This window comes from Vidua chalybeata, chromosome 1, assembly GCF_026979565.1.
Source record: "Vidua chalybeata isolate OUT-0048 chromosome 1, bVidCha1 merged haplotype, whole genome shotgun sequence".
NCBI lineage: Eukaryota > Metazoa > Chordata > Aves > Passeriformes > Viduidae > Vidua > Vidua chalybeata.
Window position 1 is genome coordinate 12,733,557 of NC_071530.1, and position 72,089 is coordinate 12,805,645.

The window sequence follows — 72,089 nt, forward strand, 5'->3', positions numbered from 1 at the left end:
TCAATGACATTAAAAATTATTTCAAAAAGTTTCTCTTCAATGTAGCTGAGGCCTTTGCTTGCAGTGCTGAAGATCCAGGGTTCAATCAGCCTATGGCTCTTGCAGAGACACAATATTCCAACATATGTGCTAATATCAGTACTATCAGGCCAAAGAAAGGAGATCCTGATGAAATCTTTTTTTAGATTTCAGTACCAAATGCTGCAATGTACCACAAGGCAATTCCCAAAGGTGACTAGAAAAGTCTTCCAAATTAAACATGCTGTTAAATTAGATTAAAATGACAAAAACCAGATAAGTCATATTAAAGTCTGATCCTACTCCAACCTTAATTCACACTGCTGTAAAATTATATCATTACAACATGCAGAACAGTGAATTAAAGATCAAGTGCCAGCTTTAAATTTAATTTCCTCACATTTGCCAGTTTCAGATTATCTAGTGCTAACAGCATGACTGACACTTCACAGGCATGCATGAAAATAAATTCCTCTAATCCAGGACCTCTCTTGCCAACATCTCAGTTGTCTCATGGGGTCTGCTAAGTGAGTAGATTGGGAACCTGGTAAAATAGAGGGATGTTGGAATATAACATTAAAACTGAGGACTATTAAGGCAAGAACAGATTCAAGATGGGGAGTTAGACAAATCCAGATTAGATGTGATGTCAGGAAAATGTCCCTTTGCTCCTACTTTAAATACCACCCCAGGAAGGTCTGCTGGAGAGAAAAGCTGCCTGATTGGGCCAAAAATGTGGGGCTGTATTTCTGCAGCAGCCTCAAAACCACAGTAAGGTTTTTCAGCACACGTGGGAAGATGTCCCACTGTGACTTTCTTGTGCTGCACATGCAGTCACATTCACACACAGAAAAAGGGGAGGAAGTTCAGCTACTGCCACATGCATGCACTTGAAGCACTGGCTGTGCTTATTCCTCTCTTACTGTGATGTGTCATGATACATTATTTTTCTTCCTAGACCTCCTATAATCTTTCTGAGTCACTCCTTAGGTCAAACAGAGTTAACTGGTCTGCAGTTCCACATTCAGTCCTGCTACAATGCATAACTTACTCTGGAGGATGTTAGAACTTAATTCAAACCCTGTGTTTAGCTGAACTTTTCATTGAAATCGTCACTCTAAATGTTATAAAACAGTGTTTTAGTTGTATGTGGTGGCTGGTTGTATATGATGCAAAATATTTTTAGCCTGTGGGAGAATTATAGAAATTAAAAAGACTGAATAAATAAAGTAACCACAAACCATGTAAGCTATAAGTCAAATGAATTCTCGCAGTCTGTAGGAGATTGCAGATGAACTTGAGGATAGGTTGTTGGAAGAGCAGCACTCATGGTCATCTTTCTAGAGAAGGCATCATACCCCATACAGATTCTTTACTCAGGATATTGCCCTTTTGTTATTACTTTAGACTGACCTATCTTGGTTATTAAATTGGCAAAGTGAAAACAGAATTTTAACCTAAACTACCCAAGGTTAATATAATCAAAAAGAAAAGGAAAATATTCTTTCCAAAGGAACATATTCTTTCCAAAGAAAGGAATATATTGAATTTGCCTAATCAGTAGCCATCTGAACTTTTGCTATTAAATTTCTGAAACCAGAGGTCAGACTGTTGGAAGGATTTATTCACTTTCTTAACTTTATTTGTATAAGCATTGCTCCCAATTCAAGATTTAGTCAATAGTGGAACACTAAGCACATACAAACATGTTTTAAAGCAGAAGATTTTATGAAATTTATGAATTTTATTTAATTTGCATGCTACTAGGGTAAGCACTTTGTTTTCTTATTCTTAACAATCTTAATAATATTTAGGATAACCTATGTTACCCACAGAGTGAAAGAAGATCATTAATGTCTAAGAGAGGGGGTGTATATAAAACCTGAAATAGCCAACAGGCTGAGGAGGGACAAGAGGCTGTTTCCTCACGCAGATTAATAACAAACTAAATCATAGTGCGTGTACTTTAGGCATAGTGGACCCAAAAGGACAAGCTTTAGACCTCATCACGTTCTCATGCCCTCCCTGTTGCAGCCAAAGTGGGTTCCCCAGAAATGAATGAGATAAGATTGCTTAAGAGGCAAGTAGCATTCAAATAACATAGAAAAAATGAACAAAATACACACATTTTTGCAGCATTTCAGTATAAAATCTGAACTGCTTTCAAGTTTTGTTCTTCTTTATAGCTGCTTGAATGTAAACATACCAACTCTGATACAAAAACCAGAAATACATTCATTAGGAGAAACTTTTGTAGAATCAAAACAGGAACTGTTTGACACTGGAAAGTGCCACCTTCCCACCTTTTTCTGCTGTTAAACCCCTTGCTTCTTTGAAAGGTGGGCTTTTGATAGAAGTAAGGGGAAAGGGGAGAGGATTTGCAAAGTCATTGCAGCCTTGTGCATGATCAGTTGCTACCTCCCTACCACAATATGAACAGTGTCCTTATTTATCTTTTTCCTGAACAGAGAACTAGAAAAGCCAAAAGTATTTAAGTAAAATAATAATTGGACCCTACAGTAGTTCCAGAAACAATGGGAACTAGAAGAGAAACGTAATGATTCATTTTGGCTACTCTGTCATATCATTTGTACTTCCTTAGCTCTAGAAACTGGTACATGATGACTTTTAGAAATATAGGAAAGTGAGAAACAGAAACCAGATGCTCAGAACTCATAACACCTTTCTCTTATTTCCTCTGAGTTCAAAACCTAAAGTCATCAGCATTTGTGAATGTAACCTTTTAATATAGAAATGAAATCATGTGTTCTAGTAGCTGATTGTGACAGTAACACTTCATTTCCCCCTTTCTGCTCTCAAGTGGCAAATTGATATGACACAATGCAGAAACATTTTCAAACACACAGCCTGAAAATCTTAAAGTGTATCTGTAACACATTAGTTTCTGAAAACTTAGATGTCTGTATAGTGTGTCCGCATCTGTAAATTTCTGCAAGAAAGCTAATCCAAGCAGATTTGAGCTAACATCTGTCTACAATATCAGCTACTTAAATCAATGTATTGGTCAGGGCTCTTTCTAGGGGATAAATTGAAATAGATGTGAAATCAAAATAAATAACAGTTACAGTAATTTATATAGAAAATAATTTTCTGTTCTTTAAAAGTCTAGTAGAAAATTTGCTTCTATTACTTCTTTCTGTTCCACATCTTCATTTTGTGATAAGTTATAACAAAAATAAAGGATGAACAATTTTGGTTCATAGAGACATTAAAAATGCTAAATCATGTATTTCTGAATAAATTGCATAAATACTATTTAGAGTAAAAAATTAACAAATTACTACCCAGATTGGTGCTACAAAAATTTGAGAATTTTTTTTTTTTATTGGATTAGGTCTAAAATGCAACACAGATTTTCAGACACAACACCAGGATGTGTCCTACCAGCAACTGAAGAAAGAAGCAACAAGAAAATTATGTTTAATAAAAAAAAAAAAAAAAAAAAAAAAAAAAAAAAAACTTAATATAGATAAGTGAAGCTGATTTGGCTGCTGTACTTACAAATCAACCTGTCACGTTTGTCCAGGTGTAAATAAGTTCCATTTCCACATAACTTATACTACAAGTGGCTCAAAGACAAACAAAATGTGCCAATGGCCCAAGGATGAAAGAAAAAAATCATTTAGAGTTGGTAACATTTGCTGCCATGAACTGTAATGGCCTCTGCTGTGAGAAGCAATACCAATCCCAGATATTCACAGCTTATGGAAAAAGCCTTTTTTTTCAACAGCAGGAAATGTATATGTATTACAAAACAAACACAAAGACAGATACAACCCAGTTCTGACTAGAGCTTCCCTGATTACAGTGGCCCACTCTAATTTATAGATCCTACAGCACTTATAAACCCCAGTGAGCACTGGTCACTGCTTAATTGGTGAAGCTAAGCCCAAAACATTCTCTCTCCCTTCCTACCTCCACCTGAAACTTCTCTTTTTTCTAAGGGACTTCACATGAGAAACAGAGCATCAATATTGTCTCTTTAAAAAATAGACTGGTAGATGAACAATTGATTTTAGCTGACTTACTTCTCAAAATTATTTAATTCCTGAGAAGTATTTTCATCTTTTCTTAAAAATTTAAAGGCATAAAGTAAATGAGTGTTTTGGGCTGGGAAATAATATTTAAGTGGAAGAAATAGATATTTTAATGGATTTATGCTTAGAAATTTTGAAAACTTTCAAGTTCTTTACTGTCTAAACAAAGTATTAAATATTTGCACTCAATTCACATTCTTCCATTATCCTTTCTATGCTGTTTCATGGTTTTTTTCCCAAGTGTTTTCTACTAGCTGAGGTCTACTTCTGATACTTAGAGAGGTGAGGTAAACATTAATCTGACACAAGAAGAGAGATGTCACTCTCATTTAGTGAAATTGAGTTTCTCAAAACAGATTTCAATGCTTATATTTGAAGGAGAACATCTCTTTCCCTCATCCAGAGAGGGAAAAGCATCTTCATGGACAATTAACTACTCCAAAATTTCCAGTGACCTCTGAAATTCACATGGGAGAATGTTCTTCAGACTGCATGCTCCTGAATGATCAGAGGAAGGAGAAGGATAATCAGGCTTGGGAACAAAACAGATTCCTGTATCCAGTGGGAATTTCAACAGCATTTTTCATAGACCTGACTTTATTTCTGGTTCTTTCTAGTAACTTCCACTGCCACTCAAGCTCCTGTGACTTCAGGAGAAACTTTTATGGATGATCATATGCACAATTATCAATATTTATTAATTTAATATTACTTTATTTATTAAATAAATTAAACAGGAAACATTTGGAGATTGATTATAAGTAAGGAGGAATGGAGAGGAAAAATAGAGAGAAAGACTGGATCAAATGAAGATCAATATAGTTTAGTGAGGATTACCTTACTTTGCAATTGTATTAGAATTTTATGAGTAATGAAACAGATCAAGTTTTAGATCTATTAAAGATTAAACAATATCACCAATTTTTTAAGCTGCCTTATTAAATAACTACTCTGGAGTTTGAGTTCACTGTCTTGGCTAATTGGAGTTTTCTGGTGTAGATGTGAAACGCTGATGATACACTGTGGTATGGTTTAAGTGCATTTTGGAATGTTACAGCATTATTATGCAAGATTCAAAATAAATCAGAAATATAACATTGAGTAACAAAGACAAAACTTATATCCAAGAATAAAGTTATATGTATGTCTTGAAGAATTTTGAATTCTACTTGTAATAAAAATCAAATTATTGATATTTTCCCTTTTTTTTCCTTTAGAAAATAAAAGAATTTTCAGTAAATGCAAACAGACATTCTTGTCATGTTCAGTCTTCAGGCCCCTGAAGCAACAATCTCTTTCAGTGTGTAATTCAGTAGCTATAAAACAGGGACTATTGACACAGCAGACCACACTGTCTCTTGCAGAACCATTATGGTCTTCCTTGTCAGCGAGAGTTTGCTTATTTAAAAAATAATACTCTGTGTGTGAGGGATATGATCCAGTGGGTGAGCAAAATAAAGACAGATGGATTAACTGTGGTGTATTTCATTCCAAGGAAGACTTTACAGTTAAAAAGTCGTGTACTCTGCACACTTAAAAGGAATTCACCAAGTTTTATGAAATATAAAATTGTCTAAAAGATATATAATGGATCGTAATATCAATGGAAATAAATTTATTTCTCTATCAAATTTACTACCATACTGATTCATATCAAGAGGATTTTGGAAGGATTACATAAATGTACAAGGGACTCTTTCAATAAAATCAAACCTCTATGCAAATATTGATGCTTCAATTTGAATTTGCTACTACTAAAAATACATAACTGAGAACATAAATAAATCAACATTTCATTTATTTATGAGATTGGCCCTATTTTTTTTTGTTGTAATTAAAACAAGGAAAGACTCCCCATTATTCTGGCCAAAAATAAAGTGATTATTTTCTTGTAGACCTAAAGAGAAGATATGGCAAGCTGTTTTCTTACAATGGGAGATCCTAAAGGTATCCTCCAAAATTCAAAGCACGGAAAAAAATTAATGGGAAGAGTTACTCTCTTCAGACATTGCAGACAAACAGTTTCAGTTAGTTTATTCTTACTGATAAATCTTATAGGTATTAGAGGGGAAAGTTTGTTTTAAACAGTACTTAAGGCAATTTCTAAATATATGTCTCTTAAAAGCCAAAAGCTGTTTAGAAACAGAAGGCTGCTTCAGGAATTCTATTGACAGAGTGCTGCTCTCTGAAATTCTGAATCCTGTATAATTTTATACAGAATTTTTCAGTAATGTCAGAATGTTCAGGAGAGGACAGAATTCAGGGTAAGTACACTTGCCTAGCTGATATTTTGAACCAGAGTTCAGAAGTCTGACACACTATCTATACTGTATATTCTATTAAGATATGAAACTTCACAGCAAGATTTACATCAGTGGTATTTTTATGATTATTCAACACTGAGAGGCTTCTCTGTGAGTTAAGTATTTTTAAGTTTAAAAAATAACATTGAAGAAAATAGCACATGTGGAAATTATTGCAACATTGCTGCACCTACAATGGAGTGTTGGTTCTATTTCAACTCAGGCAACACTTAAAAATAGGAACTAACTACGCTATGATTAAATACAAAACCTGTTATCAATACAGGAAAGAAAATCAGCAGTTTTCAAATCCTCAATCCCATTTTACAGGTGGAGCACTAGTGGTGTCCACATGATACTTCCCAGACTTCCAGAAAAAAAGGCATGAAAACTACATGAAAAGCAAATCATGCATCTGTATTTAACAGACAGAATAATTTGCCGTATAAAAGATACAGGTAAAAACCAGTTTATCTTCTAATTCACCTCAGTGAAAAATGCATCTTTGTTTTTGCATGGAAAGTATGAATCCTACATTTTACTTTCTCGCACCAGTGCTACCATTCATGCTCCATCATCTTCCTATATATGCACATATATTCATGCCCCTGAATTGTGGGAGGATGGATTGTGAGAGAATAGAGATAGTGCTGAAGGCAATTTCGTCCCTGAGGAGTTGCAGCTGTGCTAATTACAAAGAGTAGGAACAGCCTTGCCCTTAATAGGGCACAGCTGTGTCCAATAAGGACAGGTGTTATAAAAGAGTGGGTTAGCTGGTTGAGAGGAGAGTTGGAGTCAGTTGGTTGTGCTGCTGTGAGGAGCAAGGGTTGGGCAGTTGTACGAGGGTGTCGTGTTTTGACATGGAAGTGAATTTTTTTCCAGGAAGTTGGGTCAAACCAATCAGTGGTCAGGTTTGGATACTGGCACCTGGAGTGACCACTGAAAGTATGGACACGCCTCTGAGAACACAGGGGGTTAAAAGCAAGAACTCCCAGGGGAACTGTCTCTTTGGTTCTGGTCGTCAGAGAGTGCAGTGCAGACACTCCCCTGCCCAGCCATGGGCTGGGTGGGGGAGGGGAAGCCACGCGGCCTTGTCCAGGTAGGCCGAGGGGCTGAGGGTCTGGAACCGAGCCAGCTCCTGCAGACAGAAGGGTGGAGAGAAGCGGAGATGCCTTTGTTCCCCCCCCACAGAGGGAAAGACAGAGAGCCTGGCGGCACCTGGAAATTTGCCGGCAGAGGAGAAGGAGAAAGGGGGGGGGGGGGGGGGGGGATGATGCCCAGTGTGGGAGATGGAACGCTGGACTGAGGTATCAGCCGTCCAGGGAGTCTGAACTTTTAACCCTTTCCAGGAAATGAGGGCTTTGTAAAATATTGCTCCTCCTTGATTTGTAGTGGAAGAGAGACAGTCCGGGACCTGAGATGTTAGAAGAAGAAATATTTAGGTGGGAGGAGATGATGAAGTAGCTTTTAGCTGGACTTTTCTTGTTAGCCATGGACTGAACCAAAATCTCCTGCAATAGAGACTGCATTTTAGGGGGATGCAGTGGTGACCCAAGGAGACCTGCTTCAGCTTCTAACAGCACAGGAATGGCAAGAACAGAAGAAAGCTGAAGAGGGAATGGTGATGCCCTCTGTCTTCGGGAAAGAAGATGATCTCTGTTCTTGGACCCTTGGCCCCAGGGGAAAATGGGGGGGACTGTAGTCCCAAGATGAGAAACTGAACTGTTGTATCTTTGGGTCTGTGGCAAAGCATCCTTAAAGGAGCCCTATGAGCAGTCTGTCCATGCACGGTGGTGAGAGCACTGTGACGTGGAAAGGAGAGTGTCACACTGGCAGATTTTCTCTGGGCGGTTGCCATGTGTGACATGGAAACACAGAAGGGTGGCAACTGTGTTTCCTGGGGGGTCTGTGGTGCAAGAGAGACTTCTCTCTCCCTTGATAGCTTGAGTATTGATTATCTGAAGGGTGGTAATTTGATCAGGAGTCCCGGGTGATGTTTCATGGTGGTTGTTTTAGGAATTGGGAGGAGGAGGGGTGTGTTAAAAGGTCTTCATCCTGGATTTAGTTTGTGTTTTCTGTAGTAGTAGTAGTTTAATAAAGTTTTTTTTTTCCCTTTGTTATTAAGCTTGCTCTGCCCTGTTCCTGATAACATCTCACAGCATTTATTTGGGGAAGGTGCATTTTCATGGGGGCACTGGCATTGCGCCAGTGTCAAACCATGACAAAGGGATAGTAAGGGTTAGTATGTTTGCTAAGGACAGGAAGGGTCAGGTGGTCATGACAGGGAAAGAAAGTCAGTTGGCTGTGCGGAAGGAAGAGAAAAGGAGTCAATGCTGCAGGGAGCTGCCTGTGAGAACTCACAGAGAGAAAGTATGAAAGTTTTACAGTAGGATGATAAACTGACAGTGATAGTCAGTTCCCATCCACTGTTGATTGGTGCCAAGCACTGATGCTGAATCGCATAATTTTTACCAGTGGAAAAAAGATACTACATACTAAAAGAGGAAAAAAAATAAAAAATATGCTTTCTCAGGAAAGATGATGCATCATGCCACCACTAGACCATCAAACAGCAAATAGTAGTCAAAAAAAAAAAAAGTGTATTATTATTCCCACTACTCAAGCAAGCTTCAGGGGGAGAAGCCCAATATGTATGGGCGGTTATTAATAGTATACTCAATGAAAAATGAAACATTAGGTTAAGATATACAATTGATAGATCAATGCCATATTTTATTTTTAAAAAGTCTGCTAAGTACCATTCTTAACAGTTTATCCATGAAGATTCACTTGGGATTTTAATTTAGGAGAAATGCTCAAATTTAGTGGCTACAATTCTCGAATGAGAAAAAATGAGACAAAAGCAAGTTTGTAATTGCAGCTGGTGGAAAGCAGCAGCACTTTTCATGAGTTTTTTCAGCAAATGTAACTGGACAGGAGGGAATGGTGGTTGTACAGTTGGTAGGAGTGGCAGTAGGTGCAGCATGAATAAAATGGCTGATACAAATAACCTAATTCTAATACACAAGCATTCCAAGGTGGCATCACTTTAAATGAGGCTTTTACATAGTTGTGAAGTTTTGTTTTTATTCTATCTGATCATTTGAAGCCAAAATTAGATGAGACAACATTTGTCTTTATGGCCAAACTACTATGAAAAGGCCAGACTGTGTTTTACCACCTTAAACACGTGACAGCAGCACCTCTTCCTCAACTGCCAGTTTGATTTGATTGTCTAAATATGTTTGCAGTACATGGAGTTCTCTTGTTATTCAAGTGATAATTGTTTTGCTTTTCCTTTCCTACCTGGTATATGTGCAGCTATGAGAAAAACACTAGCTCTTTTGCAAAATCCAGAGTATCTACCTTCTCTATCCATGTTAATAAGACATCATGAAAATCTTTAGAAGAAATATACAAATAATTCCAGATCCCTTGCATATAATTTTATTGATGTTGCATGTCCTTTCCATGCACTGACATACTAAACCGAGGGAAGATGCAGAAATTAAACATCTTGCTGGGTTTTCAAGTATTAAAGATTGATTCCAGCCCAGCTAAGCAAAACTGTGTAGTTAACTTTGGAGAGAGACCTTAAGAAGGAACATAAAAATACCACTGCAGCCATCCAGTCTCTCAAAATATCATTGCTGTAATTGCCAGAATTATAGCTTGTGGTTACCTGCCACATTCTTTGGTGCTCAACTCATGGTTATTGTGCTACCACAGTTTAAAACATTGGCTCAGGGCTGTTTTGCAATCCACATAATGCTATATCTACTGCACATAGTGCAGTATCAAACACACAGGCCTTGAGACAAAGTGCGTTGAAATATACCCACATAACAAATAACATTTTAGATGAGTAGAAAACAGTGCATACTTGATGTTGCTCCAAAGGACTTGTCTTAGCTTTTTGTTCTCAACCAGAGTGCAGTAATCATAAAAATAAACAGTACTTCACATCTTTAAACTTCTGAGATCATCAAAAAGACAAGAGATTGGCCCATTTCTCCAGACGTTTTCCCCAGATTGTTTTTGCCCCAGATAATGAAGGCAACTTAATAAAAGTCATGATAGGGATCACATTCATATATAGGCCAAATTTGTCATACTTTTAACCCCATTAAATGGGTTGGTAATAGCAGGATTATTAAATGTATTAAATGCTTCCTGATAAAAGGTTCAGTTCTGATCCATGTTGTAAATTTCCTTTTTTCCTTACAAATTATCAAAGTGCAGGCAACACAAATCATGATCCTGTAGGATTCTAAATTAAACTGTTGCTAGTATTAAAAGAATTAAATCAGACCACTCAGAAAACAAAATAGTTTTCCTCTACCTGTTTCCAAGCATATTTTGAAGAAGCCTACCCAAAGGAAGAGCTTATTTTCCTTTACCAAACATCTTCCAGAGAAGAAAACCCTGATGTTTTAAAGATCCAGGTTGACAAACTTGTCTGGAACACAGACTATCTAAATTAAGACCCTTTTAATGCTATTGTCTTTCAACATGGTGGTCTACATTTGTCCAAGTCTCAGTGTTTCCCAAGGTGCTTTATGACTGGAGGTAGAGAGGGACAAGTGCTGTCACATTCTTCTGAGTCCCAAATTATTGTGTATTGACAGAGAAGAGTTAATTAAATTTAAAAATATAATGCAAACTTTATGAATGACTGACCAGCAGACTCAGACTGGAAACATGTCAGATTTAAGCAGGAGACTGTTGCAGGCCTACGTAAAAGGGTTTGCTGAAGGTCTCTTAATTCCTAATTGCTGTTAGCTGGCAAAATGATCTGGTGAATCCCTGTGTCCCCAGACACCACAAGCATTATCTCCTCACCTAACCTCTGATCCTAGTCAGGTTCATAACTGTCATGAAGAATGTTCATCAGAGCATGAATGAACCTGAGATAGTTGTGAAAATAATATATGTATTTCCATTTGCAGTCATGTAAATCTTGTCTGGCATCACTCTGACTAATTGTGTAGAAATACAGTGAATGCTCTACATCTGCCATGATGTACACAATTGTCTTGGGTTTGCTTTTTGTTTAGAGTGCATTGATGACATGGAAACAGAAGCAAAGCCTTACTTCCCCAGTGGTTCACCTAATGTTTGAATCCCACTCTTTTCATAATACCATTCTCCTTTTTATTGACTATTAGATCATAAGTTTAACTGAAGATCCAAAGTGTTTTGAGTCATTAAAACTTTTCATCAAATTTCACCAAATCATAGATTGGTTTATTCTTTTCTGGAGAGAGGAGTAGCTTAATGAATAGAAGAGTTTATTTTCACGTTGCATGTGGAGTAGGAAAGTGAAGTTGTGCACTATCAGTATAGCTAAAGGACTAATTGTTTTATTTAAATAGTTTTAACAATTTACTGTAATACTATGCAAAAATATCGGGACACCAAGATACTTTGGGTGTACCAAAGCAACATTTACTGTCAAGGAAGTTCATGCAAGAAATATACCCTTTGGTTCCTTGCTTAAATATTGGAATTTTATTAAATTGTATGGCATGATTTATAATCAGTTCAACTTTTATGTAATGGTGTTTGAAGGATGGACCAAGCAGTATGATGCTGCAAGGATGTTTATTGACAAAAGCCACAGATATTTATACTGGTTTAGGTTTCGCACAACAATTTCCAATTTTTCTGTTTACATGTGATTGAGCAGGCCATAATGTAGAGTCTTTTTTTGCTCAATTACTTATCACAGCAGGCTTTTCTGTTCCTTGGGAGGAGGAGACAGTTTTTGCAGTTCCTCCTGTGTACCTTAGTTTCTGCAGTTCTTTTTCACAACTTTTTCTCACAGCTCTTGCTGTACAATTTCAGCAATTCAAGTGTACTGTTCATGTTGTTTGTCTCATTCTGCTTTGCAACACTTCCCCCTTTCTGTTTTACATATAGCATGTGCTGAACCGTATTATTAACCATTTTTTGAATACATTGCAATAAGCTAGGCAGAATCATGAAAAGGCACAAAAATATTCTCAATTCATAAATTCTTAATTGCAATAACCTCTCAGCCCATCCAGAAATGTTCAAAGACTGGAACAGCTTACCTAGCCAGTCCGATTTGTCATCCCACTGCAGTTTCCTAACACCTTCTTCCAACTTCTGAATACTAGAATATATGGTTTGAGAGTAAATTCATACAAAACATTTTTTCAAAATCTTGACATACATTACCATGGGCTAAAAAATCTAAAAGCAAAAAATCTATGACAGCATGGTTTTGCAAAGTAGCATGGCATATAGAATCAATATCTGTCAAAAGACCAGAAAGAGCGAAGGAAGTTACATTAGTTTGTTGAGTTAGCCAACAGCCAAGCTTTTGTCAGGTAGTAAGAGCTTTGGCTGCTGCAACTCTTGGAGCAAAAATTGAAGCAACCTTAACAAGTAGGGGATTCCAAAATTGTGCACTTGGGTCACAGACTTTGGTAAATTCATGAAGCACATGCTTGTGTCAGTCCTGATCTGCCTTATGTGTATGATTTATAATCATGGTTAAATTAGAAGTAAACATTGTGAGGTGGCCAATTGTGGCCAATCACTTGCAAAGACAAAGCAGGCCAGGCACGATCACCATGAATCAAAAATATGCCTCAAAGCAATTTTCATGGGAGAGAATCTGAGGGTACATGATACACAGAACCTTTGAATGCTATGGTTTGATTGTACCACAAAGAACTATTGCGGAATAATAACTGACTTGGAATAGCATCCCGAGTCATCTTGTAATATGGGTCACTGTTTCTGTTGTACTTTTCTAATTTGCTACAGCTGAAGTATATGAAGACATCTCTCTTAATTGATCCCAGAATTTCAAGTTCCTGTGGTTCTGATGAAGTAGCGGAGGTAAATGATCATCTCAAGTATTGAAACTATCTATGCATAATACCATGGAGGTATTGCAGAATATGTGAGGCAATGTACCCCAATTGCCTGCAGGTACAATCTTCAGCAATTCAAATGTACTGTTCATGTCGTTTAACTCATTCTGCCCTGCAGCACTTATGGTGGTCACTAGTGTCTTTTCTTGGCAACGTCATGGTCATTCTGTCACTTTATACCACAGTATTTCCATCCCAATACTTTCATTCATACAAACAATGCCTGGACAGGTTGATGTGAGGATATCTAAGTTGATGTATAATTATTCAGGCTGGATGTCATTTTATCCAAGGCAACACAGAAATCCCACTAGGTAATGGTTGTGAAAGATCCTGTATTGTGTAATAAATGGACAAAAGTAAATCAATTATGACAGATGGTGTGCTTTTAAGAGGCAGGCTTCATTTGGAGAATAATGAAGAAGGCTGAAAGTTTCTGTACTGTGAAGAGAGGGGATTTCACAGCAAAGATGGTAAAATGTAAGCATATTTATACTTACAGAATATCCATTCTTTTATTTAACTAGAGAAAATAAAAGGAACTAAAAGCTAGAGAAAGGCAGAAAAAAAACTACTAATCCAAGAAAGACACATTTAAGACCATAGTGAAGGATGACATTAAGCTTTTACGTAAGCATTGATAAAAAGGCAACATATTCCTCAAACAGGAGTGCCAAAGTACAGGATGTAATTGAACTGAAATAAACACTACAAACTTATGTAAATCAGGTATAAAGTCAAATTTGAAAGACTTCTAAACATGTTAGGATAGGAAGACAGTCAAAACAACATAAGCTCTGCTGTTTTACAAGGTAATGACCCCATGAAATAACCATGCAACCATGAATGATGGATGTTAATGTTTGAAATCCCAGATTCAGTTGACCTATTTTTTTTAATCCTGTTTGTTTTTTTCTTCTTTTCATACAAAGTATTGTACAAAGTAGAACCTTGAAACTCAGAAATTAATCTTATGTTACACCATACAATTTGTATTGTTTATTTAGGCTTCAGCCATAATGAAAGATATGTGTACTTTTAGATTTATATCAAATCCAGCAACTCTTGCATTTTTCCTGGGGATTTAAATTTAAAGATAAAGGTTTGCTAAAGTGAAATCATAAGGAGAAATGTGAGCAAGAGGAATAGCAGAAAAATACTCCAGAAACTAATGAGATTCATTCATTGTTCAAGTCTAGATGCTTAAAATATTAAAATACATTTGTTTATTTTTACAATACTAAAATTAGGCAAGAGTTTCAATTTTCTTTTGAGACAATGGTATTTCACTGTGCCCTCTTAATAGAAACACAAAGATAAGAACTGGCAATAACTGAGTTTTAATTAAAATCATTTGCACTAAGATGTTACTTCTTAAATTAAAACATAATTTGAAGGAGATTACCCCACACACACTCTCCTAAATAGAAGTGTAATTTAAGAACATTGCATATTTAAGATTCCACAGAATCATAGACTCAAAAATATGCTGAGTTAAAGGGAACCCATTGGGATGACCGGGTCCAACTCCAGGCCCTGTGCAGGACAACCCAAGATTTATGTGCCTGAGAGCACTGTCCAGTCTAGCCTGAATAGATGTTGGAAGCATCTAATCAAAACTCTGCTTCTGATGAAGTTCCACCCACTGCTGGAAATATTCAGGAACTGATCTTTTCATTCCTCATCATATAAGTGACCCTCTCTCCCCAGCAGAGAAACTTCCAGCCTCCTCCATTATTCAGCGGATGAATCCTGTCTCCTGAAACACAGCCACCTCTCATAATTGGTTCAGTTTTGCCCCTTTATTATAGAGCTTCCTTCACAAAGAAAATCTTCCCTGCTACAGATGCAAGCTTACCTTATTGAATGCATTCAGCACAATTTAGGAACCCCATGAAACTTATGGGATATGTTATGGGATATGTTGCTGAAAGAATGATGGTTTTTCTTCTACATAAAGCAATGTATCACTGAATATTTAACAACATAGGTATTTTAGTAGGGTTTGGAAGGTTCTACTAATTTACAGTAAAAGACCATTTTCAAAGAATACCTTAAGCCAAGTATGCACATAGTCAAATATATTTAGAATATATGTTATGGCTCCAAATAATAGATGTCTTTCTGATAATAGAAAATTATTCATTCCATCAAGAAGGATGTAATTCCATCAAGGAGGATGTTTGTCTTAGCCAAGATACCACGAGATTACATTTTTGTTCTATTATGAGATAAATCATACACCCCTCTTGTACTTGGAAAACTGGTTCTGATGAAGGATTAACATAAATAGCTGAAATAATTGGTGAGTCTGTCATTTATCTCCATACACCAACATCAGAATTTTCCCACCTAAGAAGATACTAATACCTGGGAGTTTGGAAACATTCAAGTCTACCATCTGATAAGCAGCTGAATTAACCTTCTACCATTCATAAAGATTCATCCAACGGGAAGATGTAATAATTGATCAGAGAATTCCTGGGAGAATCCCAAAGGAATTTTGTCACATATAGAGATTCTGGTATCAGTAATGAGTAATACAGTGTTCACATTTGTCTAAGAAGCCATAGCTCCTGAAAAGAAAGAAAGAAAGAAACAAACAACAACAAATTTTGGAGGCCAATATATATCAAAGAAAATTCTGCTAAGTGTTACTGAAAAGCCTCTTCACATTCAGCAGCTAGCAACATTAACAAAAAGATACATAAAACCAGGACTACCTAATGCAATCAAGTCCTTCAATTTTCTTGAAAAATGACTCGACAGATGACATCTAGTCAAAATGACTGGTGCTATGAGTGTGTGCAGAAGCACCAGATCTGCACCGGGAGTCTTTTGTGTAAATTGGAATGCCTCAGGAGACAGGGAAAACTGGAGAATTTACATCTCCAAGCCCTGTTACACTGGCTTTTTGCTGGTGTCCAGAGTATGCCAGCAGAAAAGTGCAGCTCTGCTATCATCCCACACAACTGAAGAGGAGAACATGCTGAGTTCTTCAAGCTCCTATAAAGTATCTCATATCTAAATATGACAGTAGTTTCTTTCTGAATTAATTTGTTGAAATAAAGGGTTTATGTACACAAGGAAGAAGACTAAAAACTGTTTTGTTTACAGCAGCAGTAATAAACAGCAAAGTTGACTCACCTGTAAAAACTGAATGCAATGTAAATTTTTATGACCATACTAGTAGTAAAAGTAGTCTTAAAATCTTTAAAGAAAATATTTTCAAAGATATTTAAAGCTCTCTCTGTCTCCTGTTAATCTGCTCAGCTTCTTAGTTTGAGGAGGTACTTGGCAAAATTGCTTTTTCTTGGAGTCCTTAAAAAAACCCACACACAGGAAAAACCTATGGAAACTGCCCACAGGAAGCTTATATCAGATAAACATAGGAAGTAATTATTCAGCAGGAAAGTTTGGAGGAAATGGGTTGTTTTTCTGTCAGTTCTGGTGTTCCACAAATTTCAGGACATCAGCAGTAATGAAGGAAATAGATTAGCAATTGCAGGGCAGCTATTGTTTATACAGTGCTGACACTAAATGTCACTCTCTTAGAATTTACCTTGTGAAAATAATTTAATATTGGGGAAAGGCAAAGCAAAGCAGTATTTCTTTTATTCTAACAATATCAAAGCAGATAGTCTTTACAGCTCTGCAATTAGATTTGAGGAGAAAAAAATTCACCTGGTAAAGTAGTAAAATGAAAGAAAAATACATTAGAAATCTTCAAATATTTATCAGCAATGATTTGTTTCTTGCTTTTTAAGATGGTAAAACTTTGTTTTAGAATAAACAAGTAGCATAGGAGCACCACAGATTCAACCTAAATATAAGATTTTAAGCTGTTGCTTTAATTTAATTCTTCACTGGAATGAAAAGTCCCTCGGCTGAACTAAGTCATGAAGTCACTAGGAATTCTCACTCCTGAAACGTGTGATTAACATAAGACAAAGATATAAATAAAAATTCTCTTTCAATCAATCCAGCTGAATATCAAGTTCCATCTAACCACAATTGCTTTTTTTTTTTAAATTTTCCTAACAAAACTTTCCCTGAGATAAATCTGCATCTCTATAGAAACCTTCAGGTTTGACAAATCAATATTTTCCCTGTGAAAACGTATCATGGGAAAAACATATTATGTGTACTGTAGTTCAAATTTCCCCCAAAGTGGAGTAAGGTGAGTAAGTGGAAAACAAATGCAGCTGTGAAAGGTTCTGTACTTTGTGCAGGCAACCAAGAAGTGAAAAGAAGTAACCCACTTTATACCCTGATGATGCACTTCTCAAGCTAGAGAGAAAAAAATGACAGGACAAGAAAAAGGACAAATCTTCAGAAGGAGGAAATTTAAACACCATATTCTCATTTTTATATGCACAAATATCTGCTCAGAACAGCAGGATTTCAGTGATGTCTCTCTCCCTTGGCCCCCACATCAGGATTACAGACATCAGCCCCTACTGGGCTCCAGCAGAACCAAACCAGCTGCTCCTCAGTAGCTCTCCTGGTGCTACCAGAAAAGACAGAAACAGAGAAACTCCATATGGCTTCTTGGATGCACACTTGTTCCAGCTGCCATCAGTCCTGTGCAATTCTGTGTTTTACTGGTTTACTGTGGAATTAATTTTCCTCCTGTGGTTTTAATTTTCTCTCCCTTTTATTTGATTTAGTTAATGATTATGGTAACTATTTCACTTAATGACTGAAAATATAATAAGGAATATTTCAGTTCAAATTACTTAGAATATTTCTCTAAGGATTTTAATGTCTTATCTTGTTTTAGCCATTCATGATCATAATACTGTATTATAAAGAGCTTATCTGGACATGTAACAGACTGCAGTCTTAGCAAAGTATCATAAATAATCTTGAAAAATTTTAAATTTCTCTTCAAATTTTATCATCGATAAATCATCTACAGCTGACCCATTTTTTGCAAAGAATATTAGCTGCAGTAAAGGAGCATTTCTTACACATGAAAAATTTAAATAGGTATGCAAAATTGTTCAGTAAATAGTTCTTGAATTGTTCTTATTCATTTTGTTTATGAAAATTGAAGTACCTTCTTCAGGCAATAATACAGTCTATCAGATATCCAAATAAAAAAGATTTCTTACTACTGACTTGAATTGTTTCCTATGTGTACTTAGCTTCATAACAGCTTAAATTTGAGAAAAAAAGTTACATTTTGGTACTTTCAACATTGCATATGCTCATCTGTCATTGAAATAACCTTTAGCTTCTGATCTTCAAATATCGTTTCCTGAATAGATTAGTTTGCTGCATTAAAACATTGATAAGTTTGAACTTATAAGGACAGAAGTTTTCAAACTGACTTTAAGTAAAACAAGGTTAGAAAATTCAACTCTGCCATTATTACTCACAAAATTTACTGCAGCAATGCAATAAAACTCAGTAAGTGACCTGAAAAAACCCCAGCTAGTGTTAGAATGGCCTGATAGATTAGTCCAAATCCAAGGTAGAAAACTTTCCACTGGGAGAGCAAGCAAGGCTGAGACAGATCCCTGCCTAGAGCAGAACAGTGCCAGCTCTGAGCTCTGACAAAGACAGGCAACAGGAAGATAGTCCAGATCTAAAGATTCTTGGGACACTTTCACAAAGGCAAATGGGAAAGCAAGATATAGGGCAGAGGTAGTTGCTGCAATTGTTTTGCCAGCTTTGCCTCCAGATATCTGTCTGTCAGCCTTTTCCTGAGTATTTCTAGTAGGAAGGCTGAACACTGACTATTCATTTCATCAGGCATCACGGAAAGGTGTTAAACCAGATGTTTAATCCAATTTTCCTATTTCCTATGACTTTTTAAATGAGATTGTTACCCATTCAAGCTCTCTAAATCCCTGTTATAAGAATGATTATTAAGGTATTTTGATCACAAATGAATTTATTATTTTTGTAGAAGAAGAAGAATATTCATGGTTTTCAAGCATTTTGCCTTTGTCATATTATTCAGTTCATGAAAATCACAATCTGAATCAGACTTGTAAATGCACCATCACTTGAGGGAAGCGTTGAAAAGACAGTGATGATCCAGCTCACTGGCACAAAAACCCCTTCCTCCAATGTTTTCATAGAAGTTTGAGTCTCTGAAACAATCATGTTACAAGGAATTAACACTAAGAACAATATAGAATAAATTCCGTTTGGGGGGTTGTGGGGGAGGGTTCAGCCTTAGGTTTGGCTGTTTTTGTGGAGTACGTGTCTATGCCCTAAACATTTATTTGTCAGGCTGGAGATTTTGGTTATCAGATTCCAGAGCTTTAGCTCTTGCCTCCAGCTACCTTTTAAAGATTCTACAGACCTCTTGCCTCTGGGTGTTCTGTGTTTGTTTCTGACTTTCAGAAAGTTTTCTTTAAGAAGATCTGTTTGCTCTTATTGAAAATCAGAGTGATATCTTATTAAGAAAGAGGGCTGAATAAGCAACTCAAATCTCCTTTTGAACTGGTAAGAAAAAGTAACTGAAAATAAACAATATGACCCAAAATTACTTTTTGTCTTCAACATCTGATTTTCTCTCAATCGGATTTTCATGTAACAAACAATATGGTTTAATCAGTTCTTTGATTTATCCTCTGATCCTTTGGAAAATTAATTATATTTGTAATCATGTGCTGAGAAATTATTGTAAGAAGCAACATTTTCAGGGTAAAAAGCATTTGTTTCACTTCTTTTTGTTCAAAATTTAGGGCATAAAGTTCCCTGGTGCAGTTTTTTTTCAGGAAGCAGCTTCCATTTATAGCATTTATTGAAGTGGGAAATATCACTGCCAGTGTTACAGATGAGGACAATGCGTGCATTGAATAAAAACTATCCAGGACATTTGACTTAAAATGTAAACAATAGATGATGATTTCATAGTGATAAATTTGTGAGAATCAGGGTTTTGCATCCCCACAGACCCCCTGGGAAGCCTGGATCACATGTGTTTTCCAATTTTTCCCTTATACTGCATCCTATAAGTTACTTATAACAATACCTCTACTTATAGACAACTGTTGTAAGTTCTGGCTCTCCTTACAGACAGTTACTACAGACTCTATAAAATTTGGTGTGGCTTTTGTTGACAGAGAAATGTGGGTGAAAAAAATCCATGAGAAAAAGAGACAAATAAAGTCAGCTGCACTTCTGCCACAAGCCATATATGGTTGACATGGTCCTAAGGCTGACTGAAACCTGTTTTTACAGTTTAATTCCACTCTTGGAATTAATTATTTATTTTATTTTTCTAAAATTATTTATTTATATACACATTGATTACTTAATTATTGTAATTATGGCTATCACTTTATTAAGAGGTCGGTGTTAGATCAGCATAGAGTTAATTCTAGTTTAAGCAAATCTGAGAATCTCTGATTAGAAAAATATAAATTTGGGTGACATAGCCACTGATTTGAAGTTTGTTTTAACTTTCTTTATCACATCTTTCTTCTCTCAGAAACATGGTCTTTATTATCCATTGGGCTAGTTGTGAGCCCCTATACATGTGACATGCTATTTAATATCAGAGGGAATAAATAGGTCAGTTAGGCTAAACTGAATTAATTTTATAGTACTTTTCAGCCAACCATGTTTACATGGAGAGGCTATGTGCATGAGCTGGACATAGCTATATCATGTAGAAGCATAATTCAGCTTTCAGTCACCCTAGATCATAGAAGTTTTTCTAATTTATGTCTTCAGGACTAAAATCCATTTGCTGATAAATTAAAACAGAAAGAAAGCTCTGATAATGCTTATTTTCAAAGAATTGATCTAAATTTAGAGTTTTCTAGATTAAACTGGTTTTATTTTAATTCTTTTGAAAATATTTTTTCTGTATGGAATTTTAGAATTTATATTCAAAGCTTCACATTGTTCCTTTGCTTTTTAGAAGTACTATTTTTGCCTCCTTAGTCAAAATCACTACCTACAGGTGTTCAGAAATATGTATCAGACTTCCTCTTGATATGCTAACACTGATTTTAAAAATATTGTTTGGACCTTAAATAAAGAGTTATATCAAGTGCCCTTAAAGGCTGTCTTTTCTAATCTGGCTAGGTTAATAATAACCCTTCTCAAATCTTGGTACTGTAAAGGAATCAAACACTTTCAAAGCAGAACCATCACATTATAGACTGATATTTAAGTAGTTCTATTTTAATATACTGGACAATTCTGCTTGGGAGGAAACAGTTTCATGAAATTAAATAAATAAATGAGTATTAGGATTAATATTTTGCTTTTCTTTTGGGGGTTTTTAAGAAAAAGAGAATAAAACTTCTGACATATGGGGGTTTATTTATTTTGATGATTTGGAAGTGTTGCTGGAGTGACAACAAAATTTTCCCTTTATACTTTTGTAAGCTTGTATCATTTCAAAACTGCTTAAACTTCTGTAACTCAATTACCATGACAATCACACCCTGAACACAATTCTGCTGAAAAAAAATCAAGGTTCTGTAACTTGTGCAGTAGTAAAACTAGCTCGAGTCAGGAAGAGGAAACACTTTTATGTATGTCATTGCCCATATGAAAATGTCACATCTGTTTCTGGCAACAACAGGCTGCCATTTCATTCATTGAAACAGTAGATGCTCTCTTCCATCCAACTCCAAAAAAGAGAGATGATCAAAGGCTAAAAAAATCAACTACTTCACATAAATAATAAGTTATTATTGAGGACAATGCATGAAAAAAAGGGAACAATCAAAGGACAAAAAGTGAAAAAGCAAGGAATCAGAGGAGTCTCCTACTCCTCAGGTAGGGTACAGCCAGCAGTGGTCAAACCACCAACAACATTCAAGGCTCTTAGAAGGTGTCTGGGAAACTGAAGGTTCTGGCCAGTTATGGAGGTGGGCTAGGACCAGGGAGCCTAAAACATTCCCACAGTTGCCAGAATTCCCCACAATGTCCCAAATTTCTGTCCAACTTTTCCCAGAGGCACTTCTTGCCTTTCAATCCCAAATCACAAAGATCCACAGGTGGAGTTTCCTATCCTGGAGTTTCCAGGGAAGGCTCGGTCCCCATGTATCAGGCATCAGTGTCAGCCTTGTGTGCCTGTGGGCATCACCTAACTGAATTTATTCCTGCTTTAAATCCCTCTTCTCCTGATCGGTATTGGAGAATGAAATAATTGTTGGAGTGAACTCTTAATTTGACCTAATGCAACTATTGATTTATTCATATGAGTGCGAGTATGAGTTTTATTCATATGAGTGCGAATCCCTCCAAGGAGGGATTTGTTATTCTCCACTGTAAATCTGAGCAGATTGAATTTATATACCTTTCCTTTTACTCATGTTAATTGATCTTATGACTTCTTATCACGTTTGCTGGTTATGCTGTGATTGCATGGAAAACTGTGGCAGAGCAGTGTGGCAGCAGCTCTCTGGCCACAGAGAGAAACTGGCAACTTTCCCAGGCATTGCTCTGGGAAAGGCTGTGAGAAGATCAGAGAAAAGAACGAGAAACAATTCTTATCTTAACTTGCTGCACCTGGTATTGTGAGCATGTGGAATGTGTTATGGAGATGTGTTTACCAAAAAGTGGCTTCTTAATTAGCCAGTGGTGATGGTGTTTTGATTGGAGGACCAATTAGGTCCACCTGTAGTGAACTAGGGTACAAAAGTATGGGTTCCTTAATAAAGATTATTAGCCTTCTGTAAATGCATGGAGTTTATGTCAATTATTACCCGGTCCTGGCCCATTGTGTTGATAGAGCAGAATGAGTTAAAGGACACAAGCAGCATGACTGATTTGTTAAAGCTTGTGTAGCAAAATCCTTGAAGCTGATCAGGAGGTATGAACCACATCCAGGGAGAGAAAACATCGTATTCTGTTCACATGCGCAGTATATCCACAGCAGGCTCAGCTCTCCAGACAAGCACAGTAACATGTAACCAATCAGCATTAAGGGGAGCATCTTATCACAGCTTTGAAAAGTATAAATATAAGCACTTGAAACTAATAAATGTCTTTGCATTAACACTGCAGAGTCTGTGCCTTATTCTGCCAGCAGAAAATGATGAATGACTATAAAATATATCCATGACCTTTATGCATTTTAATTTTTTGTGTCCCTTGCTTCCTTATTTGATTAAAACAGTGTGGTTTCACATTTACAGCCCCATTAATCAATAAATCTGTTTCCCAGGGTAGTATATTAATCAATATGAGTAAAAATCCATTCTCCTGCATATTGATAATTTTATTTACTTTCTCTAATATTATTATGTTATTTTCTTCTGTTTGCTGCCAGAAAATATCATTCTACTTGATTTTCTACAAAATATTTCTCAAGAAATATTTCTCAGAGTACTCAAGTCAGAGAAGAGAAAAAAAATTAGTAATATCTACCTATATATAAAGTTCATTGATCGAGAAGACCAAGAAAGTTGAAAGGGTTTCAGTGGTTACCAGGATTTTATAATGACTGAGTTTATGACCTGATTCTGAAGCCTCACAATTTACAAACTTATCCTGTGAGTGCTGAGGCTATCATAATCAAATTGATCATGTCAAGAGCATGCTCCCATTGACAGTGTGATCAGCTTTTGTCAAGGGACTATACACATAAAAGTAATTCTGGTGTTGGGTGCTCTATTTTCTATTATTTTGCTTTTGTTGAGTTCAGAGTTATTTTTAAAAGGCACTAGTTCAAGGTCTACCACAGCTCTAAAAAAATACCACATTAAGGCTTATGACTGCTCTGAAGGAATATTCCACATATTAAATGGTGAGCTTCAGTGGTTTATTTCTTTCTTTGTTTCTAATTGAGCATGTGCAACCAGAGTAGAGCCAATGAATCAGATTAGACATGCAAACCAGTAACTGTCAAGATTTATTCAAATCAAAAATAATCCTGGTGATTCACTCAGCAGAATTTGATTCTTTTTAGCAGTGACAGGATTAGACATCCTAAATTACAAACCATGGTGCAAGAAGGCATAATTTCTCAAATCAGTGTTAATAATTGTGCAAACATGATGGAGCAGTGAGGAGCAAAGGTTCTCCTCTTATGGAAGACATTTCTCATCAGCAGTAAAAGAGATTGATAAAAAAATTTTAGTCCCAAGGATGGTTCCTCCCAGCCACCAGAAAACTTTAAAGGAATATTTAAAAAAAAGAGACAGTAGAAGCTCTCCTATGAAATCAAGTGTATGATTTGGCTCACTATGAAGGAAAAACTGTCTTTTCATATTAAGTTTTAAAAATTACCTGGAACTGATATTCTTTTCCCAGAAATTCCAGGAAATGTGTTCACTTAGAACCACATACTAACCAGAGCTCTGTATTACCTGTGCAGTCTAAATATCTAAGTGTTTTTATCTTGGTTGCAAGCTTCTATTGTGGGTAAATATTTGGTGGTCCCTTAGTTGTTATTTGTCTGAAGAGTCTGCTTGGCTGTGAGTTTTGATATAGTATTGATGATTTATGTTGCTGGTGCTCTTAACATCTGGGAACTCAGAATTTCTAACTTTCTTTTTGTCCTATCATAGTTAATAATAGCAATAATAACTTCATTTTGTGTGTGAAAATGACCATGAAATAAAATATATGTTGATATTAAATAACCGGATTTTATTAAACAATGCTTATGTGAGGTTGTTAGCCATTTGTGATACCGCTGAAATACAGATAGTTCTAAGTCTAATTTACTAATTGTAAAACAATTATTTCTAATTAATAGACTTCATCTTTGGAGCTCATAACAAGATGCAGACAATACAATGTGTTGCCTAAACAGAAAATATTTAAGACCAAGTACAATTTTTAGCAATGAGGAAAAAGGTATGGAACTCAAAAGACTGTGATCAGCCAAGCTGGTTGTGTAGAAAAGAGCAAAGAAGAAACTGGTGTATTCTTGGAAGCCTGGACAGTTAGCAAAACTTGACTGGATGTACACAAGCCCATGAGGAGTTTGGAAAATGCCATTGAGTAACCCCTCTCAATTTATAGGCAGAAACTGATGCCCAGGAAGTTCCATCTGAATATGAGGAAGAACTTCTTTACTGTGTGATTGATTGCACTGGAACAGTTGCCCGGAGAGGGTGAGGAATCCCCTTACTGGAGATATTCAAAGGCCTTCTGGTATTAATTCTGTACCACGCTCTCTAGGATGACCCTGCTCCACAGTGAGGATGGACCAGACAACCCACTGTGGTGCCTTCAAATCTCACCCATTCCATGGTTCTGTGAATTACATTTGAATGATCATGATGGTCTGGGGAGATTCCTGAGGACTGGAAGAAAAAAGGTCACTCTTAACTGCAGGAAGGGCAAGAAGAAGAATCCAGAGAACTGGAAGCTGATTAGCTTCACCTCTATCCCAGGGAAGGGGATGGAACACATAGCTTTGAAAACCATTTCTAAATTTATTAAGGATATGAGGGTTATTTGAAACAATTAGCATGGGTTTAGAAACTGGAAACCATGCCTGATCAATATCACAGCCTTTGGTGACAAAATTACTAGCTTGGTAGATGTGTGTAGAACAGTGGATGTTGTTTGCCTTATCTTTGATAAGGGCTTCAGTTTTCAACACTCTCTGGCATAACATTTTCATTGACAAGCTGTTGAAGTGTGGGCTAGATATGAGGATGGTGGGGTGGGTTGAAAACTGGTTGGACTGCTGAGCTGAAAGGGTTGTGATCAGTGGCAGAATGTCCAGCTGGAGGCCAATCAATAGTTCAGCAACCTGTCAGATAAGCACAAGTTCTTCTGGAGTAAGTTCAATGACCAGTAGAACATGTTCAAAGCTTCATAGCAAAATTCAGTTTCTTGGCAACATACACTGGCAACATTGCAAATCTTTACTGGCATTGTTCCACTGAGCTTTCTAAAGTATTATTTTTAAGAGTCTGAATGCTCACATGCTTGCAGATTAGAAGGTATACATTGTCATAATATCACTGTCAAAATGGAGAAATGATCATGGTTTTGATCTAAGCTGTAGAGACTCATAGGACAGCCAAAAAAAGAAACCTGAAGCATAAACCAAGGGAATAAAAAGTGATAGTCAATCAAGTACTTTCTAAAAAGCTATATTTTAGAAACACAGTTTTTAGTTGAAACTTCAGAGGAAGATTCCTAAGATTCACAGACTCCTGCTCCCTTGTATATTTGTGTATATTTTCAAAAATGTATTAAAGAAAAAGCATTAAAAAAAAGTTGAGAGAAATGGTGGATGGGTCTCCATTTCACTTTTTGATTTATTAACTATTCAATCTACAAGACCATAGTAGTCTGTATTACCCATGTTAGTCACACACCAAAGAAATTGAACCTAAATAAAATAATTAGCTTACATGCTATGCAAGACTTGTTAGTTATTGTATTGTTTTGCATTTCCAGTATATTAATTACTGTTATTTGGGGGAAAGTGTTTTTCTACACAGCTTTATTCTGCCTATTGCTAGTTTATTATGACACTGGAGCAAAGATTATAAAAGCAAAAAGAAAAGGTAAAAAATATCCAGAAGTTTTTTATTCTTAGGTCTCTATTTCTCTGTCCTGTGTGAAATAAATATCTATGATTCAGCAGTTACTGTCATAAACTTGTGTGAAAAATCAAACATGCAAAAATTTCAACATTATTTTTAAGATAAAGACTTACTGCCACAGGTGAGGAAAGAGCAGAATAACTATGGAAAAATCAGTGTGACCAAATTAATTACTGCCATGAAGAATATTAATAGAGTTACAATATAGGTGAGCTATCATTCCTCTGATTTATGCTACAGGACAGTTTAATAAGTCAATTTAAATATCTGCTCTGTGAATTCATGTGACGCTTAAAAGAAGAATTTAGCATATTATTTTTTAAAACTCCTGTCTTCATGGTGATCAGAAAATAAAAATATGCAACTTTTTGATTTCAAAAGTCATAAAGAACACTAATGACACTAAATTCCTCCCCACCCCTTCTTTTCTTGCTCTGCTTAAGCAATTTTTGCTGATTCAGCTTAAGAACAGCTGGCAGCACAATGGTAGTAAATCTGACAACATGATTTTTCAACATTTAGCCATTTGAAATCAACATCCTCAACATTCTGTATTTTAAGCATACATTCATCTGAAAACTCAGGTTGAAAATACAGCTACTTATTGCAATGAGACAAAGAAATTATACAAACTGCCTAGGGACCAGCTTGTATAGGAAACGTCAAATTTCCATCAAATAGTGGCTTTTTATTTCTGCTAAGCTTAATTTATATGCCACACTTGAAAGTGTTGGCGTGAGATCTCACAGGTACAAATAAAGCAAGATTAATGCTTCCTTGTTTTCTAGTGAATAGTAAAGCATGCACTACCCACTTGCATTTCAAATGAATTGCCAATGAGGTAGATTGGGAATTGCAATTAGTTACTTAATGTGAGTAGGTAGTTAAAATATCTTTAGGAGAACTGAAGTGTAAATGAAGCTGTGTGCCATTCAGTTAACCTGTGCTTTCATTCATTTCATTAGTGTGTCATTTCAAAATCCTAGTATTGAACTAGGTGATTTAAAAACTCACCATCATCATTAAACATATGCAACATACAGCTGTTCCCATTTTTATGCAAGGGGCTTGGGCTTCAAGATCCAATCATGCCTGAGATTCAGGTGGTAGTTTTCATATGTGTCAGTAAATTGTCAGAGTGGGTTTTGTACAATAGATAGGAGAGTTTATGTCTAGGCCAGCATAGGTTTCTCTTTCAGGGTGATCTGAATAACTCTAGCAGCCCAGTGACTGTATTGACTAGAGCTCCACTGATAGCAACAGGAGTTTACACACCTTATTAGATACTTTAATAGATATTTTAGACACCTTGCTGACATAGAGGTGCCTGAATCCTGACGCCTGCAAACAGGGTGGGGGTCAGCCTGTTGTCCCAGGCAACTGCAGCAGGATAAGAGGAAATGACCTAAAGCTGCACCAAGGTAGGTTCAGGTTGGACATCAGTAAGAATTTTTTCACTAAAAGGGTCGTTAAGCATTGGAATGGGCTGCCCAGGAGGTAGCAGTCACCATCCCTGTAAGTTTCAAGAAATGAGTGGCTGTGTAATTTGTTGTTATGGTCTACTTGGCAAGGTGGTATTTGGTCAAATGTTGGACTTGATGATCTTGGAGGTCTTTTCCAAGCTCAATGATTCTGTAAGTCTATGAAACCCCACCCTCAGATTCTGTCTTTGTTAAATGGCAGGATGCTTGGAGTCTAGTAAGTGCAATGTTCCAGAAAGGAATAAGGATTACTTATGGTTTAGTTCTGACTTGATTTTTTTTTCCACTACTGTGCAAACACACTTCTCTGCATCACCCAGCTGAAGTGGCACTGACAAAGGGAGTGAAGAAAAGGAGTTTCTTCAGGGTAACTTGATGACCTTGGTACTCATGGCTGAATACTGGACCACGATGTTTGCAATTTATAGAATGTTGAAGCCATGGGTATTCTTGCTTTTAACAGTGTCATATAAGAGTTGAACAGATAGTTTTAGAAGTTTCTAATAGATACCATGCAGCTTGAAATCTCTGTCCTTGATGTGATACATAACAGCTCACAGAGGCTTATTTCTCCCCCTAGAAATTAAATATGACTGGATGGCAAAGGGCTCTGCACCAGAGGCATTTAACATAAGGTAAGGAAAAACCTACTTTTTAGATTATATGACAGATCTTGCTTTATATTGTGTTATATTTATGCAACTGTTATCTTAAACAATACTATGACAAGAGAATCTCAACACTCATTTATAACCAACATAGCAAAGATATATTCAGGAAAGATATACATCATTATATCTTCACAGAGCTGTGAACTCTGTTAAACATAACCAATAGACTTAAAGATAGATACGTGGGTATACCACATGTGGTTATACCAGAGGTCCTGGAGAGCAAATAAATTCATATATATACATATATATATTTATATGTATTAAAGACTCTTCCCTCCCCGGATATGAAGAAAATATTAAAGCAAAAAGTATTAAACAGGTATCTTGAGAGAACAAATAGATATCTGATAAGTCTCCTTTTTGTCTCTTTAAACCTGATAGATAGCAGATCAGGTTTTCCTAAGATCTTTGTTTACCTGTGATTAACATCTGTAGTTGAAAAGAAAAGCTCTTCTCACACTATTTTAATATCTTCACTTACTTAGATTCTAAGCAATTTGTTTGTGTCTCTATTTGAATAAAGAAAGGTAATCCTAAGGTTGTCCAGAACTGTTATTTACAAATGACTGCCCATTACTCACACAAAAGAAGCTATTTTTAACTTGGTCACTATTATAGTACAGAGAATCACAACCTGTTTGCTCTAGGCTTGGGTAAATTGCCCTTAGGTTGATGAGCTGATAATTATATGTTTCTTTCTTCAACTGATGGCTCAGGGGACAGACATAGTATTAGTTATTTGCTTTAACAATTAGGAAATTGTTCAATTTGTGCTCTAATTGACTAAATTACACCTGCAGAGGTCTAAAGAATTTCATTATCACCTGTGTGAAAGCAGCACATTTCCCCTATTATCGACATCTATTTTTTTTTCTATTTTAACCCCATCATTATCAGTGCTGTGCATATGACCACAATGAAATTGCAATAATTTCCAAGCTTTAAGCATATTTTTGCTTTTAATATATGTCAGCAACTACAATACACGAGTCCCACTATATGCTGTTTTATTCTGTTTTCCTTTCAGAGTTTCAGTTCCAGAAGATACACAAACATAATTTAATACCAAGAGACAAACCCCAGAAGTAGCAGCAAAATAAAATATTTTCTTAGAAAGTCATAAAATGGAAATTTATTTCTTTAAACGAAATTTAAAACTTCCAATTTTTCGGGGACACACATAATATCAAGTATGTTGTACCTAGGAAAAAAATTAGACCTCTTAGAGTTACATCATGACATATGTTTAATGGTTATTTCTGTCAGGTCAATTAATATGATACATTTTTTAGGACAGGCACCTTTCACACTGGAATAACAGATTATCTTCTGGATTTTCCCTTGAGTGTTAAAATAATACACAAAGAAATAACTGAACTGTATTCATCTGGCTCAAAACATACCTTTTATGTCTGTCTAGTTATTTCAGAATAAGTCTACCAGCTGGGTAGCCCTGGACTACTGTAAATATTTCTCTTGGCATGGTTGTTTAATGGAGAAAAGAGCACTAAATTAATTTCTATTTAAAACAGGATTTGTGTGTGTGTGTTTTTTCCATCCAAAAACTGGTCCAGAAAAAATATTCAAATGAATTGAATTTTTTTATCTGTTCATTGTTTTCATCCAAAACATAAATCACAAAAATCTCATGTGTGAGAGGCAAGAAAGTACAACTACCATACAAAATTTCATGGTTTGCCATCATTTTCAGCTGCTTCAATCACTTCCTCTGTTCATGACCAGATCCACTAAGGCCACACTACACTGGTAACTCACTGAGTGGTGCCTGGACCCTTTTTGGGAGTTCTGAAGATATCAGAACTGTGACAGTAGTCACTGGTCTAAAAGAACAGGGATTCAGCAGCCTACACACCCATGTCCTGGCTTCATATTAGTGGATATGCAGTGTATATTCTGCATCTTCCTGCTACCACTGTGATGGGTCTTTTTTAGTTGTGCAGACTGAGAAAGGAGAATGCTAGTCAGCCATAAGTAGCAAAAGAATAATAAAAGATCTACCAGTTGTTACTGCTGCCTTCTGAAGGCATTTCTCTGCTACCTGCTTCATGGACAAGTAAAATTACAATTTGCTCTTTTCATGCCTGAAACATATAAGCTCCTCAAACATACATTTCCCAAATCTATAGGTAACTGGGAGCTTTGTTTCCCAAAATATTTAACTGACCATCTTATTTTCTGGTACACTATCACTGATTTTCATAAGAATTCTGTTTGAAGACCTGCAGATTAACTGTTTAAATATAGTAAGAATGACCTAAATTTCAGTGAAATGCAAGATATAGAAAATTAAACCTGTAAGCAATTTTTAAACTTATAGGAAGTACGTGTCAGCAAAAAGCTTTTTAGTAGATTTATTTATTAGAAAGTATGGATAACAGCTTAGAACCAGTAACAACGGTGTGTTTATTGGTACTTCTTTCTGTAATGGTGAAATGCCTCTTTCACTTGTGTCCTAATCTTACATTGTGGTTTGTATTTGCATATGCTAAAAGATGCTGAGCATAATGTGTCCTTCACAATGCTCTTTGCAATGATCTTTTGGTTCCCAGTCACGATCTTTAAGTATTGCAGCAACGATCATGACTTGACATAGAGGTGCACTGTTCAGAAAACTATCACGAAAACAAGTCATTCCAAAGATTTTGTTGAATTAAGTTGATTTTCTTAGTAACTCTGCCACCTGCAGCACTAAAGAACAAATGTCTTCGTGATGGACAGGTCAAACATGGTTTTTCATAAGGTGCCTACAGCTGTTCTTTCTTTTCCTAGTGAATTAACCACTTCATTGCTGTTCATTCATGCATGTGTCATTGTAGTTTTAAGGAGAATGTGAAAGGAAAATGTAGCTTGAAGGTCTAGTCTTACTGAATCAACCTCATTATCCTGAACATACTGATATGTCTTTTAATCCTAAAGAAACTATTTGTGCCTTTCACTACCCATATATGCAAGAACACATAACATTACTTAGGAGAAAAAAAAATGTGAATTTTGAATAATCAGGGTTGGCAAAATCATGAAGAAAAGGTAACAATGTGAGTTTTTTTGTAACTAAGCCATATGGCCTATAAGATTGAATAAACAAAGAAAGTTAAAGAAAATGTTAGGTGATGAAAATGAGACTTAGAGTACAAACATTTTTACCCCAGTTTCAAGTGAACAAAACTAAGAGCACATATTAAAGTTATGAGGTAATCTAAAACTAAATATAATTTGCACAGCAGAAAATGTAATTTAGTAGGTATTAGCACTCTGTGGGTAATAAAATACAGTTCTCTGTATCACTTGGACCAGATGTTGGTTGGACATTCATCTATAATTCAAGTTCTCCATAGCCATACTAATACAAGAAATTATCTGTTACATTACAGAATGTTTGAACATCAGCTAAGGCTAGTTGTAGACTTCCAGATAACATGGCAAAAAATAAAAATTTAAATCCTTAAGCAATGGAAAAGGACTAATTTGGTGTTCCAAGTGCTATCCAGCTGTTCCTTTGCTCTGTCCTGAAGATCTTATGTTAATTCTAGTATGCTTGTCATGAATAGTAGAGTCAGAGCAAATGGTTGCAATCTTTTTGATTAATTATTTCTAGTCTTAACAATTCAGCCTATTTTACTTGTTCACTTTCAAATTCACCTTCAAAATATTTTGGAAAACTCATTGAAGTTTTGGGAGGTTCAGTTTTCAAAATTTATTATCCATTTTTAATTACTGAAATTTTTCCCTTTACTGGCAATTCCAAGAAATAGTTAAAATTTTACAAGATCATAAATACTGCAAGGAACAAAAGTAATGATTATTCAGAAATTATTCGGATTTTTCATGTATAATGGGGACATAAAATCTCTCTTATGACAAAATATTTGGTTGCAAAATTTTGTTTAGTTTCTTCAAAAGTAAATCATCCACTGGGCTTCCAAAGTGAAAGAACCTATGCTCGGAGATTGTTCATTTCTCACTTTACTGTTTACAAGAGAGTTCAAGAAGTCTCAATAATAGGGTTTTTCTGCAAGTTTTCCTACTGTACCAAATGGAAGTTTCCATGGACTTTGTATGAAATGCCTCAATTAAGGAAAAAAAAGAGAAATCTATCCACTTATCTAACCTAGCCAAGTATATGTGGAATAATATTAATCTCTTCCTCTTAAACTGGGCTTCCTGGATTCACTGCAGTTGTCCTGAATTCCCAGTCTTTAATGAATCTTGCCAAAGGCCTGCTGGTAATTCCTCATCTTCTTTACAACAGCTACATGCCAGCAGTAAGGGGTCATGAGTCCAGCTGCTGACAAAAGCCTGATAAAAACTGACTGAACATGTCATTTTCAAATTCTACAGCCAGGCTCCTGTCCACAGGTATTGGGTTCTAAATGAGGACCCAGTGCTGAGTGATGGGAATCACTACAAAACTAGCAGAGAGTTCAATGAGAGCAGTACCAGGTCCAAATTACAGAGTAAATTAAAACCGAACAACCCCAAGTAATGATTCTGGTATTCTAAAGAGCAGTACAGGAAAAAAAGGGTTTCCTGTGGTATCAGCTGAATCACCAGGTATTCCTTCAATACCCAAACTGATGGATTTACATAGTACATAATGTGTATTTTCTGTGACTGCATTTTTTGCTTAGAGAGAAAAACATTTTCAGGTAATTCACAATTTTTTCATTTACATTTAAGCATTGAATTTTTTGCAGTGTACCTCAAGGAAGAAGTGAGTTTAGGCTGTAATTAAAATGTTTCTTTAATCATCTTTAGCATTAGCCCACAGTGAACCTGAAGAAACAGCAAGCCTGTTAAACAAGATAAAATATGGTAACTTTCACTTTTTCTGACATGCATGTTACCACTTTTCATAATCTCATATAAATAAACCCAGAAATCTGTGCCAAGGCTTGTGGACTCTAAAAGAAATGTAAAACCTTCCAGAAGGAGTAAGTAAGCATGGTAAGATAATTAATGTTTATTGCTGTCTTTGTTGACAATTGCCAAGTAAGATATAAAGAAGTTATTCCAGGTAACTCATTCATGGAGAGATCATGGACTGTTATGTTTCCATTTAGCCATGCTGAATAACTTTATCTTCATTTAGAAAAAGGCTGTGCAACTGAAGAAAGCAACTTCTTGCACAGGCTCTATTTTAGCAACAACTCAAGAACAGATATTTCAGAATGATAAATTTCGTTATAAAAAGAGCACATTTAATTGTCTTGCATGTTACATTTCCTGAGAATAAGATAAATCCTTGTTTTACACCTTTTTATGCACACTAACATAAAAAGTTGAGTAGTTTTTGACAAATGTTGGGCTACAGCTTTTCTTAAAACATTTTTTATTAATTTCAGAGGATTTTATCTACAGTTTTGAAAAATTTTATGGACTAAGAAAATCACATTTATTACAGCATACTGAAGTAGCTTCTCTGATGCAGATTTGTTTATTTTGACTAATTCTGGATTACTCCAGAAGAGAATATGAGACCTCCCCTCTTTAGGACGGACCACAAGGAGGGTACTGAAACACACACACCTTTTTTTATCCATACAAAGTTCTACTTAAAATTATCATTGACAAAAATGTACTATCTGACTTAAAACCCAGTTGCTTGGGGTTTGTTTTTGAGTTCATTCTTACATTCACTAGCTCTGAGTAATCACTGAGATTTTTTAACATTCCTCATTGCCCAACACAGTAAGAGTACTTAGTTTAGTTCAGGTTTGCCCTTACTGATATCACTTGTGTTTCAGGGTAAGTAATTTGGTAAGCATTTTGACCCTTTTAAAGTGTCTAATCCAAAGCATACAGTCTAATGGAGAGTTAAAACTGAATATCTCTACAGGAAGAACTGGTTTGCATGGAAGAAACATTTACAATATTTTGTCCACTTACATTCAAAAATGGGGATCTTCTGTGAAGAGATAACACTTTCAATAGATTGGGGTAAAATGACTTCTAGATTGATTTTCTTCCAACTAACAACTGGAAACCACATTTAATTGCAATAGAATATAAATATATTCAATGTAAGGCAATGTAGTTGTTGTTGCTGTTGTTGTTATTATTAATATTAATATATTATTATAATTAGTGCTGCCATTTTTCCGACATATCTAAATAGCATTAAATTTCATTCATTCATTCATTCATTCATTCATTCACTCATTTTTAAGGGTGAAGCTAATTAGCAACTTTTCAGGTTGGGCTGAAACTTATTTAATTTGTTCAAACCATAAATAGATGTATTACACTGAAAATGTTCCATTATTCCTTGTTTTTTTTTTTTTTAAATCAAGTCATAAACTCATAAAATTTAGAGGTGTGTTTCCTAAAATTTCCAAATGTCTGCATACCTGTCCTTCCTGGATGTTGTATGGCCTGAGGGATCTTTGTGGGTTTGGCTCTTCCATTTCTGTACTTCTCAACACTTGGCAGACAGTGTTACTGCGGTTCTACTTTGTTTTGCAATTGGACAAAGTGGCTACAGCAAGTCTTGTAACCAATATGTTGAAAGGTTAACAAAATACACACAGCTTACTCTTGTTGTCTTTCTTGAAGCTCCTGTGAATTGAGGTTTCTTTAATTTGTGAGAAAGTGCCTTGCTTTAAAAGACATCTGTCAAAACAGCATTTTGGAACTCCATGAAGTTCTGAGTTTACAACAGGGGAATCTTCTCAGATAGGATGAACCTTTCAAGTTACCTCTTTCCACAGCTGATTAAGGAAGTGACAGAAGTTGAGATATTGAAGGTTTATATCTTGGGAAAGCTCCTGTGGGCACCGGAACCCCACAAAGAGGTATTTCCTCTATCCTTGCCCTTTATCCCCTGCTTTTCAAACAAAATGAAGGTCTCGGTCAGGTGTTGCCTAAAAGATTAGTAAGATCAGCTCTTGGCTGGGTAAAAATGTGAACTTCTCCACTACTGCTGTGTATGAGATTCATTGTCTGACAGATCAGACAAAGTTGTTTCTGTTTTAAGGAAAATATAATCATGTTTTGTGCTAATGTAAACATGTGTAATAACTTTTTTAACTATTTTGTTCCTGCTGGTAAACCCTGCTCATCCTTCGACAGTTTTCCTTCCCAAGGAGACAACATCATAAATGTTCTCAAAGAAGGACAGAGAAGCACACCAAACTTCATCACACAGTTTCCCTCCTTGTCATTTTCCATGTCCCAAGGAGATGAACTTCCTTAAAAGAGAATTTCTGTTTAGCTCAATTTTAGATAAAATAAATGCACAATTCTCTCTGCAGTTTAGCCTGTGTGAAAATTCAGATGATTGCCAACATTCAACAGGACTCCCAGCAGTTAACATTACCAATACCCCAAGCTACTGGTAATATTCAATTCTATACTAGACTGATTTTTCTATTACCAACAGGCCAGAACTTGATCAGCCATTCAGCCACTCTGATACTGGCTTTTTATTCAATAGTTAACTTAAATACATTCAATGTGTTTTTTCAACCTTGTGCTTATCTGATGATTTCATAATGAAAATAGATATGCTGTACATTTGATACAAAATGTGTAACAAACCACAGCTCCCTCTTTCAAGAAATTAAAAAAAAAAATCTGCTTCTAATTAATGTCAGTACTTTTGATGGATTTGGCACTGCTACCTTATGTTGATCCTGGTAAAAATTAGTCACAAAAAATGGGTTTATAAACTATAATCAATTAAATCCTAACTTTTCCTTGTACTATTTATTTACACTATGGTAGTGTCTAGAAATTCTAATCAAGACCAGATTTGTATTAAAAGATAATTATAAGCAGACTTGTATTAAAAAAGAGATTTATATGAAATATTTCAATTAAGTGATTCTGTGTCCTGAGCCAATAGTTAAATGCAGGAATGAAAGGAATAAAAGGAAGTAAATTTGGAAAGTGAAGTCACACAGAATGTGCGTTGCCAAGAAAAGAAGGTTCTCTGTCTGAATTTTTGATGTATTGTTTTATCAACTGGGCTATGGCCTTAAATCAGCAGCAGGGTATCAGTAATAGTAATGGGATGCTGTTGAGCCAGGGTACGGGCAAAATTACTCGTATGATTTCAAAAGGCAAAAGAGAGTTTATTCAAAAGCACTTCTCTCTTTTATAGAGAACATCGAGAACATTAATTCCGTTGCTCTTAAAGTAAAAACATTTCACCTGATTGGTATATTGGTACACTGATCAGTGTGGTAGAACATGTCTATAAACAATGTGAATGGAAAGCAAGATAACAGATTGTTTACATTCCTCTCAGACTTTTTCCCAGGCTTAAATCCTGGCAGAAATCCTTCTCTTTTCTCTCTGACTGAACTGAGAATATCCACAGTAATGTACAACCTGCAGTCACAACCACATGCCCTAATTTCATCACTGTGGACATCATATCCTACAAGGCCTTGCCAGGGTAAAGCTTTATTGGTGAGGTGCAGAACACTGGTTCTGCACAGGATGCTCAGACACCCACTGCCCTGCACAGGTGATCTGCACAGGGCACACACATAGGAGCCCTCATCTCTGTCCTTACTGTAAATAACAGAAGAAATAAGGTAAAAGCTCCTCAGTCACAGATAAAGGGTTCATCCTGAAATTTGGCATCACTGTTATAGATAACCAAGTTTTTAATTACCAGGAATTGGGATTTTTTTGTTGCATTATGTACTTACACATGCACAGAAGACCTCTGAGTAGGTAGGTTCATAAAGTGGCCTGGCTTTATGCTGGATAGAAATAAAAGGCGTCCTAATAACACCACTTTCATTAACTGTATTTGCTCAGTAAATATTTTCTCATTTTGATCTACCTTATGCTTACTAATTTGCTGCACAAATACAGACTTGGTACTTGAATAAACAAAATAACAATAACAATAGCAGCATTAACAAAGCCAAAGATAGATGGTACCTTTCACGCTAGATTTACTGCAAATTTACCTTGGAGACCCAAATCATAAACACTACAGATTTTCATTTGAAGAGATCTGGATACACAAAATGTTCAAATATACAGAGTGGAAAAAAATAAGATTAGAAGTATTTCTGCACACACAGTTTTCTCTTAGAAATTCACAATTAAAAGATTGATTACTATTAGGTGTATTAGGAATGTAAAATAAAACCAGAAATATTTTTAGTTAATAAAAATTTTGAGCAAAAATGCCAAAAATTATTTCTAAAAAGCCATTTTTAACATTTTTATACTTAATATTTTTAAACAACTTAGGATGCATAAGTGCAGTTGCACAGACAGTTGCAGCAAGGCGTAAATCAGCAAAGAGCAAGAGCTTGAGTTCCACACAGGAGTCTCCATATTTCCACATGCAACTTTGAGGAGTGTGGAAGCAGCAGATCCACATCTTAACAAAACCATGCCTAAATCAGCAAACCTAACTAACAAATTACTGAGTGAGTGCCTGGCCACACACACGAGTGCCCTTATTTCTGACTGGGTTGTGCCTGTTATGGCTGTGCAACCTGTAATTGCTTCTGTTACAACTGCACACTCCAGTCAATTGGAGAAGTATTCTTCATCAGCAATTTCAGATCACTTTTTATTTCTGAGGTGATGTATACTGAACAAATAAAAGAGTGGTTAATACTGTGAGACATTCAGAATCTGTGTACAGAGGAGAGAAGCAATGTATCACAATTAACAGCCCATACTGAGCCTTTCACTGCCCCCCAGACCCTGAAAGATTGTGCTTCGTGGCTTTGTTGTCCCTAAAGAAAGGGCTGGTACACATCACATCAACTGGATTGAGCTCCTGTCATGTCTTATATGGTTTTGTGTCAAGCAGGAAATGTTGAAAAATAGCCTAAATTACTGTCCTAAAGCACTTGTAGTTTGCATTAGCTGTATAAACACATGTGTTGCTCTTGGTGTTCCTTTTATTTTTGTCACATTTTTGTTTACACAAACTGATACTTAACTGGAATTCATGCTGGGCATCCATTAATATCTTTCCATATAATCCCAAACTGTAACAGATGTTATTAATCTTCAAAAAGGATTAGAGAATTTTTTTACCATAGACAAAAATGTTACACTAGTCTGGGCAACAATCCCATTAAGAAACCAAAGTGAACCATGCAGCCATGACAAACTGAGAGGAATAGATGCAGTTATTGATTTATTATACATGCATATATAGAATAAATACTATAAAGATGACCTACATGTCTTACAGAAAAGTATTTCATTGTGGTTTTACCATTCTCCTGATGAGAAATAATGTTCTAACAGCTGCTGTGCAGCCAGAGAAACCTTTCTGTCACCTGTCGTTATAGTATTTGTCACAGTGTGTAGTTATTAGGAATAGGTGGAAGAAATCACATCCCTTGACTTTAGGAGCTCGACCTCAGCAATTCAGTTCTCTACAATCTGTGAAGAAAGGTGGATATTTTCAAGGGGCTATTCAGAATACCTGAACTAGGCAGCAATTAGGATTCCCACTTCAATTCTTTGAACCACCTCTAAGCGTAACTGGTGTGTTATCAGCACCTTTTTTAGCTACTAGTGCAAAGCACAGCACTGTGAACTCCATCTCACCCAGACCCAATGCAGGGACATTCTCTGATAACTGTATAGGGAACCTAAAAGTGCTCAGCCTTAGCAGTGCAAACATTCCTCCTCATCTGCTGCACTGTTTCAGTTGGACTGAAGGGAACTATCTGAGAAGGGATCTTTTTAATCTCATGCATGTGGTTTGTAGATGCTAAATAACACTCCTACAGTTTAAGAAACTGTCAGTTGGTCTGATTTCTTTCCTGGATATATCTGAAATCTTTATTTTTCCGATTTCTCTGATTTGTCATTCATGTCCTATATAGAATTATTATCTTTGTAACGGAAACACAAGGAGGTGTTTTGCATTCATAAACCCATTTTGCTAAGGCCACTACTGAACATGAGAATCATTGCACCTCTTTGAGCCAATGCTAAAAGTCTGCACTCTTACCAAAAGAATGCAGTAAATGTTTATCTGGTTACTTACACATAAAAATGTAGTTACAAAGATATTAATTTTTTCACTTGTCCATAACAAAGCAATATATTTCTGGGCAAAGAATGAATGAAGAATTTTAATAACTAAGTTTAAAAATTCACATTAAAATATAATTTTAAGAGTGACTCTGTGTAAATCTAAGTACCATCAAGCTATATGTTAAAAGTATATATCCACTTAAATTTTTTTATTCTAACTATTGAAGTACCAGTAAAATCTTCACAATCTTCAGTATCTTCTGAATCAATTCTGGAAAATAAAATAAATTCTGTGCTTTACCAAAATGTCAACAAATGAGATATGCATGTTAAATTACTCACATCTCCATACGCATTTTCTAAATGGTATTTCACAAGCAAGAGAGAGAACTGCTGAAAGTGTTGAGGTTACTGAACAAACTGAAGTAACTGAACTGAATAAAAGTGCTCAGATTGAAAATAAATATTTGATTTCTGTTGAATGCAATGAGAATTGATGCAAACCTAGAGTTTCCAAACAGTACTGTAGTGTTTCAAGGACATTAACCAGGTCAAAAAGGCTATAAAATATTCACTATTAAGACACATGGCATTACTGTAGGAAAAATGGTTTATCTATTTTAGGACTTGGAATAAGCTGTACAAGAATTTTCCCCCCTCTAAGCCAGTAAACCAGCACCATCTAACACCAAATGTAATTAGATACAAATTGCCTGTTACAAGTTAATTAAACTTCCTTGTGTCTCTGCTGCTTAAGTAACATGTAGATTCTTTTATGTACTTGCCAATTAGTGCATGGGGATTCTGCTTTCTAATTGGATAAAAAAGTAATAAACTGAGCAGTGTGCTGTTGATATCCAGAATGACTTTGGTAAAAAAATAGTGGAGACAGGTTTAATGCTTCAAATATTTATCTCAATTGAAATTGATTAAAACAATTTGAGGTTCCACTAGATATAGATACAATCCTTTGTTAACAAAGTCCATCTGGTCTCAGAAAGAAAATTAAGATTCACTAATTGAAATTTGGAAGCTTTTCTCCAAACATGCATAATTCATACTGACAGAAAACAGAAGCTGCAATTCACCACAAACTGTCAAGTAGATGAATGTTTCATTTAGATGGAATTTAAGATTTCACCCAACAAGAATCTACAAATGCTTATATTAAGTCACAGCCTGAAAAAAGAAAATCTGTTCTCTTTTTACTGGCTCAGTATTAAAATCTCTTTTCCACTGTGAAGCCATCCTAACCTTTAATGGCACCACATTTGACCTTTCTCATTTCCAGCACTGGAAGGACATTTCTAGATCATGAACATTATTCAGTTATGCAGTCTTGCAACTTCACTAGCAAGCAACTCTGCTTTTTTAACTTGTCACATATTTACAGAATTCTGCTTCTGTGTCAGGATGCAATTCCATTTTATTTTAAGAGAGTTACATTTAATTGTTTCTCTCAGTGGTTATTTTTCTTTCCTCCTGCCCTGTACTTTGTCCCTCAAAAAAGCAGTGTCAGATCAGATCATTTATCCAGTCTACAAAGTGGTGCCACACAGTTCTACTAAAGGAGCTGAGCAAACTGCAATGAAGGCTGGGAACAAGTAGCTGCAGAGAAGAGAGGCCAGGAAATTTCAGATCACTGTGGCCAACACACGCTTGTCATGGACGATGGCAAGAGAGATGTTACACAAATCCTCCCTTTTTCACCCTGGGACAGGCACTGATTACCCTCTTTTCCATTTATGTTTGTTTGCCATTTCTGCGTCTTTGCTGTCTTGACATGTTTGAAACACAAATGAAACTGTCACTTTTTACTGAAGTGTGGGAAGTATCTTGTACCAACCATTTTGTTCAACTCAGACCATGTTTAGCTTTTGATGGATCTTGGCCTCATAAATATCCACAAGAAATGAAAGTTTTGCTTTCATAGAAGACCCTGGCATTTGTATCCCTGGTATCCCTGGCTTTATTGGTGTTGTGTTTTGTTACCCATACACAATTCACTCCTCATGAAAAGAAAAGTTATACCTGAAACATAGTGGTTATCAAATAGTGATGGCAAGAAAAAACTGGTGAAGGATATGCTATAATTGGAATTTATCCTTCTGCTTTGCAGTATGCTCGGGATGAATTTTATATCAATAGAGAGCTTTGCTAAGCCAAGATAAATAATCACTCAAGTCAACATAGTCAGGCAAGAAAAATCAAAGGTATAGCATTCTGAAGGAAGCACAGGTGTTTTCTGTTCTTCGGAAAGCACATGCTCACATACAGTAAAGGTAGCAGAAATGAGGTCTAATTTGATGATAATCCAAATATGAAAAAAATTATTAGGAAGTCAAGTACAAATAAGTGATCTGAGACTTCAGTGAAGTCATATAATAGAGTGGAAAACAATCCTCGTTTGGTCTACACAGCTATAGTGAGGTTTAAACACTCAAAATGAAAAATATAATGACACTACAGGTGCTGAAGAGTAACATATCAGCCAGCAATGATGGGGAAGGTGCCTGACCTAATTCAGGTATCTGTTGCAGCAGCCCAGCTGCATCCATAAAGAATTCCATGGTGGCTAATTTAGCCTGTCGTCAGGTACCTCATCCTGTCTAGAAAAACTTACTGTATACACCCAGGATATCAGTTGAATCTTTTTTTTGTTTTGTTTTTGTTTTTCTCCCCTCTGCTGCACTCAGAGGATGTATCTTTTCCAAAACAATAAAACTAAATCGGTAACAGAAACTTGTCACACATATGCACACATACAAGAAGTTTACCTGATTTATTAAATATTTGGGATTATTAATAATTTTTTACTAAAAAGGGTAAAATATCCTGTTCAATGAGTAGCAGTTCATTCAGAACTGAGGTGCATTCATAGAGCCCTAAAGCAAAAGCTAGAAAATTGCTCAAAGCAAATCTACCTCAGCAAATACAAGGGTTTTTCTTCTATCTCAGCTTGCAATTTTCTCTAACTGATATAATCCTCTATTAAACATATATACAGGGCCAAATTCAGAAATATATCATCTGAAATATATGTTAAATTTCTGTATTATGACTATTTAAACACCCTAGCTGGTAGACAGAAAAAGAATGTATTTGGTAGAATCCACAGATCAGAGGAACAGAGCCTGTGTTAATGTGAACCCCCACATTTCCAAAGGAGAGGTAAGAATTCCTAACTCAAAACATTCTTTATGTTCTAATTTTACCTGACATACAGGACAAGTAGGGAGGGCAGAATAAGACTTTATCCTATGATGCAATACTTTGGGATTTAAATTGGGAAAATATTGTGTTTATATATTAATTTAATTTTAGGTTATTTTAATTTTTTTTTTGCATTTTCAGCTATATTTTTGCATTACTGGAAAGATGGTCTGCATGACCTAAAAGCCAGTTACACTCTTCTACTTCTCTGAAATAGAAGGATGTTTCCAAGGGAACCACTTGCAGTCCTGTCATCTGGGCTGTAGCCATTTAGCCACTGCTACCTTGAATATATTTGAATATATTTTCTCACTCCTTGCAAATTCTCTGAAAGGTTTCTTTCCTTTGTGCCCTCAGACTCACTCACTACCCGCCCACCCTGCTGCTCTTTTTTCAACAATTTCTTGCTAATATGGACTCTATAACAAAAAGCAAATATAAGCTTTTCCACCACAAGCATGTTTTAATTGCTGTCAGGCTATGGAAAACCATAACTGTACTCCTACTGCAGCCTTAATGAAGTGACAAATGGCTGAGAGTTAAACTGACATCATGATTAACACCAAGTGGTATTATTAATGGAATACACAAATCCAGTTTTCCCACCTCAATGCATAACTGTAGGACTGAGGTTAATCACCAATTTTTCTCATTTATGTCTTCATGCACTGGCCTATTTCTAATTAATAGCTGGAACCTTAGCCCCTACACTTTGCAGTAAAAAGAAAATAAACCAAATATTCAAGAATTAAACAGCTAAAACAGGTTTACTGAACAGACACATTCCACATGTGACATTCCACTTGAGGTGCTAATTCCAATGCTTCATTAAATATACTTCCTCCAGTAGTTACAGAAACCTGGTAGATGGCCAGGAGAAATGCTTTATGATGGAGCAGTCTTTCCCAAAATAAGTCTTCCCTCTGCTACTTACAGCAGCAGCTGTCAATAGGGACAGATTTAAATTAGTAAGATACAGTCCCAAATACCTGGAGAAGAATAGTCATGTTATTCAATACACATAATGCCAGCGCTGAGTGTGCTTAAAGCACAGTCTGAAACTTCAGAGCCAATTAAACTCACCTGTTCAGCTCAGAGCTTTGTATCAGACCACAGAGTTCACCCTGAAGGAGTGTCAGCATTTCACTAAACTTAAGGAATGATCAATGTTCAAGGTGTGACTCAGTGTTCTGCTGGATCAGGATTGCCATCAGTGCTCCTGCAGAGGCCGTGCCCCTACGCAGGGTTCCTACAGGCTTGCCATGTGTTCCTGCATGCATCCATACATCCCACAACAGGCAAGGTGTCAAGTCATTTCTCAGGAATCACTTCGGTTACTTCTACACCAGATTTAAGAAATAAGCCAAGGCTGACCTAGAACAGAGGCTAGACAAAGTTAAAGAATAAAGCAAGGTATTTATTAGAAGGATAACCTTGGGCATCACAAGAGCCCAGCCAGGGCTACACCCAAGATGAACCAAAATGGTCACAAAATGGACGACCGGTCACAGGGTCTCACATTTTTATAAGTTCTGGTCCATTCTCATTTTGGAGTTAATTGTCCAATTACAGCTTTAGCCCATGAAGTCCCATCCTTGTTTTTCTCTCTTCAGTCCACCGTTGTTTATGCTCTTGGGCCTGAGATCTGGATCAGCGGTCCTTGGACCTCAGCTAGAGAAGGAATTGTTTTGTCTCCCTACTCTGTGAAGAGAACTCACCATCCCTTAATATGAAGCTCAAAACTACAAACTAAAGCAGTACAGAATCTGAAACACATATAAAATCTAAAACCTGAGGCATCATATGCTTCTCAGTTCCCTCAGAAATCATTCCTTAATGTCAATGAAACATATACAGGATAAATTTCTCCATGGCCTTATGTTCAAGAATTGATAAAGTTCAAGTTTTATTCAGAAAATAAAATCTTGCACGGAATAAGATAACAGAGAATGAATTGCATTTAATAAAATCTTACTTTAATATTTTCCCTGAGAACTATTCAAAGCTGACCAGATTCATCCAATTTTTTTAGCAAAATTTATAGAAAATACCTCAGCTATAAAAAATGATATGCCTAATCATCAATTATTTTATTTTAAAATTTAAATCTCAAGCTTCCTAAAACCAGTTTCAAATGACACTACTATTAGTTAATTTATATTTGGAAGATTTATTGGAATAGAGTGAATAGTGTGTAGATAATTTATTGGATGCAAGAATAACTAAAGCACTAAGGAAACTTAGCAATTTTAGTCCCTATGAAAACCAGTTAGACCTACTTGGCTGAATCTGTTCACAGCTTAAGGACAGCTCTCCCTTCAATAATTCCACTTTCATAAATCATGTTTAGATTCTAGCTAAGGCTTATTAGCTGATTTCCCTATATTTTTGTCCCATTCAATTTCTTTAATCTTTGTTTGTTTATTTGTGGGACATTTTTGTCAGTATTTGCCTTATTATATTAAAATGACTTGATGATATTTCTGCTTGTTGGGGGAATTATTATTTCTAATAGTTTGTGAATTGCTAACAGAATGCGTGATACAGTACAAGACAGGAAAATACAGTACAGATACAGTACAGGACAAAAATTAAACACTTGAAAGAGTTACTAAGAACACAAAAAATGAAGAAATGCTTAATAGTTTGGTTTGGTTTTTTTTTTTTGTTTGTTTGTTTTTTGAATAGTCACCCTGCAGAAAAATTATTGCGGTGAAAATGAAACATTTATGAATTTCCTTCATAATTTTTTTGCTGTGAACTGGAGCCCTGTCTTACTGTGACTCCGTCTCTACCTTAAATATGAAATATGCAAATATCTGTATGTGGCCCTCAGTGAAGCCAAATTCCAGGTCAGATCATACTGGATATTACTGCTGTACTTCATACACTGAGGAATCTGTGGAAACGGTTGTGAACACTTCATTTAGGACTTGTGGTTTTATTAGGTACCCAAATTTTTTTAAGGTGTTGTGATTTTTCTTTTGGATTTTTAAAACTGAAATATGAAGTTAGCAGTGTGGACTGTGTTGTGTAGAGTACAAAGCTGTCATAGTTCAGCACGTGATGGGTCTGAACCTCATAAAGCAAAAGTAGTTTAAGGCTGCTTTCCAGTTTGCAAGATCAGGTCTTGCAGAAGGCACAGTATAAATGGATTATTAACCCTAAATAGTTACCTATATTAATACCTGTTCCCACTCTTTTGTCAGGGATCAGGCTGTCAACAGATTAAGTCTTAATACTTGGCAGGGGACCTGTGAGTCAGTTGTCAAGTGTTTTAGTATTTGCAAAGCTGTGGTGAACTGCCATACAGCAATCAGAGCCCCTAGATGCGGCCAGCCTCAAGCATTCGTTGCTTTGGCTTAAGATGAGAAAAATTAGAAGAATAGAATTATTGCAAGGGTCTCAGACACAGCTGACTGCAGTGCTATTGTTTGTACAAAGATTCTGAAAGAAGTGCTAGAGTAGAAGAAAGAATAGTATTCCCTGTGTTGGTGTGAGTGACATTCATTGGAATTTGTGAAATTATTTAAGTCTAGGTCAGGATGTGCAAGAGTGCCAATCTACCAGAGCCACATATTGCTGCTAATTGGAGTCCTTGAGTTTTGAAGGCTATTAGTCTCAGCAAATAAAAAGCAGGAGCAGAAAAAGTTCTCTCCTGGACTAGACCAAGTTATATGACATTGTCCTTGTAGGTAATGTTATAGATATATAGATAGATATATAGATAGATATAGATATAGATATATTCATATGTATATATCTTCCACAAGATGCTTGGTCATCTTAAGTCTAAGCTCTAACAAGCTGTGATAAATCATCACTAAATATAGTATAATGTTAGTTCAAATACTTTCAAAAAATCTTCAGATGTAGTCAGTTTGAGCACTTGTTTCTCTCCTTTAAATATAGTCATTTCAACAATGCTAGACAAACTGGCCTCATCAAAGGAATATGAAGATCATCAATAATTTCTTTCTATGTGGCAACAAAGTAAAGTTGCCAAATGAAAAAGTCATCACTTAGTTGTTAGTGAATGCATGACACAAGTACTTCCTGGATTCTAGACTATATCATTAAGCCAGATTAAAAAAGAAAAAGTGACAAAAACAAACCAAAGGCAACGTACATGTTTATGCTCAGAAAATCTTAGCTTTATTCTGCTTCTGTTATAGTACATATGTCTTATTTCCCAGTTAAAATCCAGAAGAATAAACTCTTGCCTTTTCAGCTACTTATTTTGCTTTCTTGCATTTCTAAATAAGAATGAATCTTCACTTAAAGAAATTGAGAAAATCCCAAACCCTGATGCAATTCCCTCAAAGATTTATTGTTGAAGCGTAGCTGGGTGTATCACAAGACCAAACATTTACGTAGATTACACAGCACTTTCTCCTGGACTGAAAATATCACATATCTTTGTAATATTTCTTTCTTCAGCTTGAGTCAAGTACAGAAGCACAAGAATATTTCTCTAATGTAGACTATTTTAATCAGCCTAATGAAAGGATGCGGCTTAATCAAGTTCCAGTTTCAGAGCTCTGCTTTGAAATGGTGTGTAAAGTGGTCTTGGGTTTTCCTGCCTTGAAAACCTAAGCAGAGACAACTAGTGTCTTATTCCTCTGGACTTGCACAGGACTAGTTCATCTCCAAGTGTATTACATACCCCTTTTGCTGAACACAGCAGTCACACAGACTTTTTCCTGTATATCCAAGCACAGCTTTCTGAAGGTGTTGAATAACTGGCACTGTGCTGCTACCCCTGTACACTCTGGCAATGATCCTGCTTGAAGGGCCAAAACTGGAGGCTGAGCAGCATGCATTTGCCTTATTGAAATAATGACATGTGTTCTCACTTTAAAACAAAATAAAACATGTTCATTTTACCCAACAAGAGAGGCATCTGTGTTCAGTAAAGACACACAGATTTTTTTGTCATAGCCACTGCAGTGCTGTGAAACATTTATTCAGCTGCCACTGCTCCACCATCGCTTCATAAAATTCCTCTATTTAGTTGCTGACCAGTAACCACAGTAACAATTAAGCAGTTCCTTTCAGCTGGATAATTAAATGCCAAAAAACCTCACCACTCAATATGTAATTCACTCAACATCTTGTTGTTTGAAGGGACCAGTGTTCACAGATAGGATGGATTGAATTCCTAACAACATCTGGCATGAGCAATGGACTTGGCTGTCTCAGTAATAGCATTACATTCATGGTAGGAATGACAGCTAAATGTAGAGAGATGGATGGGCCTTTTCTCTGAAGTGGCAGATTTGTAGTTGCAGCCTAATGAATCAGTATGTTGTAACCCCTGGCCATGTACACACTGGCCTGTTGGTAGTGACAAGCTGCATCAGGAGCTCCAGAGCAAATTGTAGTTGTCAGATCTAATGGAGAAGGATGCTGGCTTACAAGTTACTGGGAAAGCTGAGTATAGTTTCCATTCCAATAATCTGGATCAAAACACTTCCTGATCGCCTTGGTCAATTTATTCTGTCATTTAATTAAACAAAAAGCATTACAAATCTCCACAGTAAAAGCAAAGGACAAAAGGAGACTCTTTAACCTTGGGAAAAAAAATCTAGATGTTAGGTCTCAAGTAAAGTTTCTTTTTTCATAGGATCTGAGTTTGTAGAAATATTTAGAACAGCTATGCAGTTTTTTGCTCCTCGATGTCCTAATTTTTAAAGTGTTTTCAACTTGAAACCATTGCTTTCAACAGCATCCTTCAATCAGACACACAAAATACTTACTTAAAAACAACAATTCTTTGAACATCGAAATGGATTAGATGATGCTCCAACTCCTGAAGAAGCAATTTTGCAATTAATAGATTAACCATAGTATGTCCTGGTTCTCTATGTGCTTCTGATAGACTGAGGGGGGCGAGGGGAACACAGATAAAACAACAACAAAAGAGAAGAGAGGATTTAATATTTTTGTTTTAATTGTATTCTGCTTAGCAACTAACTGTAAGTGACTGCTGGACTTTGGTTTTTTTCAGGCCTCCAAGGACACGAAAGAGAAATAATAGATGTTTTGAATGTACACTATTGACACTTATCAATATGATCCTTTCCACCTCTTCATAAATTGCACTACATTAATTAGCTGAAGTCTAGGAGGAATGATGCCTGAGTGTGCTGGGCTCAACAGAAGTCCCTTGAGAAATTAATTCAGTATATATATGTCCATCATTAGCATTTTCCTGCCTCACTGGTATGTATTGTGCTTTACTGTAAAATACCTAAAGCAGAAGCTACTGTGCTGCTGACCATAATATATTCTGCAAAGCTCCAAAGAGTGCATTTTAACCAGTCTTCTGTTTGCACTATTTTTTTTTTGTGTGTGTCTGCTATTAATGTGTGGTGATTCAACTCTACCCATTTGTTTCTCTGCCTATGAGCACTCTTAAAAATATGTTGATTTGACTCATGAGCAATCATTTTGTGGTTGAATGTCTTTATTTATTTAGGAAATGCACTTAAGCTCTTGAGGACTACTGAAGCTGTTTTCAAAAGAAATCTTAAATCGGGATAAATTAAATAACAACTATATTTTTTTCACAGAAACTATATTTTCAAAAGATGCAGACTCATGTTTTAGGTTTGACAGTGATATGTCCTGTAGAAGATAATCCTGTATCAACCTTTAATTTATAAACTCTTAAATTGTGAGTGAATGTGTTTGTCCATAGGGAAATGTTTTTCTTACTTACAAGATAACATTGTACATTACAACTCTCATGAAATTGGCAGAGGTATTAATTACACACATGCACACAGATTTGTATTGATTGCTCTTGTTTTACTACTGTTAGTTAGATTGTTCTGTGTAGTTATTTATTTCAACATATTAAATCATCCAAAGAATGGGGATTCTTGTGTTTTGACACTGTGTTCTGAGCCATACAGTAGTACAATTTGAAACATTTAACTCTTTTACAAAATGGATTGTGAGACACTTGTGCAGGGTATTCTTAGAAAGACTTGTCTTCTCACAGTGCCTGAAACAAGAAGTCTGTTAGTTGTTGAGAAAAAACCAAAAGTAAATAAGAAATATTAATCAATAATCTATCTAATAACTATCTAAAACACAGGTAAACATCAAATTTGAGGCCATGACAGCTGGTCTAAGAATGGATTTTTCATGTATTAGAGAAGAAAAACCAAATTGTTTTAGAAAAAAAATATCCTTTTTGAAGAAACAGCATATATATCTATCACCATCTTATCAGATGAAAGTGGTTTATTGTGAAAATATTTTTTACATAAAACGCATTTCTGAAAGAAAAAACTGTTTCCAAGTAAAAACAGAAATTGTGTTTCTAGTTGGTCCAAAGAATTTTTATTTCTTTTCTCTTATGTTAAACTGATGAAAACGTTTTCTCAAAATACAAAATCATTTGACAAAATATTTTTCCCTACAAAAGCCTTTGGCAAATATATACTGTGTATTTTCACCTATTACAAGTGTGATGATGAGTGAATTCATTTGGCTATCACTGATTTCTAATGGGAGCTAAAGGAAGCAGAGGAACCCTGGCAGGGTCCATGAGATTGTAAAGGTCCCACTGATTTTATAATGAGCATTACCATAGTGAAGCTTTTCTCACTCTTTTTTTTTTTTTTGACACTTTACAGAGTTGATGCCTTTTAACTCTCCCCAGAGTGATGGGGAGAGTTAAGCAGCTGTTGGAATAGGTTTGTCACAGGACACCCTCAAAATGGAGTTAACCAGCTGTAGGATTCCCTTCCCAGTGTGGCTGGTCAGGAGACAGACTAAAAACATACTTAAAAAGTACTTTAAAAACATGCTTTCTGATCTGTCTGTTTTCGCAGATTTTTGTGAGGAGAAGGATGGAGGTAAGACACTGACCCACAAAATTAAGTCATTTGAGGTGTTCTTACTGAAAGGACCAGTGGAAGTTTAGGATTATTGGCAGCCTGCAACTTTCAAAGTTGCCTGTAGAGTTAATTTGCTAAACACTATATTTTCATAAATGGTCTTTAGAACTATCATCAAGGCTCTGTGTTTTAGAAGTTTGATGCTCAATAATTAGAGGCAAGATGTGGAGAAACAAATAATACTGAAAGAAAGGTGCAAGACCCATCTCAGCACACAAAGATCTGTTCACCATAGTAATGAATGAAGATAAATAAAATTATCTGCAAAGCACAAAGGCCTTGACTAGGAGAGATGGCAGCTGCAAAAAGGAATAGACAAGTATCCATGGGACTGGACTCCAGGTCACTCTCATATAACAGGAGCTGGAAAGTCAGGAGGTAGAAAAGCTGTGATTCTAAATAGAACATTATTGAAATGTAATTGTTATTTATTAAAGTGAAGTAGTTAATGAGGCACATTTTGCCCCGACTTTAAGATGGGACAGCACATAATACTGGCTGGTGGTGGGGATGTGGGGGATGAGAAGAACCAACAAGATTTAATGCCCATTTCAAAGCCTGTTCTGACAAAAAACTTAGCCTGAATAAATACGATTTCATTATTAGCATTTTAGAAGTGTAGCACACACAGTATGAAGAATACATAAGCAGGTCTCACAATGCTTAGGAGAGTATTTATCTTGGTTTTTTTTGGTTTTTTTTTAATTAAAGTGGTATTAATATGGAAAGTGGTGAAATAGATCACCACCATTTGCAAACTACAGAGAAAACAATGGTTTACCATTTTTTAAAGTTGATGTGAGTTCACCAGTCTATTTTCTTCTGCTAAGCCATGCAGTGTATTGTCATAGTATAATAAGGAATGGAATCTTGGATTATGTTAATTGAGATTTTTTAGTTTATTGAAAATGTCATTTCACAGAAACAAATCAGATTAGAATCCAGGAGCACAGTGAACTTCTGAGGATCTTACACCAGGTGCAAGGGGAAAATAATATCTGGAACAGAGAGCTTGTGAAGGAAAGACTGAGTTCCAGGCGGAAAGCTTAGATGGAAGTTTGTTGTACATTTATTAAATTTACCAGCTAAATGGGCTCCAAGAACCAATCCTAAGATGGTATATCCAAATCATTTTACCTCTATAGCAAAATGGAGATAATTTTTTCTTATATCTAAATAGTTTTTCTTATGCATTATTATTATTATTATTATTATTATTATTATCATCATCATCATCATTATCATTATCATTATCATTATTAGTACCCTTCTGTATTGTCAATAAACTTTCCTGCATGTTTTAGGAAAACATGAAAGTTTTTTGATGAAAGTGATGACTGCTCTGAATTTGATCAGCCCTCAAGAAACTTGGAGGCAGGTTTCTGAGCTCTTGTGAGAAACATTTTCTACTGTTGTGTTGACAAAATGTTACAAAATAATTTCTGTGTTTATGTTTATATTTTCTGCATTTATCTTTATACTCCACTTTAGACCTTTACATCATCTACTAATGTACAAGGACAGCTTCTGGCCTGCTATATTTTCAGGATGAGGAGGATAATTTCTCTTATTTGGCTAAAGGAACACAATTTCTATTAAAAATTTAGGGTATAAGTCTCCTGACTGAAGAATAAATGTTCTTTTCATTCTTCTTTTTAATTCCTTTATTGCCAAAAGAACACATTTAGATGTGAAAGTTAATGTGCTGCTTTTAGGCTAGATACAACCTACCTTAATTCTGAATTTTGCTCTTTGATTTAGTATCAGTTAACAAAGAACCTTCTCTACTTATGCTGCAGGCTGGAGAATATATAAGTTTTTTCTTAAAATAACAGTTCAGTTTGCAGATGTAAATTTTGACTGTGATTTTGGGCATTCATTCACAGATGCCTAAAGGACACAAATTACTTGCTTTATTAATTCCTTGTGAAATCTAGGTAGTTTCACCAAAGCTGAATATAGCCAAGAATGTTCAGATCTGCTTAAATGTAAGGTCAAACAACTAGACTTTTTAATTAAGAGTACGTAAAATTGCAGCAATTTCAGAAAACGTATTCTTGGAAATCTATTTGATATGAACTAGAATTCTTTTATGTATTTGCTACTTATACTTGTGTCTGCTTTCTAATATTTGTCACCCCAAGATGTTTTAAGATCTGCGTTGGCATAACCAGTTTCTGAGTTTTCCAGAATTACATGTTCCAATTTAATTAGGAGTGGTAGCGCTTATTGCAATGCCAGCAACAATTTTAAACAAATACCATCTCCTGCAGTCTTTTGTGTGTAATTAACTCAAAGGTACAGAAAGAGATCTCATATCCCACGGTGTTCTCAGAGGAAACACTGTCCCATTAAAGGTTGCATTCCATTGTTTTCTCTGTCACTGAGAAAGCCTTGTTCTAATTGAAAAAGTAGTTAATACAAATTTCTATTCTAATAATGGTTGGGTTTAAATCTGGAACAAGTCATTGTTAACAGATGCCACAAGCCAAGGCTCTATGTGAGCAGCAGAACATTTTAAATCCTATTTGCTCTACAAGTCTCTCATCTTCAAAGGAAAAAATTGCCAAGTATTTCACTGAATTATCTTTTTTAACATTCCATTGCTTGTCACAATCTTTTAAGGGCTTCATCACAACATGGCTTATTTTTAATACTCATCATGCCTTCTTAGTCTCCTTTTGTTTTCTTTTGTTCTCTCTTCACAAAATGAAAAATATCACTGGTTTTCACTTTCTCCTTTGGGTACCACCTTTATCATGATATCAGCCAGTTTCTGGGAATTCTTTTGCTCTAGCTGCTTCATTTTGCTCAGGATTTGCAGCAGCAAAGGTGACACATTTTGGGGTACATGGGAAATGCTCATTGTTTTTTAAATGACTACTGCAAAAGTATAGATTTTATATCATATATTGAACCCTGAGTATCTTCAAAATCTCCTCTGTAAAAATTTTGGAAAGTTAGCATAATTAATTAAAGCATTGATTATTCATTTAGGAAAATTTTCTGTTTAGGGTGAATCCATACTGGAAAATCCATACTGGAAAATCAATAAAAGCACTTGTGTACATTGCTAAATGCCACTATGAACACTGATGTGTTGAAAAAAAAAAAAAAAAGGGAAAAAAAAGGGACCCAAAACATCTCTAGCATGTTGTTTATATTGCACTTTTAATGAAATATTTCTATAGAGGTAGATACAGTATAGAAAAAAAAATATCTTTTCTTATCAATTGTTGGGGCAGGTGGGGCAGAGAAAAATTAGTTTTAATATCTTGCGTAAATTATTAGTAATAAAATGAGAACCTTGTATTCCAATGTTAGGTCTACTTCAGGGATGTGGTAGTGCAAACATTCATGTTGATGACATCATATTTAACCCACAGCCTTGAGCTGTTTCTGTAAACCTCAAACTGGAAAGGAAGAGGACACTCAGATGTCCTTTAATGCTAATATGTTTCTTGAAGGAATTCTCCACTCGTCTTTCATACTTGAATAGGGAAATCAGGAAGCTCATGACAGAACAATTGTGTCACCTTGCTAAGCCTGTGTAGGCTCATATTCCTGCTCAGATGTGTAGTTCTTTTTGACATGGTTGGGATATCACAGACACAAAACCAGGGCTGGCAGATACAATGTAAGATTTTGGGGCAGACGTGCACCTTTGTGGCTTGGCAAGTGGTGAATTCCACCTGTAGAGAACGAGCCAAAGATGTATTACCAAAGCTGGGGGAGAGGGTTGTTTTTCTTCTTTCTTTCATATTGTTTCCTCATAGCAAATGTGGGGTTTGCTGTCAAGTTACCATGATTCACAATAAAAAAGGTAGAATGGTGTGCCCCCACATGCATTTATCCTGTGTTATACCACTCAGACATAGCACACAAAGACATATGCAAGATCAAGATAAATACCCATTTATATGCTAAAGCCTTCATATGCAAATATCAAGTGATTTAATCCACTTTAAATCTTTAACCTTTTTTTCCACCAAGCCCTGTGTTATTCCATCTCCTCAAATGTCTTCAGCTGATCATAATTATTCACTAGCAACCTTTTCCCAATAATTTCCCATCAAAGGAGAGATTCAGCCTGACTGTGGCTTGCATATGCAACTTTCTTTTCCATGCAAGTCATTAATTAAAATTAGTTTCATAGTTGATTGATTCCACGTCCTATGAAGTTATGGGTTCAAATTTCAGTGACGTCCACAAAAAGTTTCATCAAAGTGCTGAGTGAACAATCTCAACAAATTCAACAGTCCTTTGCAGAGGTCCTTACTGGAGGCTCTTTTGGTCTATTTTTCCATACTTTGTCAAGGCTGAAGGTATGAGAATCTCCTAAGCAATGAATTTTGCAGGATGATCATGTATCAGTTGTGTTCATAAGGATTCTTTACTCACAGACCTATTCCCATCTTGCAAACATAACACTGTCAGAGGGCAAAGTCCCCGTGCTGTCTCTAATTTCTAGTGGCTCCCATCTGAGCAAAATCTAATTGTCAGTTCTGATTTCAGTGAGTGGATGGAATAGTAGCTTAGTGCCTTTGCAGATATTGCTCGATATTTTCTGGCCTGGTATGTTTTTCTTTAGTCAGGAATTTCTAATCACTGTTTAAAAAATAACCATAATGAAGTTTTAATGAACTTTGAAACTCATAAGTCAGAAGTAAACAAAAGTTTCCTCTTAGAAATACATGCTTTTCACAACAATTACTTCTAATCCAAGTAAATTGATTTTCCAGCCTTTAATCCATTCTGGAATCTTGAAATTAATTTTCTCTTTAATATAATGTCAAATTGGCTTTTTCCTTTCTTGCTCCCTAGACAGCCAAATTATCAACATGGTCCTACATAACTTCTCATTTTAGTCTTAATGATAGGGGAGTCATTCAGCACCTTTCTTCCTTAGAGTAAAAAACACAAGTGTGCCAAAAGACAGACTGCTGCAGAGGTGCTGACATCTATAAACACAAAAAAGGCAAAAAAATTTAAAAATTAAGTGAGCAAAGCAGTTTTGGGGAAGTTATGTGTGTTAGCTTAATTTAACAAAGGTTAAAATTTTTAATTATAGGACTGCAGAGGGTAAATAAACACAAGACAGGTATTGTGGAAATAAAAGTGATTGGGATGAGAAGGAGAAACAGAAAAGGAAATCAGCAGCAAGGAATTGTAGAAAAAGGTGTGGGAGAAGGAATTATCTACTTATCCTGTACAGTAATTTACAAAGAAAGAAGCTGATATCCTTCTGCACTTTTCTGGTTTTGCAAATATGTGCAGGTAAGGTTAAGTGGCCATAAAACTGTGTCCTTGCCCTGCTGTCACCACTCCAGCTAAGCAAACCCAGCCTGGCTCAGCACCTGGTGGGGGGACACACAGAGGAGGGAGTTGGATTCAGTCTGACACATGATCTACAGCAGAATTCTGAGCCTTTGAGAGAATGGGAGACTGTAGGGAACTGAAACAGGAATTAAATAATCCTAAACTAAATAGGACTTCAAACTGGGGAAAGCAAAAGCCAGTATTAGGATTTCCTGCCACTTTCATTTTGGTCATTTTTAAGATTCCCTGTGACAAAACACAGGCACAAAGAAAGCTTCTTTGTGAAGGGCATTTGGGCTGTATGGCACTAGAAAATCTTAATATAAGATAATGTTAATGTTTTTAACATTATAAAAATTAAACTCAACATGAAATATTTCAGCTCCATAGGAGAAATCAGAACAATTTAGGAAGCTCTTCACTGCATTGAAACATACTCTGCAGGCACACTTTCATAAAGGAATGACAAAAGACAACAGCAAGAACAACGAACAAGTAAAATGACTAAACAATGCCACCACAACAGACTGATTTAAAGGTAGGAAACCAAAGCTGGAAATGAATGGCTGTTTTCTGCCCTTGAAGTGAAAGGCCACAGTCATTTCTGAAGGTTCTGAAGGTTCTGAAGTTCTGAAAAAAATGAGGAAAATTGCCATTTGCTGAAAACACCAATTAGGTACTAAGGATTGTAAGAGTGAGGGCAGACTAGAAGAAATTCATATTCAGTGACTGGGCATTACATTACAGATGAAGTGCAATTCAGATAAACAGGAAATGATGCACATTAAAAGAATTGCAGCTGATAAAATTATTTTTAAGCATATCATTACAATTTAGGAGTAAAACCTGTCTGTACCATAGAGCAACCCACAAAAATATGAATGCATTATTCAAAAGCAAATATTAAAAAATATTTTAAAATGGATAGAGAACTAAACAGTATGTCATGTGTTTGACCACATCTTGAATCTGATACGCACCTTAAAGAAACATTTATAAGTGCTAGAAAAGATCCAAATAAGAACAAAAAGCATGTTAAGTGGTAAAAAACTGGTTAAGTATTACTCATCTGAGGTAGAGTATTTTCATCACTGTCAGCACATTCTCTTTGTATAGGCCATTTAGCTGATAAACTTATTTTTAGCTCCTTTCCAGCTGCTGCTGCTATTGCCAAAATTTTGCTTTTGTTGTTTATTTTTTTGTGGCAGACGACAATAATAAGTTGCTTGTGCTAGGAAGTGTTATATTTCAATACCAGGAAGACTGAGCTAATAAGCAAAAAACATTTAAATTATTCTTGTTCAAAGGAAAGAAGCGACATAAGTTTTGAGATCCTATAGGATCTTAGATATAGCTGAAGGTAGATATGTGTATGGGGTTAACAGTAATGATGACAGGTAATTTACCCTCAGAAAACAAATGCATCAATAGTAATAATAACTGGGGGGTTTTCCCACATTTGATGAAGTCTTAGGCAAAAATTATTTTGCTGGTTGTGTCCCTAAGGCCCAGGCTCAGAGCACATACCAAGGCTTCAGTACCTCTCTATGAATTTCCAATCAGGGATCCTTTGAACCAAAGCAGTATCTTTGCTTTGCACAGAACACACCAGTGTTTTCATGTAGGTGTCCTGGCCATACATATAAAGGAAGTAAATATAAGCAAATTGGCATGGAGATTTTTCAAAACCAATATTGCAATTTATTTTTCTAAACATTGTAACAAATATTCTTTTTTAAATAAATTAACCTTTTTCTTTACAAAATTGTCTTTATTTTCATATATTGTAAAATACTTCATAAAACTCCTCAACAAATACCCTTCATAACTAGAAGAAATGTGGTGGCCAGCACACCAAAAGTTCTGCATATTTTTCAAAGCACAACATTTAAAGCAAGATGAATTTCTGACAAATCATCCAAAATTGTAAATTTTAAGGGGAATTTTTGAGGGCAAGCAAAGTAGGCTACCATAAAGAAATGCAGGACATGACAATAAAAAAAATATATGTCATATAATCACTGAATAGTTTCGGTTGGAAGGGACCTTTAATTGTCCAATTCCCTCTGAATGACCACAGGCATCTTCAACTCAATCAGGTTGCTGAGATCCCAGTCCAGCCTGACCTTGAAGGTTTCCAGGGGTGGGGCATCCACTAGCTCTCCAGGCAACTTGTCTCAGTATTTCACCATATATAAAAACTCAATTTGCTGCAATTAGAGCTTAGAGGCAAGAAATATTTCCTCATTAAAACTGTCAAATTTGTAACATTGATGAGTCTAATTTTCTTTATATTTTATTAGAAAGCAATAGAAGGGGGAGCAGAAACAATTCCTCTAACCCTAAAAATTATGCAGCAGTCAAAGTCAATTTGTAATATATATGAAGCCAAAAATAGAACAAGGCATTATTCAACTTGTGAAGAAGGGCTTTATTTTCAAAACTAATGTACTTTTTCCCTAACCTCTTCTTCAAAACTGTTGTAATGCCATCAAATTAATTTTCCATTCCAGCATTCTTCCTCATGTTCTAATCTTCTCTGGCATCTGAAACATTATCAAAAAATTGACTTCTCTTTCTCCCTGTAGTCCTGTGAAAATATTTAAGAATCCCAGTCAATGTAACTTGAATTATGCTGGACAAGGCTAGCTTATTAAAACAAGGAAGAAGGAGTAGGAAGCAAAGCAATTTAATAAAGTGGCAGAGCTCTCTATTCTCACTTCTGAGTGCACTGCTCAGCAGCTCTGTTCAATTTGTAGGGCAGACAAAATATATTTCCTAACCTGGATTTTTCCTAATAAGCTCAGAGCGCAAATTGTTAGCAAAGATCACTCAGATTCATGAAAATATCTGAACACATTTATTTAATTGGCTTTAAAAAACTAGCAAAAAAATAAATTCTTATAAACTGGTCGTGTTCCAGCCTCTGCTAATTCTGGATTTGACACTGCAAAACTAAGCTTTTGTTTATAGAAGAGTGAATTTCTGCCCTTTTCCACAAACTAGAGAGAATAGTGATTTTTGCAGTGAACGTGAATTTGTGTAGAGCCCAGTGTCTATCATGCCAGTTTGCCTGATAATTGACAGCAAAGATAAAGCCATACAAATGTTTGATTTTAAACTTAGGGTTTGTACTAAAATCAAGTCCAGCTGTTTAAATTTTCTCACATTGAAAGTAAAATGGTATTCAGAATTCAAAATCAGTGAAACTCAGCAGAAAGATTGTAGAAATAAGGGGAAACAGTTCTATGGTGATGGCCTGTACATAAAAAATCATCTTTCTCCTTTTTTTCAGTGGTCTTGAATAAGTCAAACTCTGCAACCTTTAGTATTTCAAAACATTATTTTCTCTTTTTCAGTGACAGGAAAAAAGCCCTGAAATGTAACTCTGCACCCAGTGTTTTTGGGTTAGAGAATCTTAAGGTACCCATACAAGTGCAAAGCAAGTACTTTAAATGCACTGTAGCATTTACACTGTGGTAGCACATAGAGAAGTAACAAGTTCAAGACTTCCTTAAGAGTGTGTATTGCATATGACCACAAGAGTAGTTTGTAGTTTGTTATTTATGCAGAATCTGAGAAGTAGAAATTTACTAGGAGGAGAGAACATGGAAACAAAATTGCAATTTGCTGAAAACTGGAACTATCTAGAAATAAAAATATTCCATATTGAAAATGAACTTTTTTAAAAAAATAATTTATTTATAAATTCATTCCTAATTTACAGAAAAAGGTTTTAGTGATTAGATAACCCTTTTATTACTTTTCCATAGTCACATTGAGCATTTCTTTTGGCCTTTCTTCATAACTTCACATACATTAGCTATTATAATGTGAGAAGATCTACTTCTCAGTCAAAAATGTGAAACCAGCTTTGCCTGTACACCTAAAAAGATAAATTGTTGCTGGATTAAAATTTAGATCTGTGTAACCTCAATGTATTACAGCAATACAAATGATACACAGGGATAATGATATCTATTTAACTCCTTCAGTCTCATCAGGTTCTCTTACTCTTTATTATTGGCTGCATCTATAAATTAGTAAGTGTATATCCAGTTTGCATGATCCACCTTGATCTGAACAGCATCAAAATTCTGGGTTAATAAAATGGGAAAAATATCAGCTATATTAGTAACAAGACAGCAACACATGGTGAAGTATTCTGATTAAATGTACAGATGCTATACACATATTAAAATCAGAAATTAAGTTGGAAAAAGAAGGTTCTCCATTTCATAGAAGGAAATTAAACACTCTTACAGCAGGTTATGGCATATTATAGCAGTTCATTTAAACACTACAGTCTAAACTCTCTTCAATATAGAACCACTCTGTTCATTAATTGGATTTGGGTGAGTGACTGCACTCCCCTCTCTCTTTGTCCATCTGTATTGTTGATTTTTTTTTTTTTTAATATCTTTGGCAAACTTTCTCACCATTTGCCACTTGTAAAATAATGACACAGTGCATTTCTGCATTCCAAAAGTACAGGTCACTGTAGCGTCTGAGTGTGTATCACATAACCTCAGAAGCTCAGACATATTTTCTACAGCTACCACAATAAAATAGTCTTCCAGCCTCTGGTTTTAAGTATCAAAAATTAATAAAATATTAATTAAACCTCAACGTTCAATGCATATTGAAATGATGCCAATAATTACCTTGCCTTGGGAGTGCATTTAGAATGGAAATTATTATTGCAGATTTGTTTGAGAAATGAACTCTGAGCCAGAAGCTGAAGACTTCATTTCACAAGTGTATGAAAGTGTGTGATTTTATTTTTTCTCTCCCCACCCTCCTAGAAGTTCCCACTATGCAGACCTTCTGGATATTTTAAACAAAATAATATATTAACATGACAAAGTAACCTGTGTTGCAGAGAGACAATGCAGCAACCCAGCACACAAGGTAAGAAAATAAAATACAGAAAAGAAACCAACTGTTAACTTAACAAAATCAAGTGGCCAGTCATGTATGGGTTTGCAGAAAAGTACAACTGTGTACATTATATTTAATTTCATCTTCTGCACTCTATATGAAAATAGCCCTTCACAGACTTCATTTCAAGGCTATAAGGAAATTTCAAGAGGTGGAAAGGAGATAGTGTGCATGTGTTCAAGAATAGTAGGGCAAGAACAAAGTAGGCAGTCTATAAGAAATGGCTTTGAGTGGTGAGCTATAGATTGTAAAGCCCTCTCCATATGTTTTTAATATATAAATTTTCTATTAGATAGTTAGTACAGAAAAACACCCACCATAAACTGAAATAATCCCAAGAGTACTCTTTTGACTTTCCCCAGACAACAGGCAGAAGTCTCAGTTCTTCTACAGCCATTGAATTTCCATTCCTGACTGCCTAAAAATATGGATTGAACTGGAAAAAATAATTCAAAACCTTGTTTTCTCAAAATCTTCCCCTTAATGGTTTGGGCAGTTTCCTGAAAGGCAGGAAATTATACTGAAGCCTTCTTTGACTGCAAAAGCCCTAAAGCACCTGATGGATGATCTCCCTCCTGCCAGGCTGCTCTTGGGGAGGAAAGGCACGGCTCCCACTGCTCTGGGCTGCTCTGTCAGATGGGACAGAAGCTCCCTTGCCTCTTGCTCAATAGGCTTGTTGGCAAATGAAATGTGTCACTTGCTGTGACACATCCCAGAGCAGGATGATTTCACTGGTTTGTCCTCAGGGAATGCTGTCCTCTTATCCTTACCCCAGCATTGTCTGAGATAGTGCTAATAAGCCTAACCAAAACCATGCCAAAGAAATATGAATAATTAAACACTGTGTAGCATGGAAATTCTCAGTTTCTTGCCCTGACCTCATTTAGTTCATTAACACAGGCAGCCAGGGATGGAGGAGAGCCACATTTTCAGGCCTTTCAGTCTTCAAAGATTATTGTCTGAATCTTCATTATCTTATAGCATTGTTTTCTCTTGTTTTACTTTTTGACTTTGCCAAAATTAAATTTATGATTTTCAGAGGTGACAAGGAATTAAAATGTGCACTTTCAATGCAGCTTTGAGCACCTGCAACATTAATTTAATTTTGGCAAGGGGAGTTAGGGCAATGATGCACTGAATAGAAACACAGGCAGTCTCCTTAAAAGAGCACTTTAGAATGAAAATACAGTCTGCTAACAAGAAAGCATAAAACCTACACAATAAAGTTAATCTTGGGTGGAAAAACAAAGTATATTTTTACTGCTTGAAAAAATGCTAATCATTTTATCATCATTTTCTAATTTAAAATTTATTTCAAAAAGTAAGAGCAATAAAAATAAAATAATAAAATAGACAGGTGATACTTGTGTGGAAAACAGTGCCAGTTTTGTCACTGATTTCAACAAATCCTTGTTTTGTCTTATTCTGCTACAACTTTAGTCTCAACTTGATCTCAAACTGATCTTGGGCTGTGATGGAAACCTTCGTGCCTACATGCAGCAGGACCCATATATATCTGTACTTGCATAAGATTCATCATCATTCAGTGGCTGACCAATGTACATTGAATCCTATGAAGGCTTATGTATGTTTTGATATTTCCTCTGGGCAAATGCATAAAATATGCATATCTATGCAGACAACTGACTATCATCTATTTTAAAATTAATCTAGTATTGCTCTACTTGCTGTTGTCAAAACAAGAGAAGAAATTCTATGTTTTAAATCCTTTCAACTATCTGTATTTTCCCTTCACAAAAGTCTTTCAGAAAAGTCAGCCTAAATATTACGGAGGTGGAATTTATAGGGGGAATGAAATTGTGAAATGGTGATTGTGTTTCCTTTCTTTTTGGCAGGTCCCTTAGAACAGAATTAGCAGTATTTCTGTTCCTACATTTTCCAGGAACACACTCAGACTGGATTCACAATACAGTTCTATGGACAAACCACAGCCAGTTTATGAGGATTGAGAGGATTCACAAGGGGGCCTAGACCTGCAGACAGTCTGAAGAAGTTGTGGTCTAAAGATGGTGAAAATTCAAAACCTGTAGATTAGGCCTGCAGACTAATAATTGTTCCTCTAAGTAGAAATGGATGAGCATTATTCTACTTAATGAACAGGCTTTTTTTTTTTTTCCTGTACTAACAAGCTAAAAAGGGTCATTACTAAGTCAAGTATAGCTGTTCCCCTGGTTATAGAGCTAGTGTTCAGTTTTCTTTCCTTACTAAATAAGAACATTCCTAAATAAGTTATGGTGTTCTGATGGCTTCTGAAAGAAAACAAAAAAAACATTTAGGCTTTGACAACTATTTTATGTTTTGAAGCTAAGGAAAGAGTACCTAGAGTATTCTGCAGTCCGTATTTTATTTTATTTTATTTTTTACTATAAATTCCTTACCACTTTCCTTACTTTTTCTTAAGAAGTTCTACATTAGGTCCCAAAGAACTGTAACACGATTGCTTTTGACAGCAATTTGTCTTAGATTTTATTGTTGCTATTTGTTATGCTCTCTGCAGTTTCCATATCTCAAAAACAACTTCAAAATGGGAAGAAGCTGGCATTTAAGGGGACACCAACTCCCTCAAATAAGACAGCCAGAACCGAGCCATATGGGATGACAATTTAAGCCATACTTGGGGTCGCCAAGTACCTTGAGGAACTTCTTGCTTTCAGTACTAGGGGAATCAATCATATTGAATGCCTTGATATAAATCCCCCAGGGATTACCTGAGCCAGCTCAGTTTCTGAGTCACTAATGAGTCATAATGCTTTGTCAAAAAATTGCTCTCCAGCACTTCAGGTTCAAGTAGAGGGAATTCTGAACTCACACCGGTGCTCCATAGGAGGCCTCTAACAAAGCAAGGCAAGGTCTGCAGGCAGACACAGTAGCTTTTATTCTACCACCTGGTGTGGCTGGAGAAATTAAACAGGCTTTCAGGAACATAGGCCTTTTTTTAGGCCTGAAAGAAATTTAAAAACTAGATACTAGTAGAGACCAATGACTCAGAGTTTAGTTAGACATGTATCAATTAGATCAACTTTGAAAGAAAAGATAGTTGGTGACTGTAGAGTATAGGAGATGTAATTAGGGGAAGGCAGAAGAGAAGGAGAGAGATGGTGAGGTTCGTTCAGCCTAGAGAAAAGAGAAAGAAAATTGTCCTGTGGAACATGGCAAAGAGAGGCGAAGGGATAGAGAATTTATTCTGCCATAAAATCAGTATCTTTCTATAGAGCCCCTGATTATCATGAGACATAAATTTTAGTTCTCAGTATCTATTAAAAATATTTTTTCAGTTTCTTTTCTCTTTTTTTTACCCAGCTATAACTGTGCTTTAACAAGTGATGTCATCTCAGTTTTATTGCTTCCTCACTACTACCTTCCTTATGTACCTGCCACCTTTGATACCTACAGCAAAACTGCACTGTAGCAGAGCAAGCAACATAATAACTGAAAAGAATAATTTCCTGTAATTGATAAAGGAAAGAAAGGAAGGTTGATAAGTTGCTTGAGATTTCCTTTTGTCACATATTCCTACAATTTTTTTTTTCTATTTTTGTGTAAGTTTGCTTGGTCTGGATTACAAGGATGGAAGAAGTTGTGTCAATATTACCTGTACACAGATGGGACAGCAGAGCCTCCCTCTTGTAAGCTCGTGTATGTGCATAGTTGAAGGACAGGTTATATCTCTATGTCTCTCTGCACCTGCTTTTACTGGATTACTTTTCAGCAAAGTTACTCTTCTTTCTGTTCCAACATCGCAAACCTTAGTTTTATTCATTATTATTTAGTTTTATTCATTTTTATTCAGTATCTGTCATATTCATGACATCCCAGATGATCTTATTAGTTGTAGATCTGCACAATTACATAAACAAATTTCCATTTCTTCTCAATAGCAATGCATTTAAGATATAATGAAAAGCAAAAATGTTAATCCTGAACATTAATGAGCACTATAGTGTGAGTAGCAAGTGATAAATGTATTCCTGTCACTAAAATACTTCTAATGAACATGATGCAGATAAAAACACAAATGTTTTAGATCTCAGTTAGCTAAGTGGTCGTTAGCTCCTTGTGGAAGCAGAAGACATTTATTCAACAAAGGGCTTAGGATAAAGACAAAATAAATAGCTCCAGGGCACAAACACAGGGTCAGTGCTTTCACACATTCCGAATGATTTGACAGTGTTTATTTCTGTTTCTAAACAGTAGATGCATTCCTGTATAAATGGTGGCTTCAAATACTCACAAAATCACACATACATACCCACACACATGCATGTTCACACATGTACACGTGCACGAGTGGTCATGTGTGGGGAGGTGCTTAGCAAGCTGGAAGCCTCCTCTCTTTCTTTCTTTCTTTCTTTCTTTCTTTCTTTCTTTCTTTCTTTCTTTCTTTCTTTCTTCCTTTCTTCCTTTCTTCCTTTCTTCCTTTCTTTTCTTTTCTTTCTTTTCTTTTCTTTCTTTTCTTTCTTTTCTTTCTTTCTTTCTTCTTTCTTTCTTTCTTTCTTTCTTTCTTTCTTTCTTTCTTTCTTTCTTTCTTTCTTTCTTTCTTTCTTTCTTTCTTTCTTTCTTTCTTTCTTTCTTTCTTTCTTTCTTTCTTTCTTTCTTTCTTTCTTTCTTTCTTTTCTTTCTTTCTTTCTTTCTTTCTTTCTTTCTTTCTTTCTTTCTTTCTTTCTTTCTTTCTTTCTTTCTTCTTTCTTTCTCTCTTTCTTTCTCTCTTTCTTTCTCTCTTTCTTTCTCTCTTTCTTTCTCTCTTTCTCTCTTTTCTCTTCCTTCCAAACTTCCTTCCAAACTTCCGAACTTCCTTCCTCTTTCTTTTATTTCCTTTCTCTTTTTCTCCCCACACACTTTCTCTTTCCTGCCTTTTTGCCTGCTTCTCTTCCTTTCTTGTTTCTTGCTAGAAAGGAAATAAAAACAGAAATTTGAGTACCATAACTTTTTAGTGTGATTTATTTCACTTAGTTTTGGTCATCCAAGCTCCCTCCAGATGAAGTGCCATGTGGATCTACTGTCTCTTATCTCCCATTACTTCTGAAAGAAATATACATCTGCACACAGCAGGAGGCAGATAAATATAAGTACCTACTCCAAGGTGTCTGGAGAGCTATAGAGAACCCAAAGTGGACACCAGCATCCAGTCAGCTGGGTGACTGCAGATTCTATTTTCCGACTCGACTAAAGCCTGGATAAGTTTGCTGAAGCAAAGATTTCTAGTGTAATTTGAGATGCCCTGGAGAATCCAAGACATCCATGGAGGATCAACAGATAAGACTCATGGAAAACCTATGTTCTTCTAGAGCAAAATGGGGAAATCAGGTGAGAGATCCTAAAGCATTTCATGCTGATATTAGGTGATTGTTTCTAGGCAACTGAATTGAATGATCGATCCCTCTGGACTGTACAAGGAGTTCAGATTACAAATAATCCCCCAAGTGTAGCTGTATTAAACTGAATCCTTCTTTGGTTGATGGCCTTACAGTGCACACAGCAGTGACTTCAGCTGCCTAAACATGAGCACCAGAGATATATGAGAGTCTAAATCATCTGTGAAATCTGACCTTATAGGCTGAACACAAGACATCAGGGACACGATGAGGAATCAAGAGTGTCTAATGGAGACCAGGCATGAAACACCACAAACCTTAAATAAAGGGATGTCTAAGTTCAGGAAACTCAACCCATCCTCTAGTTTTTATTCAAATAAGAGCAGATTTGGTTAGTCTTTTTTTTTTTAAATTATGGACTAAATTAACACATGTAAGGTGTGACTTTGTAAAAAAGAAGTTCTAAACTACAGAGGCCATATATTTAAAGTAATGATATTCCTAATACTCCTACAGTAGTTGTTAAGGTTTTGTAAACAATGTACGTACCTTATAATGCCCCATAAAAGTATTACATCAAAAAGCTTATTACATCAGGGTTTATTAGAAATTCTAAATATCTATAGATTTAAATATTGTTATATAATTAGGAGTGTATTTTATATAGGATAAAGTGATTTCAATTGAAATGTTTGCAGTTATTTAAACATTTCTTTCTGAAGATTCCAAGTCATTGTACAGCTTTGAATACATCCAAGTTAATAGAATTTCTGTAGCATCACATTACAGATTCTGTTTTTTAAATGATACATCATAACAAAATGAAATATTCTGTAGTGTATGAATTATGTGCTATTAAAAATACACTTGCGTATCTCATGCCTGAATGTTACAATGCAATGCATTTCCTGATCACAGAAAATTGATTGATTTATGTAATTTATTCTATATTAGTTGAACTTGTTCTCTAAGGAATTCACTACAGATTCAGAGCTCGAGAAAAAATTTTGATAAGCTCTCCTGAGCCCTAGTCTCTGAGTTAATCCAAATTGTAACTGGATAAAACAGTATCTTCCACTTTCTGTTAATCTCTAGTCTCTCAACTATACAAGTTTTCTTGTCTTTTTTGACAAGATGAACAATTTCAGAAAATTCTCCTTCTTTCTTCTTTAAAAATCTGATTTTTCATTATCTCTTCATTGATATTGACATTTTAACCATTGATAATATATGCTTTCTGGTTTTCCTTATGAAAGAAACAGTACTGATCCTGGGAAAACTGCTTTTATTTAACTAGGTTCATTGACGTCTCTCCTATTAAGCGAGATTTTTTTAAAAAGGGAAACAACCAAACAACCTGAACAAAACAAACAAACAAAAAAAAACCCAACCCCCTCCTCCCTCATAAAAACAAACAAACAAACAAACAAACAGTGTCAACACTCTACAACAGTCTCAGAGCCAAACTTAGGTCGCTTCCTAGGTACCCACAGATACCCAATATTATTTATATGACTGAAAGAGGTTATTCAGGATACTTATTTTGCAATGTTTCCAGCCTTTGGTAATCCATACATTTAGTTGTGCCTTCATTTTTTCAGCTCTGAAGACATCTACATCTCTGATCATAGTTGTATGTGTGCCACCCCAAGTACCTCAACAGCTGGTAGAGTCAACGAGTGCCAAGTCATGAGAGCCCCTCATTGTGTCATCAGAGCACTTCTCACATCCAGTCAAGGTGAAAATACAGTAGGCATGATATTGCCTACAGGGATAACAGCAGTGCTTAGTGCCTGGGTCCATGGAGTAGACAACTGGGACCTCCCCAGGCAGGAAGCAGTGTTGAATCTATTGCTGTTAATCCCACACCACTGAACTAACTGAAAATATGTGGCTTGGATTAAAGGGTTCTCTTCATCCCAGCCACCAATACTAAACCACTTCTCCTTTTATGACCATCATGTTTCATAGCAGGTATCTTCTGCTGCAATGATAGAACAGTGTTCTAAAAAATATATGAGCAAAGGAGATGGAAAATTCAAAAGCACTGTGCCTATGCAATGGAACTCACTTTTCTATAAGAGATAAATAAACCACAGATATCTCACTGTCAGACTATGTGAAAAATTCATTCTTTCAATTTACTTTTTCTTCACACAAATTTCCATAATACAATACTTTATTAATGAATTAAAGTCTTTCTCCTATTTATTTTTAAATGGTGATACTGATACTCTTATACATCCAGTTAGCCAAGCTTCGAGATCTGACAAAAATTTTAGTTTTTCTTAATGTATTGTTAAGAAACTATTGTTTTAAACATATAATTTTCTTAAGATATCATTGCCCAGAGAAATTGCTGACTTCCCATCATGTGCTCAAGGATCATCAGAAGTGTTCAAGGCCAGGTTGGATGGAGCTTTGAGCTCATCTGGTAGAAGGTGTCCCTGCCCATGGCAGGGGGACTGGAATCAGATGATCTTTAAGGTCAGTTCCAGCCCAAATCATTCCATGACTTTATTATTTTACTATTTGTTTTTAAATGTTGTAAATCTCTATAAATGAACATTATCTTTTATCATTTGAGGAGAAATTAGCTGTGCTAAAGTATAACAGAAAGATGTACTTTACTTTAAAGTTCTAACAGAAACTGGCATGCTTCTCAAACACAAACAAAAAATATAAATCTGCCTTTTGGAACTGTTTTTCTTTGAGTTGGATTCTTCACTTTAAAAATCCTTATAATTTCTATTACTTTTTGACATAGCAACATACAGATGGAAATAAAAGCCCCTTTCAAAGTGCAATACAATGTATTGGCTATGAAAAACATCTGTCAGCAACATTCTAAAATTTCGATTTTTTTTTTCCATATCCACAATTTTCTATGCATTTTTAGTTAAGCGTTGCTATAATCATCACTAGGATTTGCTTATCATGTCTTTGTCTTTTGTACTTCCACCTCTGGGAAAGAGGTTGGAGTTGGGAATGTTTGGAATAACCCCAGCAGGTGGAGATAAAGAGTAGTGACAGACAGAACGTGCCTTCAAACGGCGCAGCCTGGTTTTCATCATCTGGGAGTTTGTGCGGTTTAAGTGACAGCGCTTGACAGAGAAGGATGACTGATCCGTGCTACAACCACTGCCACCCTCGGTCTGTAGCCCCAGCAGACTGCCTGGTGCCTCTGTGCTGGCAGCGCTCTGGTGAATCCCACGCCGGCAGCTCGCCCCGGGACACCAGCTCAGAGCCAGCTCCACTGAATCACTGCCTGGACCTGAAGTGCTTGAAGTGACTAACGATGCAGGAAAATACAGTCTAGCAGTAATGAAGCTTGCTGAAAACTCCTGATGTCACCACTGTCTGCTTAGTCTTTATTTGTTCTTGCTGGCTGACCAGCATGACTGCCTGGTAGTACAGACAAGGTTCAGCAATTTCTTGAAGACGGCAGGAATTAGAATGAGAGGGAATAGAAGTCTTATCTATGAATAGGTAAATTAAGAACAGGCAGGATTTTTAGCTTAAATTTGTAGCTTGCAGTAATTCAGAAGCAGAGAAGTAGAAATCTCATTGTCCTTTCCCTTGCTGCTCGCAGTAATTCATTGTGAAGGAGCCAAAAGTGAACAATCAACTCTCTCTCTCACAGGTATTGAGTCAGGACAGTCAACAGATTGTGTAACAAAAGACATCTTCTCAATTATGGTAACTATATATTGTGTAACAAAACAATTTCTTGATTGTGAGAACATCATCATGAAAATATTACCCCACAGCAAAACCATAGGTCCTGAGATCCTGACAAATTTATTATTGATTGCTTTCTTCCTAAAATCACTTTCTGGGTTGTGAGCACAGCCATCTTGCCTAATGGGCTCTAAAGCCCACATTATCTATAGCAGCAGCATTACTAGTAGTGCACATGTCTTGCCTCTATATTCTAACAAAATTAGGCTGGTTATTACCCCCTTTTCCATCACCAGGAGCAGGTAATCTGACGAGGCACACAAGAAGAAACTGGCAGGTGGTTTTGATGCTTTTAACAAGATGTGTACAAAAGATGTGGGTGTAACATTGTGGTCTTTGAAGTATGACTGCCCATGGTTAAAAGACATGGATCTCAAACATCATTTTATTTTCATTTTGGAAATGGCCTTGTTTATGAGGCTTTTAGTCCTGTTGTTAGAGATGTCCCATGCTCTAGCAGAGTCTGGACATTGCCATTCCCTGGGTCACACAATGACCATGGGCTTAGCTGTACAAAACACCAGCTCCTGTACTGGGGACAGTATTTGAGAGGGGGCTGGAGCTGCATCATGCTAGAGAGAGAACTGCCACTATATCCATGGAGGAGTAGAATTTGAGATATTCTTCCTTCTCATCAACCTGTTCCAAGGAGTGGATGTGGAATTCAAGGGAAAGTTTGAAGTTAAAAGGTCCTGAGTTCTTTTGAGTGAAAGGAGTACAGTTCAGCATAGTCATCATATAATGCATCCAGGGGGGAGGGAAATTCACTTTGGGATGCAGTTACATTGGAAAAGTTTATTTTTAAAATTCCTCCTTTTTTTTTTTTTTTTTTTAACATGTAAATAAGTATCCAACTGTTTTATGTGGAGAGTGGATCTTAAAAATTGTTTGAGCTGTTCTTTACTCACTGTTACCTGAATTTTAGCTTTTTTAGCATATAGTAAAATCTCAGTCCAGTGAGAAAGAAAATAGTAATGATGGACATGCTGATGAAGACAAGAAAATGTAAATTATACCTGTTTCTTTCTCAAACCTACTTATTCTCATCCATGATTAGTCTTTAGGCTCAAGAATCAAAGAGAGAGGCCACATAAATAATGGTATTCTGAGTGTCTTGCTGAGTTCAATGAGGCCATGTAATTTATGTTCCCAAGTTATAGGACAGAGTGTTTTTCTTACTTCAGTTACCATATATCTGTTTTTTATTTAATTTATTATTTTAGGTGGTTTCCATACAACACAATAGTAGGATCCTAAGTCATCTGTCCCTCAGATTTCAAATTACATTAGAAATATTTCAATCTGGTGATAGCCTTAATTCTAGAAGCTTGATAAGGATTTAGTCTTTTTTCCAAAGAGAAAACTGCAACTTTTTAATTGTCATTTTCCATCCTTGAAGAAGACTTTACGTAAAGCCTTCAGAGAAAGCACTGAACTACATCACAGCAGTTACTCTTAAGTTCTTAAATTCTCAGTCTTCTTCCTCTAATAGCACATTTTCAATATTATTCTGTAAATCAGTAGGGTTTATAAAACTAATTTTCTTTCCCAAAATATATGATTATCCTATGAGATCATTATTAGGGATAAATATAGTTCCTGCAGTCTCAAGAGTTTCTTCTATTCCAGATATTTTAAATGCAGACAAACAATTCCCTGTCATTGTAATTTGTGTTGATTTTATGCTTGTACA